General features: G+C 57.9%; 2 protein-coding genes across 2 annotated transcripts; both read right to left on the minus strand.

Moving 5' to 3' along the window:
• Positions 1-520: 520 nt before the first annotated feature.
• LOC309585674 (maestro heat-like repeat-containing protein family member 7) lies at positions 521-5,727 on the minus strand (the record flags this gene model as incomplete). The annotated part of the gene is made up of 12 exons (XM_082303586.1): positions 521-642; positions 1,295-1,397; positions 1,777-1,878; positions 2,038-2,193; positions 2,322-2,498; positions 2,739-2,876; positions 3,048-3,162; positions 3,437-3,574; positions 4,457-4,605; positions 4,789-5,118; positions 5,233-5,297; positions 5,616-5,727. The coding sequence occupies 12 exons, from the start codon at positions 5,725-5,727 to the stop codon at positions 521-523; spliced, it is 1,707 nt and encodes a 568-aa protein (XP_082159712.1).
• A 26,820-nt stretch (positions 5,728-32,547) lies between these two features.
• LOC309585675 (olfactory receptor 14J1-like) lies at positions 32,548-36,817 on the minus strand (the record flags this gene model as incomplete). Its single annotated transcript, XM_082303587.1, has 2 exons — positions 32,548-33,527; positions 36,808-36,817. 2 exons carry the CDS (start codon positions 36,815-36,817, stop codon positions 32,548-32,550), a joined length of 990 nt encoding a protein of 329 aa, XP_082159713.1.
• Between the last annotated feature and the right edge of the window lie 32,546 nt (positions 36,818-69,363).

Genomic DNA, 69,363 nt, shown 5'->3' on the forward strand with positions numbered 1-69,363 from the left:
GCTTTAGGATTTTAGCCAATCACCCCAAGGGGTGGCTGATCCTTTGTCCAATTAGACTATGAAGAAAAAAAGTCTATAAAAGAGTTTGTAAAATAATTAAATAAATCAATCTTGCTGCACAGTTCCTGCCTGCTGGATCTTCTCTCCTCCTCCCTACGGCTGCGGGACACGGTGATATTCCCTAGGGTTGCAGTAATAGCACGGAAGAGAGCGGCAGGAGGGGCCTGTGTGTCCCAGGGCTCAGGTTTTGGGCCGCTTCAGCACCACAGAGATGCAGGTCAAGTGAAGAAGCCAAACTGTTTGTTAATAGGAGGCGAAGCGAAGGGATGAGCTGGGAGGAAAAAAGGGGATGGGCAGGGTCTGAGGGCTGGAGGGATGGAGCTGTCAAAAGGGAGGGAGAGGGCAGGAGCTATGGGAGCTTTCCACAGGCTCAGCTGTGACCAGCATCAGCTGTGCCTGGAGCTCCAGCTGCTCTATTCTAGTCTCCAGATGGTCTCATCTTCCAGGATATCTGGAGGGCTTAAAGGGACTCTGGTTCTGAGCTAGCAGATGAACGTAGTTCAGCAGCTCTTTCCTTGAATATTTTCTGAACTACGATGTTTGTCTGGGAAGGGCTGTCGTCTCTCCTCAGGGCTTGAAGGGCTGGAAGAGACAGGAACAGAGCCACGGTCAGAGCCTGGATCTGCGGGAATCCAAGCAGACCTTCCTGCCAGGGCCATCTCACCCAGCTCCTGCCATGGCCAGAAGACAGCAGGGGCCAAGGAGATCAGCCAGAAGGTGCTGGCCATGAAGCTCCCCACCGTGTCCCTGAAACCTCTCTGTGCTCTGCCCACGTCACCCCGAGTCCACACTTGGAGCAAAGCCCCCACAGCCAGGGCAGGGATTGCGGCTCCCGAGCCAGGCATTGCAGCTCGCCCCCGCCAGCCCCCGCTGCCCTCACTCACCCTCACTGAGGACCTGGAGCTCTTCCTTGTGCCCCCTCAAGAACACCCTGGCAGTCCCTGGGAGCACAGAGGCGGTCACGGCCCCGCGGCACGGCTCCCTCGCAGCGGCGCTGCCAGCCCCGTGGCCACACGCTCTCCTGCCCCGGCAGGGCTCAGCCCGGGCCCTCGCCGCATCCTGACGCCCGAGGGCACGGCTGCGAGAGGGCGGCAGCGGCCCCGAGGGCAGGCGGGGCTCCACGGCCCCGGGCCCGGATCCCGCTGCCGGGGCAGCAGCCGGGGCTGGGGCCGAGCTGCGGCGGGGCGGGGAGGGGCGGGGAGGGGCGGGGAGGGGCCCCGGGCCCGTGGCTCACCGATGAACCTGACGGCCGCCTCTCGCAGCGACTCCTGCGGGCTCTCCACGAACGGTAGCGCCTGGTGCAGGCGCTCGGCCGCTCGGCTCCTGTCCTCTGCCAGCTGCAGAGAGCGCCAGGAGGGAAGGGTTGGCGCGGGCTCAGCCCCTTGGCCGGGCTCTCTGCGCCCAGCCCTGGCCTCCCCTGCCCGCACGGCCCCGAGGCCCGGCCAGCAGCCGCTGGCGCCGGGCTCTGGAGGGGGCCGAGGGCCGGCTGCTGCCCGGGGAGCCGCGGTGCCGCCCCGCGCCACAGCCCAGCGGGGCCGGGGCTCCATCGGCTCCCGGCTCGGGGCCACAGGAGCCTGGAGCAGAGCCCGGGGAAGGGAGCAGCGTGTGGGGCGCAGGCTGGCGCCCCTGGTGCAGCACTGGGCAGGGGCACAGCTGCCAGCCCCACACACTGGGCTTCTCCAGGCTGTGCCTCAGGCTTCTCCAGTCAGGCTTTACCAGGCACTCGGCGAACGTCAACAGCTGCTCCTTCTTCAGCAGTTGCTTGAGATTCCTCCTCTTCAGGAACCCGGCCGCACAAAGAAGAGTTTCCATCGAGGCCTGGAGAGCAGCAGAGGCACAGAGATGGCACCGCAGCCCAGGGCACAGGACTCGTGTCCCTGTTCCAAGGCCAGGAGGATGCTGGAGCCCAGGAGGTACCAGGGCAGGAGGCAGCTGAGCCCCGTCCTTGGGATGCAGCAGCATCACACAAAACCTCACCTCTGCCACGTGGCGGTTCTCCTCATGGCAGTGCAAGAAGAGCAGGAGCAGGCTCTGGCTCACAATCCTCTCCAGGGGCTTTTTTCCCTCCTCCACTACCAACTCCATCACCTTGCCGAAGAGGTGAATGGAGAACAGCTGCACATGGCTGTTGTCCTGGTGGAAAAAGATAAGACTCTAAGACCAATTACTCCAGGTTCCCCAAGGAAAAGGCCTGAAAATCCATAAGGCTTGAAGTTTTGCAGGTAGCACCCCAGCCTATGGCTGGGGGCACAGAGCCTTACATTTTCAAAGAGTGGCAGGAGCGCCTCAGCCAGTTTCGGGGCGGTGGTGCTGGATACCAGGATGTCTTTGTTCTCCAGCACATTCATGAACACAGAGAGGGACATCCTGACCACCTCTCCATCTGCATCACCCAGCAGCTCCACAAGCCGTTGGGACAGGCTGCCCATTCTTCTGGCCTGTGTGGAACACAAGGCTGTGCTGTGAAGCCATGAACGGCTGCACTGCCTACACCACCCTGGCCCTGCAAGCCCACCCTGCTGCCACAGGGCCCAGAGGCCAAAGGCCTGTCCCGAAGCACTGGGGCAGCTGAGCCGGGAGGCAGGAGAGCTGGGAGCAGCTGCCTCAGCTCCTGAAGCCCAGCCAAGCCCATGTGACTGCTTTCCCCAGCGCAGCTTCAGCCGCTGCCGCCTTCTCACCATCGCGGGATCCTTGCTGAGCACCACGAGGCCTCTGAGTGCCAGGCGACATCTCTGCGTGCACTCGCTCAGCAGGTACCTGGACATCATCTCCAGGACACTGTCACCGCATTCCCTCAAGTCCAGGCACTCGAGGAGCTGAAAGGCTCAGGGCAGTGACAGGGGAGCCGGCCGGCAGGAGCCCGGAACCGCCCAGGGCTGGGCCCAGGCAGCAGCGCAGGGCGCGGGCACGTCCCAGGCAGCTGCAGCTACGAGAGGGCAGAGAGGCGGGAGGCAGCTCAGCGAGGCAGCGCTGGCCGTCAGGCTCACCTCCACAAGGAATGCCAGGAAGGGCAGATCCCAGCGTGGCTCCTCCCTGCTCAGCAGCCCAAGCAGGCGGAGTGCAATCCCAGCACACATGGGAAGGGAGATCCGGCACATCTCTCTGGCAGAGGGAAAAAGGCATCAAGGCTGTGAGCTGGGGGGGCAAACATCTCCCAGGACTGACTCACAGAGGTCTGGTCTTTCCCCAGCATCCCTGCAGGGGATGTGGGTGCTCTGGGAGGTGGCTGCTCCTGAGCACCCTTCTCCAGCCTTTTCCAGCGTCCTTGGCCATCCCTCATTGACCAGGCCCTCTGGCCCATGGCCACAAGGACTGTGTGGGGCACCGCGGGCACAGGGCACAAGTGCCGGGGGCAGTGGGGAGAAGGGGGTCTCACCTGGCCAGCAGCCCCACTGCATAGTGCTGGGTGTCAGCACACAGCAGCGTGTCCCAGCCACGCTTGCGCTCCATCGCCACCACCTCATTGTCACAGCGCAGTCGACAGAGCAGAGCCTTCATGGCCTGCACTGCAAACCTGTGTGCAGAGCAAAGCCCAGGTCACACTGGGAGCACTGGCGCTGGCCACAAGGGCATGGGAAGGACAGGAGGACTGGGACCTGTTGGGGTTGCTGGGAAGGCGGTGTTCCTCCCGGCACGCTCTCCAGAAGTGATCAACTTCCTCTGGCATCTGCTGTGTGGTGATGACAACATGGGAGAGCAGAGCCACAAAGATGCGGGAGGAGTAAAGGTTCACTGCCTCGTGGCACCGAGGCACCTGGACAATCACCCACAGCCCCAGAGTTGCCTGCAAAAGAAGCAGCCCGAGACAGCGCTCGGTGCCGAGCTGTCCATGTGGCAGGGCCCGAGGGGAGACGCAGGGGGAGCACCGGGCCTGGTGCCCCCTGAGCCTGCCCCTAGCCCAGGTTTCACCCAGTGCTTGAGGCAGGGAGAGGATGGAGAGCTGCTGGAGCGGCAGCTTGGGGGCAAGCAAAGGCCAGTTCCAGAAACTCACAGCCAGGGCGAGGACAGGTGTGTTGTCCCCATCAGAGGTGCACATGCTGTGCAGAGGCCAGTCCTCCATCACACAGAGCAGTGTTGGCAGCACCTTCTCCAGTTGTGCTGCCTGACAAGCCTAGGAGTCTCCACATCATTGTGGCAGCTCTGTGGGATCGGAGCTCTGAGTCAGGGGCGTCTCAGTCACAGTACCATGCCCTGTGCAGCCGTGGGGGCCCAGGTGACAGAGCCCCGGTGCCCTGAGGGGCAGGGAGGGAGCATGGCAGCAGGCTCAGGAAACAGAGGGGCCCGAGGGTCCTGCAGCTCTCCGCCTGTCTGGCAGACCCCATTGGACAGGCGGCACAGGGCGATGGGCCCTAAGGGCTGGTGAGCCCCGAGCTCTCAAGGCAGCTGGGCCCCGTACCTGTCGCACGATGGGGCACAGCGCAGGAGGGTCAGCACCACATCAGCGGGGTGCTCTTCAGCCAGCCTCAGAAGGTTAAAGCCCAGCCTGGCACCCACAGTGACATGGGACCCGAGACTCTGGTGAATGTTCCTCACCGTGGCTGGCACCTGGAGGAGGCATGGGGAAGACTTGGAGCACTGTCCAAGGGAGCAACTTCCCCAGCTGCCCCCAAGAAATGCTTCCCTTCTCGACTCACTGTTCTGGTCTCAAAGGCTGAGGGGGCCCAGCAGCCGTGGCTTGAGGGGGCACACGATCCTTGGAGTCTCCAGCCCTGACCCCAGGCTGCTTACCTGCTGCTGAGAAGAATCAGCACTCTCCTTGAAATAACCCAGTTCAGGAGCATGAATCCCAGTGGGAATGGGCGTAGTGTCAGTATTTGGGATGCCCTGAGTCTCTCCGGTGTCGGTGTTTGTGATGGCCATGTCCTCAGTCACTGCCACGTCAGTCTTCACCGTGTGATCATTCATTGGACTGTCAGAGTCTTCTGAGGGTGCAGTGATATCTGTGCTGACATCAGGCTCTGCCTGGAGCTCGGTCAGCCCAGAGTCAGGCTCAGCTGTGCCCTCAGTTGCTGTGGTGCTGGTCTTTCCACGCCGAATGTGGATGAACTTCCGGAACATCTGCAGGAGAACAAAGGACAGGGAAGGGAGGGATGTTCCAAGGGGTGCTCCAGGCACGGTGCTCGGCTGAGCAGCGACAGCAGGCCCAGCCCAGGTGGGGATGGCTGCAGGTACCTGCACTGTTCTCCGGAAGCGGCCGTGGGCACGGTCCTGCTCTTGTGTCCGGTCCGGGGCTGCATCTGGCAAAGAGCGAGCGCAGCCAGAGCTGAGGGGCTGCAGGAGAGGCCGGAGAACGCAGCCCAGCCCTGCGCTCCCCAGGCAGGGATAGCCCCGGGATGCCCAGGGGATGGAGCACGGCTGCTGCAGAGGGTCTGGCCCGGCCCCTCTTCCATCCTATCCATGGGCCTGTTCTCCAGGGACGCGACGGGATGGGACGGGACGGGACGGGACGGGACGGGGTGGGGTGGGATGGGATGGGATGGGATGGGATGGGATGGGATGGGATGGCGCCAAGCTGGCTGCCACCATCAGCCCTGTGGCCCAGCTCTGTCACTCACCGTCCTGCCGTGGCTGGAACTGCTCCAGCTCTTCGGGCTGTTGTGCTGGGGCAGCTCCAGGGCCTTTTTTCCCCCTGAACACCTTGAACAGGCGACGGAATCTGCCCGCCATGCCACAGTCTGGCCTCGAGGGCACCTTCAAGAGAGATTCCTTGGGAAAGCTCTGAGTGAACAAGTCCTGCACTTGTGCCTTGAAGGCACCAGCAGCAGAGAAGCCTCAGGAAGGCTACAGGACAGCAAGTCCTGCAGCCTGGTCTCAGAGGGCTCCTGCCACAAGGACAGGAGACTCCTCGTCAAGGATTGTGGTCAGCAAAGCCAACGGTCTGGCCTTGAGGGCACCGGCCACAGGGATGGCAGATGCCTCAGAAAAGCTCCAGGGCACCAAGTCCCATGGTCTGCCCTCGAGGGCACCTGCAAAAGAGAAGCCTCAAGAAGGCCACAGGTCACCAAGTCCTGTGGTCTGGCCTCGAGGTCACCTGCAGGAATAACGCCTCGGAAAAGCTCCGGGTCAGCGAGGATCGAGTGCGCTGTGCGGGGGCTCCTCACGGCACCGCTCTGTCCCGTCCTGTCCCGTCGCGTGCTCCGAGCACTGTGGCGTGGCCGTGTCGCCGCCAGCCCCTATGTCAGCACGTGTCACAAAGGGCCCCGGGACACCCTGTCCCGTTCCATCCCACGGTGACCATGCTGCACCGTGTCACAAAGGGCCCCGGGACACCCTGTCCCGTTCCATCCCACGGTGACCGTGCTGCACCGTGTCACAAAGGGCCCCGGGACACCCTGTCCCGTTCCATCCCACGGTGACCGTGCTGCACCGTGTCACAAAGGGCCCTTGCACACGCTGCCACCTGCCCTGGGGCCGCACCCAGCCCACCCCAAGTGGCCCAGGTTGGAAGGAATGCCTTGCCCCAAGTGTCTAAGGCAGCCCAACAGGAACTTTAGCATCGGCTCCAGCCATAAGCAAACGCTCCCCTGCTCTGCGGGCTCGGGGCAGCACCAGGAGCCCCCACGGCTGCCGCCGCAGCCACCACGGGAAGGGCTCGGCGTCTTCCACAGAAGCTGGCACGGCCCCTTCCTCTTCTTCCTCTTCTTCCTCCTCGCTGCTGCCGGGATTCAGCCCCCGCCGCCGCCCGGCTCCTTCTGCCGCTCCTGCCCGGCACGAAGCGGCGGTGCCGCTGACGGGGCCGGAGCGCGGCTGCCCCGCGACTGCCCCGCGCCTCAGGGCCGGGCCGGGGAGTGACCGCACGGCTGGGGAGGGACCCCGCGCTGGCCAGGGCAGGGACTGACCCCATGGGAGGGACCCCCCGCTGGCCAGGGCAGGGACTGACCCCATGGGAGGGACCCCGCGCCGGAGCACGGAAGGATTCCTGTCCCCGAGGGGGAAGCAGCGGCACGAACTGACCGCGACTCCCATCCCTTCTCCCTGCCCCGCTGGGCACAGCAGGGAGGAGCCGGGGATAAAGTGAACTCCGGTAAGGAGAAAGAGGTCGGGGGAAGGTTCTGTACCAGGGTTTATTTTACTCCTCACTCTCCAGTTCTGATTCGCTCCGTCCCAAATCCAGGGGCCGGGGCCGCCTGCGGTGTCCGATCCCCGGCAGCAGCGGGGAGGCCTCGGGGAGCGGTGGCGGGCGGGGCCCTTTGGAGCCGCCCCGGGCCCCTGAAGGAGCCGCAGCGAGGGGCGTCTCCGCCGGCCCGTGGCACTGAAGGAGCTGCACCGAGACACCGGCGAGGAGCCCGGCGCTGAAAGAGCCGCAGCGGAGGGCGTGGGATGGGAGGTGCGAATGGAATAAAAGAAGGAGAATGGAATAATAAATTCTAGAAGAAGCGCACGGGGAGTGGCGGCTGCGCAGCGACTGAAAGAGCTGCAGCGAGGGAGCGTCGGGGCAGCAGCGCGGGGTCTCGGCCGCTCCGTGTCACCGCAAGAGCCGCAGCGAGGGACGGGCGGGGCGCGGCTCGGATCGAGCCCCTCCAGCTGCGCGAAGAGCGGCGACCCCGCGGGACCGCGCCGGGGCCGGGCGGCGGCGGCAGCCGGAGCCGGGGAAGCGGCTTCGAGCGGCGGAGACGAGCGGGGTGTTCCCGTCAGCTCCGCTCAGCCCTCGGGCACCGGGGGGTTCCGGGGCTTGTTCCCGTCAGCTCCGCTCAGCCCTCGGGCACCGGGGGGTTCCGGGGCTTGTTCCCGTCAGCTCCGCTCAGCCCTCGGGCACCGGGGGGCTCCGGGGCTTGTTCCCGTCAGCTCCGCTCAGCCCTCGGGCACCGGGGGGTTCCGGGGCTTGTTCCCGTCAGCTCCGCTCAGCCCTCGGGCACCGGGGGGCTCCGGGGCTTGTTCCCGTCAGCTCCGCTCAGCCCTCGGGCACCGGGGGGCTCCGGGGCTTGTTCCCGTCAGCTCCGCTCAGCCCTCGGGCACCGGGGGGTTCCGGGGCTTGTTCCCGTCAGCTCCGCTCAGCCCTCGGGCACCGCGCTGGGGCCCCGCGCACTTTTCCAGCCCGGCCGCCCCCACGGGCCGGGCCCCGCGGCTCCCGCTGCCGCCGCCTCGGCCCCGCAGAGCCCAGAAATCCCGGAAAATCGCTCCCATGCACCAAAGAACCTTTCCGTGCGCAGCCAGGGGCGCAGAGGGGGGAACCTTATGAAGTCCCCTCCCCTCAGTCCCTCCTGGGCACGGCCGGGCTTTAGCGCAGCTCCCGGGGCTGTGTCCTGGCAGCGGCTGCTGCCACAGGGCACGGGGCTGCCGCGTTTGGGCATTAAACGCGACAGATTTGGGGAGCAGGGACAGCCACAGAAACCCTCGGGGAGCCCTCGGGAGCCTGGAGCTGCCCGAGGGGCACAAAGGATGCCCTGGACACAGCGATGGCCCCAGCAGCGGCTCTGCCCCCCAGCACGGGGCTGTGTCCCAGACCCCACGGTCCAGCCCGAGGTTTGGGGCGGCAGCGGAGCTGCTGGACGGAGGACGGATGGAGGAGCAGGAGCGGGAGGAAGAGGAGGGATAAAGGGGGAGGGGCGGGAGGAAGAGGCGGGACAGAGGAGGCGGGACAGAGGAGGCGGGACAGAGGATGCAGGAAGAGGAGCCTCCAAGAGGAGCCTCCACGTGCATCCATCGCTCTCTGTCCGCAGCTCTCGGCTCTGGGGGCAGCGGTCCCCCCATCCCGCAGGTGACCGGGGAGGGGCTCGCCCCAAATATCTCGGGCGGTGCCTGGGGTTGTTTTGGGAGAGGGGATTTTTGGAGCTTGGAGGACTCCAGCACCGAGCCCCAAATATCTTTGTTGGTTCCTGGGGGAAGGGGGTTTGGTGGGGCGGGGGGGGGGGGAGACGGATGTTTGGACCTTGCAGGGCTCCAGATGTGAGTCGCAAATGCCCCTTGCGGGATATTGGGGATCCCCCGGCACGCGGGGTTTTTGGGGTCCCGGTGGCGGCTGCCGGGAGAAATGGGATGGGGCGGGATGGGGCCCGGGAAGGGTGGGATGTGGATTGGGGGGTGGGATGAAGTGTGGCGGAGGGGGATGGGCGGGATGGGGCCTGGGCTGAGGCAGCCGAAAGTTGGGGATGATGAGGCCGGGGGGACCCCACTCCTGAGGGGCGTGCGGGGTATCCGGCAGCTCGGAGGGAGTTTTGGGGCACCCCTAATCCTGAGGGGGCGGTGCCGGCAGCGGGGGACACGTGGCTCCGGCAGCTCTGGCCCCAGCTGAGCCCCCCCCGCCGCCAGCGCCCCCCGGAGCGGAATTTGGGGAGGGGGAGGTGGGGGCGGCCAGGCCGGGCCCCCCCGCGCTGTCCCGGCGGGGGCCGAGTGCGGGCGGGAGCCCCGCGGGGCCCGGCCCTGCCCGGGCACGGCTGATGCCGCCCGCCCGCGCTCCGCACTGGTCCGGACTGGTGCTCCCAGTGCCGTGCGGGGCGGGGCCGCTCTGGGGACCCCCCAGGGCACAGCGCGGCTGCTTTGGGGCTGTGGGCAGCGCCCGGCGCTGGGCATGGGGCGTGTGGGGGCAGCTGGGGCCGCACTGGTGGCACTGGTGGTGCTGGGAGCCCCCCCGGCCGCGGGGTGAGCGGTGAGAAGGGGGGCGGGTCTGGGACCCCAAATTGAGCGAAATGGGGAATGGAACCCCCAAAGTGAGCAGGAGGGGCCTGGAACCCCCAAAACCAAGGCCGGGGGAGGGGCGGTGGGGATTGGGGATGGGGAAGGTGCAGAAGGTGGGGGGGGGGGCGATAGGGGGCTGGGACCCCCAAACAAAGCGGGATGGGGCTGGGACACCCAAATTGAGCTGGAATGGGGCTGTGGATTGGGGGAACGCTGAGAAAGGGGAGGAGAGGGGAGGGAAAGGTGGAGTTGGGGCAGAAGAAGAGCGGTTCCATGGGGGTCCAGCCCTGTCCCCCAGCACCTGAGGCCTGGAGCGATTCCCTGGGGCTCTGGGGAAGGGAGGGATCCGCACTGGGGGGGTCCCCAACCCCCCTGTCCATGCCTGGGGCTGATCGGGGCTCCCCCCACACAGCAGCCGGTGCTGGGGCAGCCGTGGGGCAGAGGGGGTGGGAAAGGGGGGGCAGGGTGGGAGTGGAGGAGGAGCGGGAGGGAGAGGAGGGAGAGAGGAGGAGGAGGAGCAGGAGAACCACGAGGTTCCCCTGCCCGCCCACTGTGTCCGCAGCACCCCCAGCCCCGGTAGCATCTTTCCCCCCATCCTGCAGGTGAGCGGGGAGGGGGAGCTCACCCCAAATCTATCGGGGGGTCACCAGAGGAGTTTTTTTGGAGGGGTGTTTGGAGCTTGCAGATTCTGGAATTGAGCCCCAGATGTCCTTGCATGTCCCTGGGAGGGATTTTTTGGGCCAGAGGGGATATGTGGGTCTTGCAGGACTCCAAAGCTGAGCCATAATTGCCCCTTGGGGGTCCATGTGAGGATCACCCGGTACTTGCAGGGTTGGACGTTGGCTTTGGGGATCCCCAGGAGAGCTGGGGGCTGGAACACGGGACCCCTGGAGTGAGGAGAGCAGAGAGGGACGATAGCAGAGCTGGGGGACCCCCAAGAGCCTGGAGGGGTGGGGGGGCCTGGAGATGAGGTGGGGCTGGGACCCCTCATCCCTGAAAGGGGGGGTGAGGAGAGAGGGGAGCCCCAAGTGCCTGGAGTGGAGGGAGGCTGAAGAGGGGACCCTGGGACCTCTGGGAGCCAAAGCAGAATCAGGAAAAAAGGGACCTGTGGGACCCCTGAAACCCCCAGCATCCCTAAGCAGGACCCCGGAGAGGGGGATCCCCAAGACCCACGGGACTCCCAGCAGCCCTGACAAGGGGGACCCCCAGAACCCCAAAGTGAGGAGACTGGAAAGGGGGGACTCCTGGAGGATTCTTTTGGAGTCACTGTCAATTTCTTGTTGGTTTTTATGGACACCGGTGACATCTAGAGATGGACTTGAGCAGTAGGAAGCCCCAACCCAACACACTCATCCCTTGTTTCTCCCCAAACCCGGATTTCCCATTCCCAGCCCTTGGCCAGATGGAGGAGGAGGCTGTGAGGAAGAGGAAGATGCCCCGGGAGCCCCAGGCAGGTGAGGAGGAAGTCAGTGCCCCTTTCCCCTCTCTCCTGCTCCATCTCCCAGCCCAGCATCGCCCCCGGCTGCAGGACAACCCCGCTGACGACACCGTCCTGCCGGGGACGGACTGGGGGGATCTCCTTGCCCTTCCCTGTGGCACGGAGGCAAATCCCATCCTCTCCTTGTCCTTCCTCCCCAGACAAGGAGCTGAGCACGGAGCCCAGGGAGGACAAATGCCCGCAGCAGAACCTGGTGGAAGAGGCCGTTTTGAGCGGCTCCACGGTGCAGGAATCCAACGGGGAGGAAAAGCCCCGGAGATCCTACAGGAGGAGGGGCTGCAAACGCAGCCCAGGGTGCTCTGAGGAGGAAGGACCCACCCTGTGCCGGGAAGGCGGCCGGAGATGCAGCCAGAGGTCAGAGCTGGTGGTTCATGAGCAGCTTCACAATGGGGAGAAGCCCCACAAGTGTGGGGAATGTGGGAAGAGCTTCAGGTACAGCTCCCACCTGATCATCCACCAGCGCATCCACACAGGGGAGAGGCCCTACGAGTGTGGGGAGTGTGGGAAGAGGTTTCACACCAGCTCCAGTCTCCTCTGGCACCAGCGGGTTCACACGGATGCGAGGCCCTTCCGCTGCCCCGACTGCAGGAAGGGCTTTAGGTACAACTCTGATCTCATCAAGCACCAGCGCATCCACACCGGGGAGAGGCCCTACGAGTGTCCCCAGTGTGGGAAGAGGTTTCAGACCAGCTCCAGTCTCCTCCGGCACCAGCGGATTCACACGGATGAGAGGCCCTTCCGCTGCCCCGACTGCAGGAAGGGCTTCAACCGAAACTCCCACCTCGTCACCCACCAGCGCATCCACACCGGGGAGAGGCCCTACGAGTGTCCCCAGTGTGGGGAGAGCTTCAGACAGAGCTCTCACTTGACCAGACATCAACGGAGGTACCACTAAGGGAAGCCCTGCGAGTGCCCCGACTGTGGCAAGAGCTTTGTCCTCTGCTCCAACTCCATCTCCCATCAGAGGAGCCACGTTTGGCAGAGCCCTGGTGACCCACATTCCCTGTGATCCGTGTTGGGAAGAGCCCTGGCTGGTGCTCTCCACGTTCTCCTGGATCCCCATTGGCACCTGGGTGAACACAGGGGCAGGAACATCCATCGGGACTCAGATCAACATTGGAGATCCATTGGGATGAGCTGATTTTTTTACCTTTACACCCTAAAATTTTCATCTGCTCTGTCCAATTGTTTCTACTGGTGGTATCAAGCAACCCTGGATGATCTTGGAGATCTTCTGCAGCCTAAGTAACTTCTGTGTTAATCCTACTGAAACAACCAAAATTGGGGTAAAAATAAAGAAATTAAACAAAGAGATCTAAAGCGGCACCATTTTACCGGAATTTGGGGGTGACTTTGCTGTTCAGGGGAATATTCGGGAGGATCTGAGTGTTGTGGGGCTGTGAAGCCAGGCAGATTGGGGCCACAATCTCGTAGTTGTGCTGGCAGAACGTGTTCACCTGAGCCCATCTGTTCTCCAGGAATTCCAGTTGTCTGTCCCAGTCCCTGCCCTGGGTCTCCCCCTTTGGGGTGTGACCTCCCAAGTGCCCAAATCACTGCTGAAGTGCCTGAGCTGCTCTGGGCTGTGGATGTTCCTGTCCCCCAGCCTGTCCTGGTCAGTGCCATGGGGGGTGGAAGGGGGTCTGGGGGCTCCTTGGGGGACTGGGAGGGGCTTTTGTGTCTCTTGAGGGCATTGGTGGTGCTTGGAGGGGCCTTTTGGGGTGGTCTCTGAGAGAGTTTTGGTGATCTTGGCTGGGCTGTGTGTCTTGGAGAGAATTTTGTGGTTCTTGGGGTCATTTATGATGCAGGGAGTGGTTGGGGGAGGATTCCTGGCCAGGAGCTGTGGGGTGGTTTGAGGGGTCTGGGAGTGGCTGTGGAGCTGGGAGGGGGTTTTAGGGCAGTTGTGCTCTCTCCCCCAGACCCCCAAAGCTGCCACCCGACCCCACCCCCAAGATGCTGCCATGGGTCGGGGGCTTCATGTTGGGGTTCATCTTCCTGGTGCTGCGGGAGAAGGTGGGGGAGCGTCCCCAGGGGCCGTGTGTGTCCCCCCAGAGTGTGTGTGACCCCCCCATCCCGGTGTCACCCCCGTTTCCCTGCCCACAGGGCTCCTGAGGCAGCCCCTGCTGCCCCGGGAGGGAATTTGGGGAGGGGGCAGAGGGGGTGCGCAGCCCCCGCCGGGGGATGACCCCGGCCCAGCACCCTTCGTTCAGCACCGAGCTGGGCTTGGGGCCGCAGGAGGAAGAGGCCGATGGGAAGCAGATCCTGCAGGGGGGACAGGGCTTGGGCTCAGGGCAAGGTCCTGCCCTGCACACCTGGCTCAGGTGTGAGCCTGCCCCGGGAAGGGAGCGGGACATTGCCATCCCCACGGATCAGGGCTGGGAGCAGCGCTGGGAGCACGGACATGGAAATCCTGGGAGCCACTGGGACCGCCCTGGGGGGTGAATGATCCCCCCCAGCACCTTTCCAGGCCACCCTGTGAGCTGAGAAATGCTCGCTGGGCCTCGGCCTTGGCCAAGAGCCCCCGGGCTCAGCTGCTCTGAGCTCAGGCACTGCCGGCTCCCGCAGCCCGCCCAGGGCCGCCCTGCCCGTGCCGGGGCTGTGCTGGAATTCTCTGCTGCTGCTGGGCCACTCGGGGGCTCTGGCCCAGCAGGAAAGGTGACCCTGAGCCAGGAGCTTTCCTTGGCCGCAGCAAAGCCTCGGCACGGAAAGACCTTCCCAGCGCTGTGCCCTGGGCCGGGAGGGATTGTGCCACCACAGCTGTCCCTCCATTTCTTCTGCCAGGCAGCTTTAGCACATGAAAAGTGGAGAAGCCAGAGCTGCCTCTCAGCTTTCCACAGCGCCCGCAGAGCTCCAGGGCAAGGTCCTGGCCCTGGCTCGGGGCTGGGCCGGGGCCAGCGGCAGAAAATCAACTTGCAGCTTGGGCCCCGCAGCAGGGAGGAGCAGCAATTGCTGGCTGAGAGAGACTCTTGCCAAGGGCCTGCGGGGCCGGGCCCCAGGGAACGGCTTCCCGCTGCCCGAGGGCAGGCTGAGATGGGATGTGGGGCAGCAATGGTTCCCTGGCAGGGCGCTCAGGGCCTGGCCCAGGCTGGCCCCAGAAGCTGCGGCTGCCCCCGCATCCCTGCAAGTGTCCCAGGCCGGCTCGGCCATTGGGGCTTCCTGCCCAGGAGGGCTGGGCTGGGCTGGGCTGGGGCTGCTGAGGGCGGGATGGGCTCTGCCTGAGACAGCTGAAGGCTGCGCATGATGAGGCCGGGGGGACCCCGTTCCTCAGTGGGTTCTGGGGTATCCCACATTCCTGAAGGGATCTCAGGGTATGTCCCGGTCCTGAGGCAGTTTTGGGGTCCCCCAATGCTTAGGGAGGGGTTGTGAGAGGGGGGCTCTGTTCCTTGGAAGGGGGACCTATTGTCAGGGAGCCGGGGAGCCCATTTTGGGAAGGATGCTGCTGTTTCTGGCAATGTTGAGAGGTTCTGAATGGCCCGTGGGGCCCTGGCTCTCATTTTGGGACTTGAGGTGAGCCCATGGGCACAGCAAGGCCTGAGGAGAGGTTCCAAGCTCCCATTTGGGATGGAGGGATTGAGCAGGAGCCTCCAATAAACTCAATGCCAGCCTCAATGTGTCGATGGCAGCCCCAAATGGCTCGATCCGTCAGCCCCAAGGCCCGGCTGTGGGGAGTCAGGAAGCACAGAAGGGGAATTGGTGTCCAGGAGGGGTGGGGTGGGGTGGGATGGGATGGGATGGGATGGGATGGGATGGGATGGGATGGGATGGGATGGGATGGGATGGGATGGGATGGGGGTTGGTTGAAGTTTGGGAGGGATGGGGTGGTTTGGGCACTTGGAGTGGGGCATTTCAGGGAGGGAAAGCAGGAGCTGCTTTTGGGGAGGCTCCTGCTGCTTTTTGACAATTCTGGGGCCTCTAAGTGGCTTCTGGGAAGTTGCAGTGGATTTGGGGAAGGTGCCGTAAACCCCCTGCAATTTGGGGGGCTGAGGTGAAGTCCCCACATTTTGGGAGGGTGAGAGGACCCAAACTGGGAGGGGATCCTGCTGCTTTGCACCCCTTCAATGTGGCGAGAAGCAGCCTGTGAGGGAGGGGGGGAGGGAAAGAAGGAAAGAAGGAAGGAAGGAATTCGGAAGGAAGGAATTCGGAAGGAATTCGGAAGGAATTCGGAAGGAATTCGGAAGGAAGGAATTCGGAAGGAATTCGGAAGGAATTCGGAAGGAAGGAAGGAATTCGGAAGGAAGGAAGGAAGGAATTCGGAAGGAAGGAAGGAATTCGGAAGGAATTCGGAAGGAAGGAAGGAAGGAAGGAAGGAAGGAAGGAAGGAAGGAAGGAAGGAAGGAAGGAAGGAAGGAAGGAAGGAAGGAAGGAAGGAAGGAAGGAAGGAAGGAAGGAAGGAAGGAAGGAAGGAAGGAAGGAAGGAAGGAAGGAAGGAATTCGGAAGGAAGGAAGGAAGGAAGGAAGGAAGGAAGGAAGGAAGGAAGGAAGGAAGGAAGGAAGGAAGGAAGGAAGGAAGGAAGGAAGGAAGGAAGGAAGGAAGGAAGGAAGGAAGGAAGGAAGGAAGGAAGGAAGGAAGGAAGGAAGGAAGGAAGGAAGGAAGGAAGGAAGGAAGGAAGGAAGGGAAAGAAAGAAAGAAAGAAAAGAAAGAAAGAAAGAAAAGAAAGAAAGAAAAGAGAAAGAAAGAAAGAAAGAAAGAGAAAGAAAGAAAGAAAGAAGAAAGAAAAAGAAAAAAAGAAACAAAGTAAGAAGAAAGAATAAAAAAAAAAAAGAAAGAAAAAGTCCTAGAACAAAAAGCTACTGCTGCATTTCATAGCCCCTTTGCTGTCTAGGAACTAGAGGAAACAAGCTCGTGATATGCACTTTCTTTCTCAACTCCATCGAGCGCATCCTTCTCTCCAGGTGGCAGAGTCCTTGGCAGAAGTGAAGCATCTCCAGCTGCAGTTCAGACTGAGACATGTGCCAGGACAGGAAACATTTGCTGACCTTCCCTCTTCCCTGTGCAACATGATTCTTGCAGCCCAGTCACTCTCGCACACTTTCGGGATCCCTGAGTCCAAGCACCTGAAGCTCCCACAGACAGACGTGTCAGGAAGGAACACGTTCCAAAATCACCCCCTTCTCTTATCAGCATAGAAATTGTGCACAGCACGCTGCGGCACTGAACCTTCCTTCTCAGATAGACATGCCATCACACTTTTCACTCTTGCAGCTCGGGTGAAAAGGTCCACCAGCTGCTCCCGCAATAGCAAAAGGTTCTAGAAGTGAAAGCCAGTTCTGGGCTGCACCTTCTCCTTGCCGCATGTAAGCCACACCAAACTCACTGATGCACTCTGTCCTTCCCTTCTCAAACGAGTACACGGCGGCCATCAGGACACACCTGTGTCCCAGCAGCTGCGTGCCCAGCCGGGACCAGGAGCAGGGCTGGGGCTGCTGCCAAAGTTGCCCCGCCCCAATGACACAGCCGGGCTGAGGGGGGGCTGGATCAGTCTTGCTTGTCCACCTGCATGCCAGGAGGGAGCACAAAATCTACCTGCATTCTCTGCAGCATGCCATCCTGCAGCAGAGCCATTCCCAAAGGAAGCCGTGAGCCCGTGACAAGCCAGTGCCGCAGTGGCATCCTAGCAGCACCTGTGGAAGCTGGGAGAGAGGAGCCCAGCTGGAGCAGGTTCCTGCCAGCATTAATCATCCCGTGGCTTCCCACCAGGGTCTCCTTGCTTCCAAAAGGCCCCAGAGTGTCACTGTAGCCCCTCCATTCCACCAGGTTCCACAGCGTCACTGTGGTGCCCAGGCTTCCGTCAGCTTCCCCAGCATCCCCACGCTCTCCAGGGCTCCCTGAGCTTCTGTGCTGGTGTCACAGTGGAGCGAGGGTTCCGTGTAGGTCCCCAGCATCACAAAGGCTCTCCTGGGAGCCACGGGTCACAAAGCACCGTGGCTTCTGTGCAGCCCCGCTGTGTCACAATGGCCGCTGGCTTCCACCAGCCCCCGCAGTGTCCCAGTGGGCCCGTGGCTTTAGGAGTGGCTGGCTGGGAGTTGGTGCCCCGCCAGCGGCTGGGCGAGAAGCAGCAGGGACAGCGTGCGGACAGTGCCATGGCCACTTCTGTGGCCACTCGTGTCTCTGTCCCAGGCACAGCTGTGGTGGGGAACACCGGCTCCTTTGGGTGTGCAGCTGGCAGTCACGGCCTGGAGCATGGCTGCTCCTGGGGGACACCCTGGGCCAGGAGGCTGCTGCAGATTCATCCCCACACGCTGCAGCTCCTTGTCATGAGGTGCTCGGCGTGATTCTAAAGGCTCTTCCCACCAGGCACTTCTCTGGCTTAGAGCTGTTGAGCCGTCAGCGGGAATGCAAAGGCCAAGCTCGGGAGCCTTTTGTCCTGGTGCCTTTCGTGTGTGAGCAGTCCCTGGTGCCGTTGTCTTTGGATCCTGACTCTGGCAGAGGGAAGGCTTCGGATGGTGCCTAGAGCTGAGAAGGAAAGTGCAAGTTAGGGCAAAGGAGTTCATCTTGCTCTTGGAGTGTGGGTGCAAAGAAGAGTCTGCACTTGCAAGGGGAAGATGAGGGAAATCTTTTTGTCCTGACACCGTTGATTTGAGAGCAGGGAAGTTTCCAAGTTGCCTCTGCCCTTGGGCTGCTTTCGAGCTGGGCTCGCAGTGATTCCTTCTCCTGCAAGTGGGCAGCGCTATCGTGTGCTTGTTTCCATGAGCGCTGACAGTGGCGAGCAAAAAGCCAAGCGCTTGGCTGGCGCAGCCCCAGTCGTGTGTGAGCAGTGGGTGGAAGAGCTCGGCTGTGCATCCTGCCTCTTGGAGACAGAAAGGAATGGGATCCTGCATGTTGCAGGGAGGGAGGAGGAATCGTTTTTGCTGTTGGCTGTGCAGTTTCTAGGCTGCAAAAGAAAAGGCAATTCCAGCACGGCCTCTTTCTTTAGAACCTTTTCTGTGCCATCAGCTGCTCAGCATGGAACTCACAGCCTCTGAAATGCATCCAAATCCCTGAAGATAGGCTTTTTCTCTCAAGCTCAGTGTACCATCTTACCCTCTCATTTTTGCATATCCCAAACCCCCCTTCCAAACATCCAGCAGCTGCTTGTCAAGAAAAAGTCCTAGAACAAAAAGCCAGTGCTGCCTTTCATAGCCCCTTTGCTGTCTAGGAACTAGAGGAAACAAGCTGGTGATACGCACTTTCTTTCTCAACTCCATAGAGCGCATCCTTCTCTCAAGATGGCAGAGTCCTTGGTGGAAGTGAAGCATCTCCAGCTGCAGTTCAGACTGAGACATGTGCCAGGACAGGAAACATTTGCTGACCTTCCCTCTTCCCTGTGCAACATGATTCTCGCAGCCCAGTCACTTTCACACACCTTCCGTATCCCTGAGTCCAAGCACCTGAAGCTCCCACAGACAGACGTGTCAGGAAGGAACACGTTCCAAAATCACCCCCTTCTCTTATCAGCATAGAACTTGTGCACAACACGCTGCGGCGCTGAACTGATTTTGGGGGGTCGTGTGTCCCCCCCAGCCCCGCTGTCACTCTGCCCCTGCCCGGCTGCTCCCAGTGTTCCCAGGAAGGCTTCCCAGTTCGCCCCGGTCCCGTTTATTGGGGAACAGTGGGAAGGGACTTTGGGGGATCCCGCGCGGGGACCGAGAGTGGAGGGGGCGGAACCGGCCCCAGGATGGATCGGGAATGGGACCCCCGTGTGTCACCCGTGTGTCGCCCCCCCCCGGGGGGTCCTTGGGAGGCACCTCAACCCCAAATCGCCACCCAGCGAACCCCAAAGGCGCAGAGACCCCCCCCAAGCCGCCCCACAGCCCCCAAGGACCAACCAAAATTCCCCGCGAGTGTCAGAGAATCAGAGAAGGCGCTGAACAACCTTCAGCCAATCAGAGCGCGCGGCGCTGGTGACTCACCAGTTGCCAGGCAGACCCGCAGCGCCCAGCGCTCCCCCCCCGGACCCCACCTGCGCCCCCCCTCGCCCCCAGCGCCCCCCGCCAGGGGAATTTGAGGAGGGGGCGCGTGGGGGGCTCCCAGGCCGGGCCCACAGCCCAGCCCTGCCCCAGCCCGACCTGCCCCGGCTCCATCCCTGCTCCTCCCGCGGGATGCGACCGCGCTGGGAAAACGGGGGGCCAAGGGTGGGCGCTGGACCCGGGGGAAGCAGGAGAAGGGATGGGGGAGGAGGAGGAGGAGAAGGAAGCATCTTTTAATGGTATTTTATTGAGTCTCATTTTTTAGAGACCAGGATCAATACTCCCCGGGCGTCAGGGCGAGTCCCTCAGGGCTCTGGGGCCCTGCTGCCGGCTCACCCCGTGCCAGCCCAGCGCCAGCGCTCAGCGGGGCTTTGGCTTCCCGCGCCCTTTCCCGTGCCCTTTCCCATGTCCCCAGCCCACCGTCACCACCCCCGTGTCCCCAGCTCGTGCCCCACCCCTCCCCCCCTCCCCCTCTGTCGAGACATGGAGGATGAGAATTTCCCCACCATCCACCCCAAAGGTTCCCCCGAGGCCATTTCCTCTCGTCCTTTCCCTTGGCAGCAGAGCCCCAGCCCTCCTGGCTGCCCCCTCCTGTCAGGGACTTGGAGAGAGCCAGCTCCCCCCTGAGCCTCCTTTCCTCCAGGCTCAGCCCCCTCAGATCCCTCAGCTGCCCCTCAGAAGTCCTCCAGACCCTTCCCCAGCTCCATTCCCATCTCTGGACATGCTCCAGCCCCTCCATGTCTTTCTTGAAGTTTGAAGCCCAATCGCTACCCTGTCGCTGCAGGTGCCAAAACCCCAGGGAGACTCCTTGGAAATGGGGGTAGAGAGGAGCCCTTCAAAGGGAAACGTGTGCAAAAATGCTCCCAATGGCCGAGCGGGTTTGCTGTGGCTGCGGGAGGAAGAGATGCTCCGGGACTCCGCCTCGGCCCCGGAGCGGAGCGGCCCGTGCTGCCCCGGGGCGCGCGGGGCTCGGCCGTGGGGCGCGCGGGGGGGAACGGACACACGGGCACCGGACACACGGACACGCGGACAAACGCTCCCAGCGCTTCAGCGGCAGCGGCAGCAGCACAAGAGCAGCAGAAGAGCAGCGAGTCCACGAACCCTCTGCTAAGTCCCTTCTCCTGCTCCTCCTCTCCCTCTCCCAGGGTCTCGCCCCCTCTCCCGCTCTCCCTTTCGTTCCCCAACCCCCCCGTCCCGCGGCCTCCCTCTCCCCGTGCCCGGCCGGGCCATGCCCCCGGCCCGGCCCCGGCCCCGGGCGGGGCTGCCCCCTCCCCGCCCCCGGGCGTCCCGCCGCGGTCCCGCCTCCGCCCGGCTCTCGCCGTCCTGGCTGTGGCGCTGCTGGGCGGGCATCAGTGCCTGGCTCCTGGGCACCATCGCCAGCCCCTGGCTCCGGCTGGCCCGACCCCGACCCCCACCCCGACCCCCACCCCGACCCCGACCCCGGCCCCGGCCTCGGCTCCTCCCGGGGCCCGCCGGGGACACAGGCGGCGCGGCCGCTCCCGCCGCCTCCGCAGCGTCTTCCCCGCTCCGAACTCCGCCGCTCTTGAGCGCGGCCGCCGGCTCCGAGCCGCCGGTGTCCGCTTCAAAAGAGGCAACATGTGGGGATGGCCGGCCCGGGGCGGTTGAGCGGCGCTCGGGGGCCGTTCCTGGCCCCGGGCCGAGCGCTGACGGCCGCGTCTCGCCGGCACGGAAGGCGCAGCAGGGCCTGAAGGAGCGCTACCGGCTGGGTTCGCTGCTGGGGCGCGGCGGCTTCGGCAGCGTCTTGGCGGCGACGCGGCTCTCGGACGGCGCCCCGGTGAGTGGCGGGGCCGGCGGCGGGCGCGGGAGGCGGGGGGCAAAGGAGGAGGAGAAGGAGCATGGGGCTCGGCAGGGCGGGCGGCGAGCTCAGCCCGCTGCTCCCCTTGCCTTGCAGGTGGCCATCAAACGTGTGCCGCGGAACCGCATCCACCATTGGGGCCAGCTGGTGAGTGAGCGAGGGGCAGCGGGAGAAGCCGGGGCGCGACGGGCGGGGAGGAGCCGAGGCCCGGCAGGGTGGAAGCCGCCAGAACGCCTCGAGGGAGAGCGGCCGTGGGGCCAGCGGAGCGCGCAGAGCGTCCCCGGCTGGCTGAGGGCTTGCCGAGCCCCGGCACGGCATGGGCCCCGCTGACGGCATCGTGCTCCTCCCACAGCCCGACGGCACCCGAGCACCACTGGAGATCGTGCTGCTGGCCAAGGTGTCCGCTGGCTTCCCTGGCATCGTCCAGCTCCACGAGTGGCTGGAGCTCCCCAACAACGTGGTGATGGTGCTGGAGCGCCCGGAGCGGTCTCAGGACCTCCTTCACTTCATTCGGGCACGGGGCTTCCTGTGCGAGGAGGTGGCGCGGCACCTGTTCCGCCAGGTGCTGGAGGCCGTGCGGCACTGCACCAGCTGCGGGGTCCTGCACCGGGACATCAAACCAGAGAACATCCTGGTTGACCTGGCCACCGGGCAGACCAAGTTGATCGACTTTGGCTGTGGCACCTACCTGCAAGCCGCAGCCTACACCAGCTTTGCAGGTGAGCCCACGCAGGGGGAGGCTCCTGGGAGCGGCATCTCAGAGCCCAACAGCTCACAGCCCAAGGCGGCTGTGGCAGGGGGGATTCTCCCTTTTGCTGCCAGTCATGGCAGCCAGAGTCTTCAGCCTTGCTGCTTTTGAGCGGCGCTGGCTGAGGGGCCATCTTCCAGCCCTGCTGGCAGCCTTTGCCAGCCCCTCTGCCCAGGACTGGCGCTGGGGCTGGGGCAGCCAGCGCCACAGAAACACCCGTGGGTGGGGGTAGCAGAGAGGGGGGGCCAGAACCTGTGCTCCAGCCCGTTTGGTGTGCAGGCGAGACACGGCTCGGCCTGCTCTGCTGCCCGTGCTTGCCTTGGCTTAAGAATGGTTTCTGGGGCAGTGCAGGCAGGGAGGATGAAAGCGTGGTTTTTCCCCAGCACCAAGTGGGTTTTTCCTTTGCATGGAATGCTCGGGCCTTGCCAGGGCTTCCGCTGCCCTCTTGCGACACCGGCGGCTTCTTTTCCAACCCCCAGTCTGTACACAAGCCCCAGGTGCTGGCGAGAAGGCAGCGGGTCACACCGCGTGCCGCTGGTGCGGCCCCCGCATGCCCGGGGATGCTGGGGCGAGGCTCTGGGAGCAGGCAGCGTCCCCCTGAAGAACTCCATCTCTATTCCATAGGAACACCGTCCTACAGCCCCCCGGAATGGACGCACCTGGGCTGGTACCACGGCGAGGCAGCGACCGTCTGGTCCCTGGGCATCGTGCTGCACCAGATGGTCTGCGGGGAGCACCCTTTCAGGAGGGGCTGGAACAGCACCTGGGGCCGGCTCTCGCTCCCACGACGGCTCTCTCCAGGTGGATCCTCGTCTCTGCAGCACGGGGGGAATAGCAGTGCTGGGAGGCAGCAGCGTGCTCAGGAGCATCCCACCCTGGCAGCTGCTGAGGAGGTGGCAATGTCCTGCTCTCCTCCAAAAGAAAGAATTGATGGCAAAGTTTAGGCACAGCCCTGAGCACACGCAGCACGGCCTGGCCATGGCAAGAGTGGGGCAAAGCAGACAGGAGCCTTCTGCGACTGACTGGTGCTTTCTGCTTTCTCTGCGCAGAGTGCCAGGATCTCATCCGACGGTGTTTATCCGTGCTCTCCTCGGAAAGGCCCTCATTAGAAGACCTGTCCTGTGCTCCTTGGATGCAGGATATTCGCGTGCCATAGGAGAAGGGAGAGAGCCACACGCACGCTTTGAGCCAGGGAGCCGGTGAGTTCCAGCTGCACACGCGCCTTGGCAAGGAGCAGCAAAGAAAGGCAGAGTTTTTGTCCTGCCTGAATCGCTGCGCAGGGCTCCTCAGCTGGGCACGCGCAGCCCTGCTGCTGGAGCTGAGCTGCTCTTCCCAGCTCTGGTGGCCCCCGTGCCAGCTGCTTTTGCTTGTCCTGCTTCAGCAACAGCCGGGGCCCTGGGCAGAGCACTGACAGCCTGCTCCAGCCCCAGGGAAGAAGAAGCCCCTGGAGAAGCTGTGCCAGGTGCAGCTGCTGCTGCTGGAGACATGGAGGGTGACATCAAGGATGACAAGCTCTTCCTGCACCTGGCAAGCTGAAGATGATGGACTTCAATTGTGGCACCTTCTTCAAAGCCAGGCTCCACAGCGAATTTACACATGAGTCCACACCCAGGGGGATGCTCCCAGATTTGGGCATTGCACGGCCTGGCCAGGAAGCAAAGGTTCCCCCCTTTGCTGGGGCAGATGCAACCAATCCTTCAGCCGGCTGCCAAGCTGCTTTTTGGCAGGGTGGGCGGGATGGGCTGGGGTGCTTACGAAATGGGAGTCAGCCCTGCCAACAGCCCCCACCACCCACTGTTCCCTGGGCTGGGGCTGGGGCTGGGGCAGCCAGCCCGACACAAACAAGCCCCCATGGCAGGAGCAGAGGTGGCAATCCAGGAGCTGTGCACGGGCTGCTTTGTTTTGCAGGAAAGGAAGGGCTTGGGCTGCTCCCCTCCCCTTGTTTGCTTTGGGCTCACCATGCCTGTTGGGGGGCAGTGCAGGGGGGAAGGGAGAAAGCGTGGGCTTCCCTCGCCTGTGGGTGGGTTTTTCCCCAGCATGTAGGGAAGGTTGGGCCTTGCTCAGGCCCCCGACAGAGAGAAGATTTTTTAGCTTTTTTCTTGTTTCTCCTTTTTGTCTGTAATGCCTTTTCTTTAATTTGTTGTTTGTTTTTCTTCAAGGAAGCGTTGTAGGTGGTGTCCAGTCTGGATCGGGAAGTGCTTGGGAGCAGCTGCGGCGTGGATGGGACGTGGCCTTGGAGAAGGCCGAGGACATGGCTTGGGAGCAGCTTTTCTTCCGGCGGCGGGTGGCGTGCGGTGGGTCCCCGTCTTCTTGGCACGGCTGGGATAAGGGCTTTTGGGAGATGGCAGCGAGCACAGCAGCATCCCGCTCTGGGCAGCTGCTGAGGAGGTGGCTGTGCCACGGCCGGCTGCAGGCTGGGCACGTGTCCTGCCCTCCTGCTCTCCTGCCAAAGGCAGCAGGGACGGGCGGCTTCGGGCACCGCTCTGAGCACGGCCAGCACGGCCTGGGCACCGCGGGCAGCTGGGACAAGGGGGACGGGAGCCTTCAGCTGACGGGCGGTTTCTGCTTTCTCTCCTTGCAGCCGGGCTCTGTGGATGCTGAGGCTGCTCTGGGCTCTGCCAGGGCTCTGCTGCGGCTCAGCACCGGGCCGGAAGAAGCCAAAGAAGAACCGGTGTGAGCTGCAGCAGAGACGTGCCCGAGCATTTCGGCAACGCAGCTCAAGCCTGCAGAGTGCACGCCTCCAGGGGAAAACATGACACCCCCCGCCCAAAATAAACTTGTTCAATAACTTGTGAAATGAAATCAGTCTGGGATGAGCCCAAATGACATTTTTCATCTTGCTCAAGCTTTAGCTCAGCCCTTCTCTGCACAGTTCTCTGCCCCACCTGCCTTTACTTCACAAGTGCTCCCTCTTTTCCCCCAGTGAGTTGCCAGCTCAGGGCAGTCTCTGTCGCACTGTAGCCTTCCTTGATGCCCCTGACCACGAGGAGGAGCGAGCCCCAGGTTTAGGGACTCATCCTTTCACTGGCAGAAGAACAGCAATATCTCAGAGGTCCTGTGAGATTTGAGCGTCATTCAAGAGCTGCCCTCCAGGCCTCAGCTCTCCTCACTGTTAGCTTCCCACTGCCACTTTTGCTCGTCCTTGCAGCAGGATGAGCTCTGGGAATCCCCTTGACCCTCGCCACTCCTGCCAGCCCAGCCACCCAGCTCAGTTTGGCTTAAGCTGAAGCTTCTCTGTCTCCTCTGGCACGGCAGTGCAGTTCCCTCTGCGGGGAGCAGCAGCCCCAGAGCACAGCAGGCAACAGTGCAGGCCGCAGCTGCACCAGCTCCCCTCCACGCGTGGCTGGGCTCTTGGTGGCAACTAAATGCTCCCTGTTTGCAGCTGTCACTGGAGGATGGCCCCAGGGCAGAGCCCAGCCGGGCTCCCAGTGCATCCCCCGGAGCTTGGGGCAGACAGTGGTCCCAGAGCTGAGGTTAATGGTGCGCAGCCGGCGCTGTGGCTCGCAGTCAGTGTTTGCAAGTGTTGCCTTCTCACCTCCTGCAGCTTGTGGGGAAAACGAGCTGTGCGGCCGGGCCAGCACTGCCCCTCTGGGCAGTGACAAGGCTGAAGGTCTTTGCTGTTGCAGAGGAGCCGGCATTGAGCCTTAGCAGGGCCTGGCAGGTGCGGAGCCAGATCTCGCCCGCTGCCCGGGGCTCGCTGCCCGCCAACCGCCCCCAGCCGCCGCGCTCCGTTCTGCAGGGATAGAAGGCTCTGGCTGCACAAGGGTTCCCATAATGTCTTTGTACCCGTGGCTGCGGAACGAACACGGAGAGGGAAAGTGTCAGTCACGTTGCTGGCACATTCCTTTCTTTAGATACAAGACACATCTGTGCGCACCCCCGTGTACAGATCTCTTCAAAGGATAGGCAGGGATAGAGATTTCCCACATAGCCCTTCTTTGGCGTAACTCACCTTGTAAGCTGGCATCCGGGGCATTTTTGTCCCAGCTCTGTGTGAGTAGGTGTCCAAGAGCTGAAGTGAGCAGCATTTAGAAGCAGTTTCAAGATTTCTAGGCAGGCAGTGGAGCTGACAAGCATCTGTGTAACTCACCTTATTCATCGGGAGGGGCTGCTGGTTCTTTAGGAATATGGCACAATGGAGACACGAGACCGGGGAAAATCCCAGCTCTCTGTGGATTTGTGCAAAAGGGGGAAGCAGCAGAAACACTTTGTGTCTGCTTGTGCGGACACAAGGTCCAAGGAGCTGGGGTGGCAAAGGGTGGCCTGGGCTGGTGGCAGGTTAAGTCCTGTTTCATGTCATCATAGAGTGGCACAGGACAAAGCTAAAAGCACCCACAGCCACACTGATGAAGTCTTTCTGATGCTGCACATCCTATAGGAAATTGTTGCTGTCACACAATCCATTGGTATTTATAACTTTGCTTTGCAATACTTTAGGTCCAAGTTTCAAACTGCAATATTTTTACACTCAAGACACGGTCATGCACAATCCATATTTCAATTTCCTATTGCTTCAACCACAATTTAAAATAACTTAATATTGGCAACAAACCCCAAAACCTTTAAAAAAAGGCTGCTGAGGTCAGTGAGATGGATCCATGCCATCAGCACATTTGCAAAGTAAATAACTTAGTTCTCTTTTTAAAAGGATCAGTTACCACTTAAACCAAAGTTACAAAAGATTTTTCACTACACATTTGGTTTTTTCCTCTTTCATATTTTTTCTGTTTTTTCTTTTTTCTTTTTTTTTTTAAAGAGATAACACGTCTTAAAAAAGGATTGTACAGCAAAATGAGATGCATTTCTGCTCAACAACGAAAACGTAGCCTCCTCCTCTGTTTCCTTTTGTCTGGATACCCTGAAGAAAAAAACCTAGCAGACACCAGCAGAGGTGTAAACTGGTTGCTTTGGACTAAAGTGGTGTTTAGCACTGGTGACATCCTGACCCAGTCAAGAGTTGCAGAATTCTTTTGCAGATCTCGAACCATGTGCTTGGGGGCACAGCAGCTGCAGTGCTGATGCACCAGTGCACGAGAATAACTCTGTTATTGCCCCACCGAATCTGGGCTCTGCCCAAGAAGGAGGTGCTGCAGTCCTTTGCTCCTCGTTCCCATGTGGAGCAGCTCCCTTCCTGCTGGCTGAGCTGCTCAGGCAGAGCCCGGCAGCTCCTGACACTGAAGGGCTGAGGCCTTTCCCCTGCTGCTGTGCTACAGACGGATTGAGCAGCATTGCTTAACGTGGTGATACACAGCGGGACCAAAAGCAGTTGCCTTTGTAGACCTTAAGCTCAAAGGTGAAAAATCCCAAGAGACGAGGATGGAAGAGACTCGCAGGCTGCCTGTTTGCTGTGCTGCCCCACTTGTGAGCGGCCCAGCTTTGCATGAGGCAGAGTGAGAACAAGGGGCAGCTCCCTCCCAGCCCCGCAGCCAAGGGGCCCCTCCAGTCCCGGGGCTTGGGACACCATCAGAACCTTCCCAGCAAAGGTTCTCTTTGAACTTGCTCATTAATGAAATGTGCATGGTCATTAGCGCTCTGATAGATGTATCCACCCATTAGTGAAACATGGATTGACCTTTCTGTATTTGGAAGCTGGACAAGGCCATGAAATCTGACATCTGGCCTTGTTTGGGGCTGTATGGTCAAAGTCAACTCCCTTGCTTCCTCCTTGAGCCCAGGCCAGGCTTGAGGAGAAACCAATCAGGAGAATGAAACCAGATATTCCCACACTAGAAGTGCTGTCGGTTTATCAGTTCAACACTATCAAAGCCGGGCCCTCTCACAGTGGGGTTGGAGCCTCAGCTGTGGCTGGAGGCAGCTGCAGGAATTCCCAGTGTCCGTGAATGGCTCTCCAGTCCTTGGCTGGGACAGCTTCCCCCAGCTGATGTGTGCATGTGGGCGATGGTAAAGTCTGAGGGGAACTGGGGCTGTCTCTTTCTTAATCACTATGGGCAATCTTTGGCTGTGATGATTGGGTGCATTGCTGAGCTTCTCCTTTTGTGATTCTCTGCTGCTTTGAACTACAGTAAATGACGCTGATTCCTTGAGTTGGTGTCTGTGTCTTTGGTGCTGACCCTGCCCACTGGTAAAACAAATTTGGTATAGTCTGGCCGGATCCCAACAAAATGCTGCTTTTTAAATGAAAGTGTAAGGAATCAGTGCCATCCAAAATTCCCGGATGGGAAGACCTTCCCGAGGGTTTGCTGGCTGTGGCGTGGGCTGAGGTCGGAGCACCGTGTGAGCAATGAGGACGTCAACTGAAAGAAGCTGAAGCACTGGATGTATTAGAATGCATCCAAAAATTGCATATGGAAAAAGGAAAAGAACTTGTGGGTTTGGGAAGATGAGGGTGAATTTTGTTAACAGCATCTCGGAAACAGCACCAACAGAAGGAACGCTTGTTGTTGAAACGCTCCCACATGGAGCGACAGAAGAAGTTTTTAATCTTGAGCTTAGATTTTTTTGAGCAAAGGAAATAATAATAATAACAACAAGAATAAAAATAAAAAGAATTATCTACATGTATATAATATAATAAAAATTGTATGTTTATGTTTTCACATGTATATAATGACATTGTGAAATAATGCTCCAAATACCAATTTGTTAGCTTTGGCTGCTCAGGGATATAAGACTAAATACTCTACAGAAAATGATTGGCCAGGACCCCAGCATTGCTGGGAAACTGTGTGAGATTGTATACAACAGATGAAGGAGGAAGGGATGAAACTGGCTGTTTTGATAGGGTTTGCTGATGCCAGGACGTGGAATGCTTTGTCTGTTACTGTGCAAAATAAAGTGAGTAAGACTGCTGGGTTTTTCATATACCAGACTATCCACAAGCTGCAGAATTGATTGAACAGATGAAGGGGTTGTTAAAAGAGCACTTGAAAAATATAGGAGATGGGAAGCTGTTGCAATGAAAAACCCACCTCCCAGATGTGCTCCATATCCTTAACAATGGGCCCCCTGGGGAAATGGAAACCCCCTAGATGCGCGTGGCTGCACCCAATTTGCAAATACAACCACGGACAGTGACACTCTGACTTCCTGGGAAATTGTTCTGGGGGTGATGGCCCCTGACAGGGCCATCCCAGAGGCTGCAGGGCTGGCCCTTTACGCATTAGAATTAATTAGGATAAATCAGAAGCAAATGAGAGTTATCAATACCGGCACAGGAATTCAGATTCCTTCGGGACACTGGTTTGATAACTGCTCACTCAAGCTTGGCCTTGACAAGTGTTCATATGGTGGGAGGAGTGCTTGGTGCAGATTATCAAGGAGAAATTAAAGTAGTTCTGTTAAACAATAGTGAACAACACTGGATTATTCAACCCCACGGCAGGGTAGCACAATTATTGATATTGCCAGTTTTTAAAACAACCATGAAAAAAGAACATCCACCTCACATCACTACTGTTCATGGAGATAAAGGGCTTGGATCCAGCAGTCCTAATCATGGAGCCAGAGTGTGGGTCCAGAGGCCAAATGGCCCGCCCGAGCCAGCTGAAGGAAGAGCTGTAGGCAAAGACAACACTGTTTGAATCCTGAAACCTGGGTGAGAAAGATGGGAACATGTCCCTGCAGCCAAGTGTTCTATGTGAGAACAAAGAGATGTTACAAGATATTGTTTTGCAGAGCCTGCCAGACCAAATCTCCCTCTTTGCCCCAATGGTCCCTTTGGAAAGTGCTCTGATCCACGGCGCTCGATGTGAAGACTGATGTGCCACTGAGTGACTTCTGCAGACAGAAAGGGACCGCTTAACAGTGAAACTATGGTTGATCTTGTTGGTTTAATGTGTCATTGTAATCAGAGCACTGGTTGGGAAAACAGATTTCTAACAGTAGGAGCAGAGATAGGGAACTCATTTAACCTCAGTAATTGCTGGGTGCGTGGAAGTCCAGAAGGATTCGATGACTGGCCTTGGCTGGCCCATCTGGCCCAACCCAAACGGTGGGTTAGAAACTTGAGCACAGTTCATGATAAAAACAGGGTTCTAGACCGAGGGTGGCCATCCCTGACCGCTGCATTTTCGTAGAAGAGGCATTTCTTGCCTAAATCGGATAAAGAGGAATATATGTAGGAAAAAGTGTCTGTGGATGGATGTTGTCTCCTGGAATAGGTTGTATGCACCCACACTGTGAACTGTTCAGTTGCACCCAGTATAAAGGGAAATGGAATCAAAGTCATGTACAGCTCTTTAATCATGGCTGGGTTAAGCGTTCCTATGAAGATTGTGAAAAGATACCCTTAAAGCACTTCCCGTATGATATTTTGGCTTGTCAACAAAGTAATTCAAATGCTTAAATCTGAAAGATTGTAGTATCAAAAGAATTGTTATGAAGGTTGTAGTTCGTCTCTAGGTCAAAGGACTGATTGAAGTACTGAGGCCTGAACAACAGGCTCTGAGCCAAAGTTGACATCTACATGAACCTTGCAACCAAATGTTCTATTTCTATCTGCTCATTAACAGAGCATTATTAGCAATATGCTCTATGTTCATCGGTGAAACACGGATTTGCCTTTCTGTATTTAGAAACTGGACAGGGCCCCATCTGGCCTTGTTTGGGGGTTTAGGATCAAATTCCCTCGGTTCCTCCTTGAGCCCCGGCCAGGCTTTGGGAGAAACCAAAGAGGAGAATGAAACCAGATGTTCCCACACTAGAAGTGATGTCAGCTTGTTTGTTCAACGCTGTCAAAGCTGGGCCCTCTCACAGCGAGGTTGAAGCCTCGGTGCCTGCAAAGGTGGATGTACCTGCAGGAATTCCCAGGGTCTGGGAATGGCTCTCCAGTCCTTGGCTGTGACAGCTTCCCCCAGCTGATGTGAGGATGTGGATGATGGCAAGGTCTGAGGGTGACTGGTGCTGTCTCTTTCTTGATTACTGTACACAATCTTGGGTAGTGATGATTGGGTGCTTTGCTGAGCTTCTCCTTTTGTGATTCTTTGCAGTTTTGCATTATAATAAATTCCACTATTCCTGAACTTGGTGTCTGTGTCTTTGGTGCTGACCCTGCCCACTGGCAAAACAGACACTGAGGGCCCTGGGAGAACCAAAGGGGCCTTGCGACACCGCGGGGCCTCGTGTAACCAAGGGCGCCATAGTGACACCGTGGGGCCCAAAGGAACCAAGGGGCCAGCGTGACACTGCAAGGCCTCGTGGAACCATGGAGAGCATTGTGACACTGTGGGGACTCCTACAATCAAGGGTCCATTGTTTTCCTCTCCCTGCCCCGGCCCCAGCCCTGCAAAGAAGCCCAGTCCTGTCTGGCCCTGCAGCAGGAACTGGAGGCAGTGCAGGTCCGGGACAGTGACTCTGTGTCTGGGATGCTCAGGAGATCCTCAGCTCGGGCAGCTCGTGCAGCCCCAGGGCCCCGCTGCCCAGCACAGCAGCAGAGAGTTGGCTCCGGGGCTCCTCAGGCTGCTCCTGCTGCCATCCCAGGCACAGGGCAGCCTCTTGCCAGGGCTCCCACTCTGCACACACACGAGCTCCTGCTCTTCTCCTGGCCCATGCCAGCTCCCCACAGGGCCTTTCCCAGGGGAACACGTCTGTGCTGGCCTGAGCAGCCATTGCTGTAGCCTCTGCCCTGCTGCCCAGAGCCCCCGAGCTGGGGGTGCTGCTCTGCAGAGCATGGGGGCTGTGCTGCCCGGGGCCATGGGCTGCCTCTGCTGGGCTCTGCTGCTCAAGCTGGGAGACAGAGCTCTGCAGCTGATGGTGCTCCCTGCACTGACCCCCTCCCACACAGGCTCTGCTGTGGCCATGGAGGGTGCTCAGAGGTGCCTGCCTTGTTCCAGGGCTGGCACATGGGCTGGGGCTGCCCTGGATCTTCCTCTGCAAGTTCCCCAAGGGTCAGACGAGTCACTGCCCAGACTCCTTTCCCTGTACCTGCTGTGTCCCCTGGGGCCTCAGAGCTCTCATGGGTCACAGGAAACATTCAGCCCTTTATCTGTGGGTGAGCCCACCCTGGACAGGCCTGTGCCCAGTGAGCTCCACTCACTGCTGATCCCTGGCACACACTGTCCCTGCAGGTCCCCCGTGTTCTGCTGGCAGCTCCCAAGTCCCTCCAGAAGAACATTCCCCTGCCATCAGCCCTGGCACAAGCTGCAGAGCCCCAGGAAGGTTCATCACAGACCATTCACCATCTGGTGGGCACTGGCCACCAACAAGCAAAACCTGAAGCACACCCGAGTCTCTTGAAGGCCACACTGGGACCCTGATCTCATCCCACTGAGCCCTGGGAGAACAAGGAACACAGGCAGCCTCTTTAGAGTCTGGTCCTTGGGCCTGTTCCTGACAGTGACTGTGGAGGGAGAGCAAAGCCTTCCTGCAGGGCCTTCAGGAGATGTCCTTTGCTGATGGAACTGCTGTGGCGGAGCCCAGCTGTGTCCCAGCAGTGCCCATGGCCTGTCCCTGCCTGTGACACGCAGCAGGACTCGCACCACCCGGACAGAGCTGTTGGCCTTACACCATCACAGCGGCTCCAAAGGAGAGAGTGGAAGTAATAAGAGAGGAGCTCTGAAAAGACCAAGCTCTGCTGCTCCCTGGCTGTGCTGCTCTGCTGGGACTCTTCCCCCCCAATGCCTGCAACACTGGCCCTGCCCTCCAGCTCCAGGGATGGACTCAACCAAAGGATCTCGAACAGACACCTTGCTGATGGGTCCTTTATTTAATGTGAATACCCACAGAGCAGACTCCTTATTGACACAGTCCCTGCCAACAGTCACATTCAGCCTGTAAACAGTGAATAAGATGCATAACAAAATCTTTTGGGTACAACCTTAACATATGAGAAGAAAAAAAGCCACCAAAACCACCACCACCAAAACAACCTGAGAAGGCAGGCTGGGCCTCTAATGATTACACTTTAGCCTATGGAGCTGAAAACAGGCAGGTTTTTGCTTCTGGAAAGCATCCAGTCATCACTTTCCTCAGGGCGTCCCTGAGCTCCTGGTTCCTCAGGCTGTAGATGAGGGACTTCAGGGCTGGAGGCGCCACCGAGTACAGAACTGGCAGTGCCAGGTCCAGGGATGGCGAGGAGATGGAGGGGGGCTTCAAGCAGGCAACAAAGCCAGTGCTGAGGAACAGGGAGACCACGGCCAGGTGAGGGAGGCACGTGGAAAAGGCTTTGTGCCATCCCTGCTCAGAGGGGATCCTCAGCACGGCCCTGAAGATCTGCACATAGGAGAAAACAATGAACACAAAAGAACCAAAAGTTAAACAGATGGAAAACACAACAAGCCCAAGTTCCCTGAGGTGGCAGTGTGAGCAGGAGAGCTTGAGGATGTGTGGGATTTCACAGAAGAACTGGCCCAGGGCATTGCCCTGGCCCAGGGGCAGGGAAAATGTATTGGCCGTGTGCAGGAGAGCGTAGAGAAAGGCACTGGCCCAGGCAGCTGCTGCCATGTGGGCACAAGCTCTGCTGCCCAGGAGGGTCCCGTAGTGCAGGGCTTTGCAGATGGACACGTAGCGCTCGTAGCACTCGACAGCGAGGAGGGAAAACTGCTGAAATGAAAAAGAGAAAGAGAAAGAGGCTGTGCAGCACCTCCTGCCTACGAGGTGGTTCTGGTGTCCCAAAAGGGAATTGTGCATGGCCTTGGGGACAGTGGTGCAGATGGAGCCCAGGTCAGTGAGGGCCAGGCTGAGCAGGAAGAAGAACATGGGGCTGTGCAGGTGCTGGCCGCAGGCTCCGGCGCTGATGATGAGGCCGTTGCCCAGGAGGGCAGCCAGGGAGATGCCCAGGAAGAGGCAGAAGTGCAGGAGCTGCAGCTGCCACGTGTCTGCCAATGCCAGCAGGAGGAAGGGGCTGATGGAGCTGCTGTTGGACACTCGCCGTGTCTGGCCATGGGGACCTGTTCATGGAGAAGTCAGTGACAGCTTAAGGGAAACATCTCTCAGCAAAATCAAAGACATGCCCCACAAATCCTTCTCCTGTCACACACTGACACCTTATGGGGATTCAGAGTGTGGCCACAGAGAAGGGCTTTGGCTGGCGTGGGGCCTTGCGAGAGACGGGGCAGGCCGGGGCTGTGTCTGGCAGGAGGCGAGACAAAGAGCAAGAGGCGAGACAAAGAGTAGGATAGTTAATGGGAGATTGGGCGAGGAGACGGTAATCTGTAGCCCTTGGAGATGTAAAACATAGAACCTTAGCAGCTGAAGTTTGTAGCTGCTGAACTGCTGGTTTGAACAGTATATAAAGATGGGACTTGTGCGATAGAATTTGGCTTTGCATGCAGCCGGCCAAGTCCGTGTTCGATCACCGACAACACCCTTCTGTTTTTCTAGCAGATCTTCCTTCAGCTCCAGCCTCAGCCCTGGTTGGTGCTGGCTGAGTGTGACATGAGTTTCAGGGCAGTTGCTCCGGGGGTTTTTATAATTCAGCCTTGCTGTGCAGAAGTGGGAGGGGGACAGGGACCTGTCCTGGTGTTCCACTTTGAAAGCCCAGCTAACACAAGGGCACTCCCAGGGCCCAAGAACAGGAATGGCAAAAGCTGTTAAAGTGTTCTAGAGGATTTATAGCTCCTCTTCATCTCCCCTGCTGACTGTTTTTGGATGTCAGAAACACTCAGCATTTCTGCTGCCCTCGGGGAGAATAGAGCGAGTTCTGTGAGGCAAGGTGGTGAGTGGAGAGTGAGGGGAGGTCACTCTGTCACTCTGTCCTGTTCCAAGATCCTCTGGCCTTTCACCCTCCTCAGACAGAGGATAATCACCCTCCCATATTTCCCTTAAAAACCATCCCAATGCTGCTGAGAGCAGATCAATCCACCACAGCGCATCAAATGTCCATCTCCTTCTCGAGCTCTCAGCCCCACACTGGTAGCCAAATACACACATGGCTCATTTCACCAACCCAACAGCCCCTTCTCCATCATAAAACTTTTGTGTCTCACTGTGGGGCTTTCAGGTAACGCCAAGATGCTACACAACCTGTTTGTGCCCTGGAGGCAAGCTCAGAGCTTAGGGGGAATCCTCAAGAAGAAAGCCAAGTGTCCTAATGATGGCATTGGATGTAGGGAGATGGAGCTCCTTCCCTGGCTGCATTGCCCACAGCCGGGCTCTGGGGCCAGCGTCACCCTGAGCCAGCTGTGCCCCCTCCCAGAGCCCCCAGGGCCGGGCAGCTGCTCCCAGCCCTGTGCTCTGCAGAGGGAACTGGGCCCGGGGCTGCAGAGCTGCCCCACGGCTCTGCTGCAGCTCTGCCTGCCCAGGAGGGGCTTCACGCCTTGGACCCCCGGCCCTGAGGGCAGAGGCTTGGCTGAGGGAGAGAGGAGGGGAGGGGGCTTGTTCAGAGGGAGGGGCTGCACTCGAGGGCATCCTGTGAAGGTCTCTAAGCTCTCCCTGCCACAACATTTCTGCCTTTTGTTTTCTCTCATTGCCTGATCTTCTCTCTGCTTGCTGAAGATCTTCCTCCTGGAGGTGTTTCCCTGTGCCTGACCTCTTCCTGCCAGCACTCACAGACCCCATATCTCTGTGCACTCTCCTTGGCCCTACAGAAACCTGCCTGTGTGCAGGGCACTGGCTGGGGACAGGTTCTGTTTGCAGCTGGGAGAAAGGACAGCTCAGACTGAGCCTGGTGGGTCCAGCAAAGGTGATGCCGGTGCGGTGCATGGGCAGAGGAGTGTCTTGAAAGCACTTTAGGAAACTCCTGCAGAGCACTCAAGTTACAGTTCCAATGCCTTAGGGACTCTTAAAAATGATGAATGCCTTTATCACTTCCCCCCTCCCATTCCCCAAGAGTAGGAGACTGAAAACAGTCTCAGGAAATTTCATCCCTATAGAAAGGATTGTGTTGGAAATACTACTGGACTGAGCTGAAGGCCTGAGCATGTCCTCATGTTCTACACCAGAGATACTCAGAGAATGTACTTCCTGAATCCACAGTCAGTGGCATGTTCCAGCTTGAGGAGATCACTCCAGGAACTGCAGCTGCACTGTCCTGCAGCCAGAGGCTTCCTGTGTCAAGGGCTGGGAATGATTCTCCCCCAGTCACTTCTCAGCATCTTCCCAGCCCTAACTGATGGAACCCCTCTGTGCCTCTGTGCTGTGCCCGCGCTGGCTGCAGGCAGTGCCCCAGCCGCCGGAAAGGCAGATCCTGTCCCTCCCTCATTGCTCGGGACTCTTCCCGGGGCACTGGGATGTGGGCATGTGCAATGCCAAGGGCAGGACCATGGGGTGGCCCCTGCCATGCTGCTGAGCAGGAAAAAAGAGGCAATGAGGCCCCAGGGCTGCAAGGGTCACTTGTCTCCCAGCTGGCCTCAGGGGCAGGGAGAGCAGCCCTGGCCAAAGTGTTGCAGAAGTTGCCTCTGTCAGGGCCTTTCAGCTTCTGCACACCCCTCTGCCCTCTGCAGCCCAGGCTGTCCCACGGTGTCCCTGCCCTGCGCCTCTGTCCCTGCAGGCTGTCCTCATCCCCCCGGCTGCCCCACCTGGCTGGCCCCTTCCTTTGCTGGCAGCTCTGCGTCCTGCCTGCCTCTGCCTGGGCACACAGAGCCTTGGGCTGCTCCAGACCCCTTCTGGGGGACACGTTGCACCACTGCACTGCCCGGGGAGAGAAATTCCTTTCTCCTCGTGTCCAGTTTGGACCTCCCCAGCTGCCCTTTGCATTAATTCTTTCTTTTGCCGGCTGTTCTCTACTGTGTCAAAAGGATCCACCATCTCTGAAACCACCCTTCAAGCCCTCCCAGGACTCTCCTCCGCTGTCCTCAGTCTCCACTCCACTGAGCACAGAGCTCCTTTGTCCCTGTGTAGTGATCATGTGCTTGAGGCCACGGGCACCTGGACAAGAAGGTCAGTTCTTTTCTACAGGAAGGAAACCACAGAAGCCCAGTGTTTTGAAGGCAGATGAGAGGCAGCCACCAGAGGCCAAGGCAAGCCAGACCTGTGTGTCCTTGCAGCTTCTGTCTGAAAGCAACCCTTGGACATATGGGGAGTTTTGGAGGTGGAATTCCATTTCAGCTGTGCGTGCCTGGACCGGAATGACAGTTCTTCTCGCCAGGAAGGAAAGGGCAGAGCCCCAGTGTTTCAAAGGCTGATTAGTGGTGGCTCAAGGAGGCCAAGGCCAGCCAGACCTGTTTGTCTTGGCAGCTTTTGTCTTGGAGCAATCCTTGGATAGATGGAATTTGGGAGGCCAAATCCCACTTTTGTCCATGGACGTCTGACCCATAAGGACAGTTCTTTTCCACTGGCAGAAAAGTGAGGAGCCCCAGTGTTTCAAAGGCAGATGAGAGCTGGCCCTCAGGAAGCCAAGGGAAGCTGGACATTCCTGGCAGCTTTTGTCTGGGAGCTATTCCTTGGATAGATGGAATTTCAGAGGTGGATTCCCAATTTTGGCCATGGATGGCTGGACTTGAAAGATGGTTTTTTCCATGGGAAGAAAAGCACAGCCCCCCTGTGTTTTGAAGGCAGATGCGAGGTGGCCCCTAAGAGGCCAAGGCCAGCCTGAGCTGTCTGTCCTGGCAGGTTTCACATGGGAACAATCCTCGGATAGAATCCAATTTGGAGGTAGCATCCTAATTTAAGCCATGGGTCCCTGGAGGAGGACAGCTCTTTCCCACAGAAAGGAAAGCACGGAACTCCAGCGTTTCAGGGCCAGAGGAGAAGCAACCCTCAACATGCCAAGGTCAGCTGGACCAGGCAGGTGGCCCCCAGGAGGCCAAGCCAACCAGACCTGTTCCACGCTCTTTGCAGCCTTGGGGCCCTGCAGCATCACAATTTTGTTCCCCTGAGGCCCAGCAATATCACAGTGGTCTCCTTGGCTCTACAGTGGCACAAAGGCCCCTTGCTTCCATGAGGCCTTGCTGTGTCAAAATGGTTTTCTTGGTTCCATGGGGCTGCAAAATAACACAATGGCCCACTTGTTCCATGAGGTCACAGAGTGTCACAGCGGTCTCCATGATTCCATAAGGTCCTGCAGGGTCACAGTGGCTCCTTGGTTCTATTGGGCTTCCCAGGATCACAATGGCCCCTTGGTTCCACAAGGCCTGGCTGTGTCACACTGGCCCTTTGCTTCCATGAGACCTTGCAGTGTCACAATGGTTTCCTTGGTTCTATCAGGCCCTGTGGTGTCACAATGGTCTCATTGGTTCCACGAGGCCCTGCAGTTCCACAATGGCCCTTTGGTCTCACAAGGCCTTGGAGTGCCATAATAGTCTCAGCGGGTTCCCCCGCTGCTTCACAATGGCCTCCTTGGTTCCATGATGCCCCATAGCGTAACAATGGTATCCTTGCTTCCACACAGTCAGAATGGCCCCGGGGCCTCCTGGAGCCCCACAGTGTCACTACGATCCCCTTGATTCCACCAGGCCCTGCCGTGCTACAACGACCCCTTGGTTATACAAGGCCCTGCAGTGTCACAATGGCCCCTTGGTTCTGAAGTGTGCAAGAGCCTAATGCTAAAAGAAAGGCTCCAAAAAACGCTTCGTCATTATCACTGCTCAGCACCTGAAAGGCTTCAAAAGTGCTTCGTCATTATGGCCGCTTATCATAATCACTTTTGAACGCCTGGAAACTACGTGCCGTATGGGCCGTGCATAGCCCGCCTGGAGGCCCATAAAAAGGAAGGCAAAACTGGTGCAAAATGTGGAGGCGAAAGCAAAAGGTAGAATCCCCGCCCTTTGCCTTTCCCCCCACCACCACCATCGCCTGCTGCCAAACACCCTGAGGCCTCCGGGAGCCGACGCCGCCCGCCTGGGGAGCACCCCCCAATCCTTCACCCCTGCACTGAAATCCCGAGTGAGTTGTGCAACCCCTAGCCCTGCTCCTTCGTCCCAGGCGCACCGAGGTTCAGCTGCAAGCATCGAGCCTGCATCTCGGAGGATGGGCCGCCGCTTTCCAGCCAAACTGCTCCAGACATCAGAAGAGGCAGATAAGACCCTTCAAACAGCAGAAAAAAAAAGGCAAAAACCTCTCCACTTCCCCCACCCTGTCTCAGCAGCAACAAAGGTAGCACAGTGTGGTGCTGACTTATCCTATGCTTTTTAGAGTAACCTTGGCTTTTTCTAACTTTTCTCTACTTTTCTCCTTCTTTCTCTTTGCCTCTCTTATCATTAGATAAACAGATACCCATTTTTTTGGCACCAACATTTAATCTCGTTTGGTTTTAATCTCGTCTTTGGGAATATTTTGAACCTTCAAAGTTCTTTCCTTTTATACTCAGAGATTTTGTTTTCTTTGCCCTTCTGGGTGTAAATCAGATAGTAACAAAGTGTCATAATGCTCTCCACAGTTCCATGAGGCGCCACAATGTCCCAATGGACTTTTGGTTCCATGAACTTTGGTACTGTCAGCAACAGTCTCCTTGGGTCCGCAGTGTCACAATGGACCCTTGGCTCCATGAGGTTCCGTAGCGTAACATGGACGCCTTGACTCCATGAGGTTGTGGAGTGTCACAATGATCTCCTTGGTTCTGTGGCCCTGCTGTGTGACAATGGGCCTGTGCTTCCATGAAGTTCTGTACTGTCAACCATGATCTCCTTGCTTGCACAGTGTCATAACTGACCCTTGGTTCCATCAGGTGCCTGGCCTCCAACAGCCTCTAAGAGACCCTTATGGCCCCTCAAGGCCCCTCAAAGCCCCTCATGACCCCTCAATGCCCCTCACAGTTCCCCATGGCCCCTCATGGCAGCTCACAGTCCCTCATAGCCCCTCACAGTTCATGGCCACTCATGACCCTTCACAGCCCCCAACAATCTCTCATGGCCCCTCACAGCACCTCAGGGCCCCTCATGGCCCCTCACGACTCCTCATGACCCTTCACAGCCCCTAACAAACCCTCAAGGCACCTCACAGCCCTTCACAGCCCCTCAAAACCTCTTGGAGATCTTCTGCAGCCTAAGTAATTTCTGTGTTAATCCCACTGAAACAACCAAAAGTGGAGTAAAAATAAAGAAATTAAGCAAAGAGGTCTAAAGCTGCTTAATTTTACTGGAATTTGGGGGTGAATTTGGGGTTCAGGGGAATATTCGGGAGGATCTGAGTGTTGTGGAGCCACGAAGCCAGGCAGACTGGGACCACAGTCTCACAGTTGTGCTGGCAGAACTTGTCCACCTGAGCCCATCTGTTCTCCAGGAATTCCAGTTGTCTGTCTCAGTCCCTGCCCTGAGTCTCCCCCTTTGGGGTGTGGCCTCCAAAGTGCCCAAATCGCTGCTGAAGTGCCGGAGCTGCTCCTGGCTGTGGATGTTCCTGTGCCCCAGCCTGTCCTGGTCAGTGCCATGGGGGGTGGGAGGGGGTCTGGGGGCGCCTTGGGGGACTGGGATGGGCTTTTGTGGCCCTTGGAGCGGTTTGAGGTGCTGAGACAGGGCTTGGGGGCTTTTGGGGCAGTCTGTGTGGGAGTTTTGGGGTGTTGGCAGGGCTGTGTGGCTTGGAGAGAATTTGGGTGGGTGTTGGGGGAGATGGGTTGGGAATTCTGTGGCTTTTGGGGCCATTGCTATTGCAGGGAGTGGTTGGGGGAGTCCTGGCTGGGAGCTGTGGGGTGGTTTGAGGGGTCTGGGAGTGGCTGTGGAGCTGGGAGGGGGTTTTAGGGCAGATGTGACCTCCTCCCCAGATAGCCAAACTTGCCACCAGACCCCACCCCCAAGATGCTGCTGGGGGTCGGGGGCTCCATGTTGTGGTTCACCCTCCTGGTGCAGCAGGAGAAGGTGAGGGGGGGTCCCCAGGGGCTGTGTGTGTCCCCCCAGAGCGTGTGTGACCCCCCCCATGCCGGTGTCACCCCCTTTTCCCTGCCCACAGGGCTCCTGAGCCAGCCCCTGCTGCCCCGGGAGGGAATTTGGGGAGGGGGCAGAGGGGGTGCGCAGCCCCCGCCGGGGGATGACCCCGGCCCAGCACCCTTCGTTCAGCACCGAGCTGGGCTTGGGGCCGCAGGAGGAAGAGGCCGATGGGAAGCAGATCCTGCAGGGGGGACAGGGCTTGGGCTCAGGGCAAGGTCCTGCCCTGCACACCTGGCTCAGGTGTGAGCCTGCCCCGGGAAGGGAGCGGGACATTGCCATCCCCACGAATCAGGGCTGGGAGCAGCGCTGGGAGCACGGACATGGAAATCCTGGGAGCCACTGGGACCGCCCTGGGGGGTGAATGATCCCCCCCAGCACCTTTCCAGGCTGCCCTGCGAGCTGAGAAATGCTCGCTGGGCCTTGGCCTTGGCCAAGAGCCCCCGGGCTCAGCTGCTCTGAGCTCAGGCACTGCCGGCTCCCGCAGCCCGCCCAGGGCCGCCCTGCCCGTGCCGGGGCTGTGCTGGAATTCTCTGCTGCTGCTGGGCCACTCGGGGGCTCTGGCCCAGCAGGAAAGGTGACCCTGAGCCAGGAGCTTTCCTTGGCCGCAGCAAAGCCTCGGCACGGAAAGACCTTCCCAGCGCTGTGCCCTGGGCTGGGAGGGATTGTGCCACCACAGCTGTCCCTCCATTTCTTCTGCCAGGCAGCTTTAGCACAGGAAAAGTGGAGAAGCCAGAGCTGCCTCTCAGCTTTCCGCAGTCCTGCAGAGCAATCCTGTGTGGGAAGCAGCCTGGGAACAGGGTTGAGGTGCCAGGGCAGGGGAATTGAGAGCCCTTTCCTCCGCCGTGGGCCCAGGCTCTGGCCCTTGCCCTTTGCAATGGCCCTGCAGCTGCCAGAGGGGCCTTTTTGGCTCAGCTGAGAGCAGTCCTGCTGCAAGGCTGTCCTCGAGCTGCTTGGGCTGCACATGTGCCCAGGGAATGCTCATTGCTTGCAGTCTCAGGCGCTGTGGGTGTGCAGGTGTAACTACTGCAGGAGGGAACAGCTCTGCTGGGGGCAGTTCTCTTTTTCTTGGTGGTTTTTCTGTTGAAGGAACGTTCCCTGCCAGCTCTGGGCAGAGCTCTGTAGCTGTATGTGCCACTTGTGTGTGGCACTGTGGCTCAGGAGGTGGCCAAGGGGAGCTTGGCCGAGGTGTGGGCAGAGGAATGGCCATCAGGCCAGGCTGGGGGGTCAGCGGCCGGTCAGTTGCGTTGCGTGGCCGCGGCTCTGGAGGCTTGTGTGGGAGCGTGTGCAGGGCTGGAAGGCTGGGGCTGCCGCCGCTGTGTCCCAGAGCCGGGAAGGCCGGGGCTGGCCCGGCCCTGGCCCGGCCCCGCCAGCTCTGGCAGCTGCCGGCGGGGACACAAAGGGCAGCTCCGAGCTGCGGCCGCTGCGCTGTGGCCGCACAAAGGCAGTGCCCGCAGAGCTCCAGGGCAAGGTCCTGGCCCTGGCTCGGGGCTGGGCCGGGGCCAGCGGCAGAAAATCAACTTGCAGCTTGGGCCCCGCAGCAGGGAGGAGCAGCAATTGCTGGCTGAGAGAGACTCTTGCCAAGGGCCTGCGGGGCCGGGCCCCAGGGAACGGCTTCCCGCTGCCCGAGGGCAGGCTGAGATGGGATGTGGGGCAGTAATGGTTCCCTGGCAGGGCGCTCAGGGCCTGGCCCAGGCTGGCCCCAGAAGCTGCGGCTGCCCCCGCATCCCTGCAAGTGTCCCAGGCCGGCTCGGCCATTGGGGCTTCCTGCCCAGGAGGGCTGGGCTGGGCTGGGCTGGGGCTGCTGAGGGCGGGATGGGCTCTGCCTGAGACAGCTGAAGGCTGCGCATGATGAGGCCGGGGGGAACCCCGTTCCTCAGTGGGTTCTGGGGTATCCTGGGGCTCCTGGGGCTCCATGCTTTCCTTCCTAAGGAAAAGAACCATCCTTCTCATCCAGGCTCCCATGGCCAAAACTGAGATTCTACCTCCCAAATTCTGTCTATCCAAGGATTGCTCCCAGACAAAAGCTGCCATGAGAGACAGGTCTGGCTGCCCTCGCCCATGGTGGCCACCTCTCATCTTCTTTCCAAACTCTTGGACTTTGTGCTTTTCTTTCATGTGGAATAAACCCATCCTTCTCAACAAGGTGCCCATGGCCAAAATTGGGATTCCACCTCCTGAATTCCCAATATCCAAGGGCTGCTCCCAGACAAACCTGCCAGGACAGACAGATGTGGCTGGCCTTGGCCTCTGGTGGCTGTGTCTCATCTGCCCCTGAAACCCTGGGGCTCGGTGCTGCCCTTCCTCTGGAGACCACTGTGACCCTGCGTGGCCTCGTGGAACCCAGGGGCCGTTGTGACCCTGCAGGGCTGGTGGCACCAAGGGGACCATTGTGACCCTGTGGCGTTCCATGGAACCAAGGGGCCACTGTGGCACTGCTGGCCCCAAAGAACCGAGGGGCCTTTGTGACAGGGCAGCTGGGGAGGCCCAGAGTGGACACCAGGAGAAAGGAATTTCCCTCCCAGGCAGGGCTGGGGTGTAACACATCCCCCAGAAGGAGCCTGGAGCAGCCCAAGGCTTTGTGTGCCCAGGCAGAGGCAGGCAGGACGCAGAGCTGCCAGCAAAGGAAGGGGCCAGCCAGGTGGGGCAGCCGGGGGGATGAGGACAGCCTGCAGGGACAGAGGCGCAGGGCAGGGACACCGTGGGACAGCCTGGGCTGCAGAGGGAAGAGGGGTGTACAGCAGCTGCAAGGCCCTGACAGAGCCAACTTGTGCAGCCCTTTGGCCACGGCTGCTGGCCCTGGCCTGAGGCCAGGAGGGGACAAGTGACCCCTGCAGCCCTGGGGCCTCAGGGCCTCCTTGTCCCTGCCCAGGGGTGCAGGATCAGGGGGGTTCTCCTCAGGCGGGCAGCGTCGGCTCCAGGAGGCCTCAGAGTGTCTGGCAGCAGGCAATGGTGGTGGGGGGGAAAGGCAAAGGTCAGGGACTCTGCCCCTCGCTTTTCCCTCCACACCTGCACCAGTTTCACCTTCCTTTTTATGGGCCTCAAGGCGAGCTACCCATGGTCTGTACCGCCCATTTTATGATAAGCAGACCAAATGACGAGGCATTTTTGAAGCAGTCATAATGACAAAGCACTTTTTGGAGCCTTTCTCTTATTATTAGGCTCTTACAGTGACCCTGCAGGGCCCATGGAACCAAGGGAACATGGAACAGCTCTGGCTGCCTTGGGCTCCCGGGGCCGCCTGACAGCTCTGGCTGACCTTGGCATGTCCAGGGCTGATTCTCATCTGCCCCTGGAGTGCTGGGGCTCCGTGCTTTCCTTCCTATGGAACAGAACTGTCCTTCTCCTCCAGGGGCCCGTGGTCCAAAGTGGAATTCTGCCTCCAAAATTCCGTCTGTCAAAGGATTGCTCTGTGACGAAAGGTGCCAGGACAGACGGGTCTGGCTGGCCTTGGCCTCTGGCGGTCGCCTCTCATCTGCCTTCCAAACGCTGGGGCTCCGTGATTTCTTCCCATGGAAAAGAAACGTCCTTCTCCTCCAGGAACAAATGGCCAAAAGTGGGATTCTATCTCCCACATTCTGTCTATCCAAGGATTGCTCCTAGGCAGGAGCTGCCAGGACAGACAGGCCTGGCTGGCCTTGGCCTCCTGGGGGCCACTTCTCATCAACCTTCAAAGCACCAGTGCTCCACTGTGGGAATTAACAGCAGGTCAGCGAGCCTGTCTGATTCCGACATCGATCTTAGCACAATCCGTTTGTACCCATGAGAAACTTAGTGTGAACAGAAGCAAGACACCTAAACAACAGAAAGAGAAAACAGCAACAAGGCTGCACCTGGTGTTTTTCTGAACACTCAGAATGCTGATGCTATAGGTAACCAATAACAGGATGTTGCAGTTAAATAATAGCCAATGACTCTGTTGTAGGAGTGAAGCAACCAATGGATAAGTTAATGAATGATAAACATACAAAAGTGTATAAATGACACTGACTTTTTAGAATAAACAGCCTTTTGCCTGGGGTTGTTGTTGGGGTTGGTGTGTGTCGTGCCCATCCCAACAGCAACTCTCCACCCTTTCCCTACAGTGGAAAAGAACCGTCATTCCCGTCCAGGTGCCCATGGCCAAAACTGGGACTCCACCTCCAAATTTCTGTATATCCAAGGATTGTTCCCAGATGAAACCTTCCAGGACAGACAGCTCTGCCTGGCTTGGCCTCCCAGGGACCACCTCTCATCTTCCCATGGAATTAAATATCTTTTATGTCCGGGCATCCATGGCTGATATTGAGAATCCACCTCCAAAATTCCAGATATCCAAGGATGGCTCCCAGACCAAAGCTGCCATGAGAGACAGGTCTGGCTGCCCTCACCCATGGTGACCACCTCTCATCTTCTTCCAAAACATTCGGACTTTGTGCTTTTCTTTCATATGGAAAAAAAACATCCATCCTGACAAGGCGCCCATGGCCAAAATTGGGATTCCACCTCCCAAATTCCCAATATCCAAGGGCTGCTCCCAGACAAAAGCTGCCATTACCATCAAGTCTGTCTGGCTTGGCCTCCTGAGGGCCAGATCTCACCCACCTTCCAAACCCTGGGGCTCTGTGCTTTCCTTCCTATGGAACAGAACTGTCCTCCTCCAGGGGCCCTTGGCCAAAACTGGGACTCTACATCCACATTTGATTATGTAAGGATTGTTCCCATATGAAACTTGCCAGGACAGACAGCTCTGGCTGGCCTTGGCCTCTTGGGGGCCACCTCTCCATCTGCCTTTGAAACACTGCGGGGCTGTGCTGTTCTTCCCAGGGAAATAAACTTCTTTCAAGTCCAGGTGTCCATGGCCAAAACTGGGAATCCGGCTCCAAAATTCCGTATATCCAAGTACAGCTCCCAGACAAAATTTGCCAGGACTGACAAGTCCAGCTTCCCTTGGCTTCCTGAGGGCCAGCTCTCAGCTGCCTTTGAAATGCTGGGGCTATGTTTTTCTTCCTGTGGAACAGAACCATCCTTCTCCTCCAGCTGCCCATGGCCAAAATTGGAATTTGTCCTCCAAAATTCCATCTATCCAAGGATTGCTGCCAGACAAAAGCTGCCAAGGCCAACAGGTCTGGCTGGCCTTGGCCTCTGGTGGCCGCCTTTCATGGATCACAGGGATACAGTTTGTTTTATCACAGATACTGTCCATGGTCAGATCCACCCCTCGGTCTCGTGCCCACTTATAGGTGGCATCTCTGCCCTGATGGCCTGAGGCATCATGGGCCCATCGAGCTAGGAACAACTCTCCCTTGTGTTTCCAGTCCAAGTCTACCTGTGACACTTCTATCTTTGCAGCCTGATCTACCTGCTTGTTGTTTTGGTGTTCCTCATTAGCCCTACTCGTGGGCCCATGATGCCTCAGGTCATCAGGGCAGAGATGCCACCTATAAGTGGGCACGAGACCGAGGGGTGGATCTGACCATGGACAGTATCTCCCAGGTGATCCATGACTGTGAGACATGCGCTGCGATCAAGCAGGCCAAGCGGGTGAAGCCCCTGTGGTACGGTGGGCGATGGTCCAAATACAAGTATGGGGAGGCCTGGCAGATTGATTACATCACACTGCCTCAAAGCCGCCAAGGCAAGCGCTGTGTGCTCACAATGGTAGAAGGCACCACAGGATGGCTGGAGACCTACCCTGTGCCTCACGCTACTGCCTGGAACACCATCCTGGGCCTGGAAAAGCAAGTCCTTTGGAGGCATGGCACCCCTGAGAGAATCGAGTCTGACAATGGGAGTCATTTTAAGAACAGCCTTATTAACACCTGGGCTAGAGAACATGGCACTGAGTGGGTGTACCACATCCCTTACCATGCACCAGCTGCAGGCAAAGTGGAACGGTGCCATGGATTGTTGAAAACCACCTTGAAGGCACTGGGTGGGGGAACTTTCAAAAACTGGGAACAGCATCTGGCAAAGGCCACCTGGTTAGTTAACACCTGAGGTTCCACCAGCTGAGCTGGTTGTACTGGGTTGAACCTGAGTTGATGGACAGTCTTTTAGACCAATGACGCTTCTCACAATTTACATATTTAAACCGCACGGAAAGAATGGATTTCCCCTTTTTGTCGGAGCTCGCCTGCTGGAAGGTGGGGGGGCTCCGAGCCTCCAGGCCCCGCCGGGCCGGGCCGGGGCCACTGCCCCTTTCCCCCTTTCCCAACGCTGCGGCACGGACCCTGGGTCGCTGGGGGGGACTGTCCCAGAGCCGCAGGCAGCTCAAACCAGCCATGGACTGCCACAGCTAAACCCATCCAGCGCGGCTTCTGGGGACAGGCGGGTCCCTCTCCTCTCCATGCGGAGCCGGCGGAGCCAGCGGGAGCCGGCAGAGCCTCCTGTCTGCAGCCAGCACACTTCGTGCTGAACTGAAGAGGACACCACGCAGCCAGCAGCACAAAGGGAGAGAGGCTTTCCCCACCGTAAAGCCCGAACAAGAACACCCTTCAACGTGGCGGCTGCAGAGTCAGAGAGGAAGAGAAGTGAGTCCTGTGGGACGGAGCTGGAAATGGTGACGGGAGAAAAGAGGGCGGTGCCGCGATTCTGGCGCGCAGCTTAAAAGAAACCTTCTTGCATGCCGTGGTAAGAAACTGTAATACCACAAACTGTTTGTCTCTTTAATCCATTTGAAGAACATGGGGGGATGGAGAATCCTCGTGTGCCTGTGAAGATTGTGAAGAGTGCCTATGCCAGGCTATATAGAAGTAGTAAGAGGCTGCTAGAGACTTGTGGCGAAGAAAAGCCTTTGTGTGCAGGCCAAAATAACTTATCCTTAAAAAGATGAATAACCCCATGTGATGGCCCATGTTTTGCAGTGTGAAGGAACTGAGAGATTTTTCATGGGGGAGATGTTCTACACACAGCAGATTGTTTGTTTCCGGGCGGGTCTGCTGTTGGTGGCAGGTTGGGAACCACGTGCAACTGAAGAAAAACCCTTTTTCCCTTAAGCATAAGAGAGAGACTTTTCAAGAACTGCAACACTGACTAACATCCCATGTTCTGTTATCCTTTGTGCGAGCTGGGTAAAAGGAGAGAAGTGCTGGAAAGGGGGTGGGGGGGGATTTGCTTTAATTTCTTGCTATTTTCTCTTTACTTTTAATTCTATTAGTAATAAAACTCTTTCATTGTACTGTTTAAAGTTTGTGCCTGCTTTGCTTTCTCGTAATTCTTATCTCACTGAGGAAAATAAGTAAGTAATGAATATTTTGAACCAAAACAACTACAAAAGGCAATAAAAATGAAAGAAGGAAAGGAAGAAAAAAAGAAAGACTGAAAACATGAAACCAAAAAGGAAATAAATGTTAAGAAAAGTCAAAAAAAGAAGAAAGAACAAAACAAGGAAGAAAGAAAATGACAGAAAGAAAGACATGAGAAAAAATAAAAGTCCAAGAGAACCAAAGAAAGCAAAAATAGAAAGAAAGACGAAAAACAGCAACAAAGAAAAGAAAAAGAAAAAAGGTAAAAAAATGAAGGAAAGAAAAAGAAGGAAAGAAAACACAAATCAACAAGAAATTTTAAAAAGTAAAGAAAAAGGGAAGAAGAAAGAAAGACTAAGTAATGTGAAACAAAAAAACTTTTTTAAAAAAAGAGGAAAGAACCGAAAAAGAAAGAGAAAAGGAAAAAAAGAAAGACACAAGAAAAAATAAAAGAAGAAAGAAAGAAGAAAGCAACAAAAAAATAGGAAAAAGAAAGAAAAAATATGAAAGAATGAAGAAAGAAAGCAAGCTAAAAGAAATCCAGGAGAAAATGAAACCCTTGTGCCACTGCGGGACCTTGTGCAGCCAAGGAGAGCATTGTGAGAGTGCGGGGCCATGGAACCAAGGGACCATTGGGACCTTGTGGGGCCTCCTGGACTCAAGGGACCATTGCCACACTGTGGGGCCTCATGGAATGAAGGGTCCATTGTGCCACTGCAGAGCCAAGGACACCATGGTTACACTGCGGGGCCACGGAACCAAGGCACCATTGGGACACCCCGTGGCCTCATCCTCTGGAATTCCAACACATCTGAGGGATGGCAGCACCTGCAGGCAGCACGGAAGGATTCTGGGGAGAGCCTTTGATACCTGCTCCAAAGGACATCAGAGAAAGAGCCCTGCTCAGATAAAGGTCCTTTTTCCTTTTTCCTTTTTCCTTTTTCCTTTTTCCTTTTTCCTTTCCCCTTTCCCTTTCCCTTTCCCTTTCCTGGTGTAAACTGTTGACCTGATTGTAAGGTGCAGCAAAAGTTTTGCAGGGTTTGGTTCAAGTTCCCCAAGGTGGGAACAGGGAAGTGTTGGAGTCCCTTCTAAGAGAAGGCTTGGAGTCTTTGTGCCATGACTGCCTGGGATGCATGGAACAAGTGTGTTCTGGCAGACTCTGGGACCTCGAGAGCAATCCCATGCAGGAGCCAGCACTGGCCCTGCACCCTGGTGGGAGCAGCGTGGTGCGGATGGGAAACGGGAGCTGGGTGTGCAGTGGGAACCTCGAGCCAGGTCCTAGAAGGCCAGGCTTTAGCTTTGAACAGAGCAGCACAAAAAGCAGAATGAATGACCTTGCCTAGAAATCCCTGAAGGACAAAGGGTGACCATATGGACTGATTTGAACTCTGGGTTTGGAATAATACACGCCCAGGGAGCCACATGGAAGGAAAGGGCACAGAGGTCTCCAGTGAGTACAAAAAGAAATCAGTCACCTACTGCAGAGTGTGCCAAAGCCAAAAGAAGTGGCCCTGATGCCCTTGTAAAGCCCATGGGTTTGGAGACTCCCCAGGTAATCCAGGGAATCCATTGGCTGACCAAACAGCTCAAGAGGGTGCTGCAAAAGCTCTCCTTGCACTAATACCTAGCAAAAACTGGAATGTTCTGCAACAACAACCAGATTCCAGTGATCAGGACAGGCAGTCAGCCCCAGCAGCAGCAGCAGCTACGGAAAATCCCAGCAGGTGATTGGTAACCCCGTGTGGGCAGGTAATTGTAGCTCCACAATTAATGTAGAACGGAACTAAAACATCAGCAAACACAGGAGGAAATGGAGAATCTGGTGGCCAGTTTACAAAGGCATCTAGTAAGCACCAAAATGGCAAAAAATGATAGATCAGTTGTTGAGAAAGATGGGATTGGTTTTGAAGGAAGAAGGCTGCCTCCAGGGCTCGTTAAATGGGAATCACCAGGTGATTTTGGCCAACTGATTTTGCAGAAGTGCCCAGGCAGAAGGGGCACTGGCACACTTTGGCATTGATGGATCCTTTTTCTGGATGGCCAGAAGCTTTCCCATGTGGCACCAACAAGCCAAGGGAAGGCTCAGAAGTTTGGCTGAAATGAATATTTAATAGCACTGGGACTAACTCTTGTAAGCCTTAAAAGGTGCATGGTTCTCAACAGATCATTGGGGCTGGACTCGCCTGTACATCCTTTCCAACCAGGAGATGTGGTGTGCATCAGAACCTGGAATTTTGGAACAATCCAGCCAAAGTGGAAGGGACCATCTCAAGTCCTCCTGGTAACCTACCCTGCACTCAAGGTAGAAGGAATCCAACTCGGGCTTCATCACATGTGGGTAAAACCAGCGAGCACACATTAAACACAGCAGAAACAAGACTGACTGACACCGTGGAGTTTGGGGTTTACATAAATCCTATTGTTTTAGGTATTGAATCTGATTTTCTAAGGGGATACTATTTATTGGATCTAGATGAAGATGATCAATAATTGTGTATCTATAATAATAATAGAAACGATGTTCCTGACTTCTGGGAAGGGAAATGGGGTTTTCAAAGTCAGTGCAAGATGTTGGCAGATGACAGAATGTAACCCCTGTAACAGCTTGTTTGCCAACACCAACCTCTGCAGAAAATCCAGTGCCATGGGGAGCTTCAGTCAGCAATTTGACAAAAATCTGGGAACACGTGTGGGAAGGAAATAGCACCCAGGGCACCTGGACAGGGATGGAAGGAGAATATTCCTTACCATGGACACATCAGAACAATAGTGCTGAGAATTGTAACATTTCCAAAGCGGATCTGGAAATTACCTCAGGAAATATTGATCAGCTGACAGATTGCACTGATACCTCCTGGGGCTGTCAAATTCCAGCAGTCTGGAATGGCCCTCAGACAGGACACTGGGAATGTTTCCAGCCAGTTCAGGGGTGTCTGGGCTGGGCAGGGAGCCCAGGCCTCCCACAGGACCCCTTAGAGGTGGGTATAAAATATCCAGATTTAACAAGGTCAAGGCCAAAGGATCCCAGGACCAAGGAAAAGTGGGATTGCCCTGGGACAGACACTTGAGCTGTTTGGAATGCTGAGGTCCAGCGGCTCCTGGCTGTGGCCCAGGCTCTGAGGCTGGGCTGTGTTTGTAGAAATGATTCTGCCTTTCTCAGAGACACCTGGGCTGAGCCAACAAAGAAGGAGCCTTGGAGAGGCACAGAGTGTCAGCAGGACACGGTCAGATCCTTAGGAGCCCCAGGATGGGTGGGAAGGGATGGAATTTGGAGCACACGTTTGCCCCTGGGAGAATCAGGAGCACCACGGACACTGGGGGTATGAACGTTCCGTCCCTCGTGCAAGGAGTCACCACTGGGAACCCGACTGTGGGGAAAGGTTAAAGGGGATGGAACTGGGAAACATCCCAGTGCGGGAACTCCAGCGGGATGGATTTTAGAATCCATCTCTGCTCCGCAAAGATCTGCCTTTAGGAACAGACCAGCCCCACACCATTGGGCTCTGCAAATGGGAACTTCAGTGAATCCAGCTCCTTTGGGGTTTGCTGAAATAAAGGAACAATTGCCAGCCCCAGCTAAAATGACCTTCCAGAGCAGATTGGCTTTAGCCCTATTGCTGCTACATGGACAGGGAGTGTGTGGATTCTTGAACTGAAACAGCAACACTTGTTGTGTGCACATTCCAAATGTGATGCTGGATTGGATGATCAGGTAGAGAGGATAAAATTGGCTGCTGCATCCAGCAGGGAATTAAGGGGAGGGTTAGACAGTAACTGGTTGGATAAAATATTTAGAGGACTTGGATTTTCCTTGACTGATGGTTGGCGTCACTTTTGCAAAGTCTAACTGGGATCACAGCACTACTTGTGCTTATGACACTTGCTTTGAGCTGTGTAAAGAACATGGTTGTGAAAGCAGCTGAGGAACTCGTGGGATGTGAGTAAAGGAGCAGAGTGAGGCTTCTGAAGGCTTGAAGGGAAGAGAAGCTTCACAGCCCTCCAAGGGGGGGAAATTTGCCAGATGAAAAACCGTTTGCACCTGGTGGGTTCATACAATGCTTCTTCTCCAAAAGCCACTGGCCATGGACCCGCCCAAGGCTGATTCTGTGGGCAGCAACCAGCCCAGGTGTGCCAACTTTCACCAGTTCACCGGGCAGTCAGGGCTGGCTTTGGGGTCAGCGACCCCCAGGGACCCCCAAAGAGACCCCCAGGGCAGAAGAAGGGATGTGCAAAGGGGTGGGGGAAATCTGCAATGATTTTGGGGCAATGATGATCATGTGTGTGTTTCTGGTGGGACAATCTGGGAATGTGTCTGTGAAGCACAGTCTGCAAACAGGAACATTCCTGAACTCGGCACCCACGGCTTTGGGAGGGGCTCTCCCCTCGTGCATCCGGCCCAATAAAGAATGCTGCTGCTTCGTGCTGCGCTGGTGCTGAGGAGGTTTTGTTTCACTGAAGTTTTGGGAACACCTCTGTGCCTGTGTCACAGAACCCCAGAGCAGCTGTGATGTCAGGAAGGGGCTGTGTGACATCACAGAGTTGGCTGCGACATCACAGAGTGGGTTGTGACATCACAGGGTGGCTGTATGACATCATAGAGTCTACTGTGACATCATGGAGCACCTTTGTGACATCACAGAGTGGTGCTGTGGCATCACAGATTGGGCTATGACATCACAGGGCAGAGGTCAGATATCATCTAGCAGACTGACATCACAGAGCACTTGTGACATCACAAAGCAGGTTGTGACATCACAGGGTGCTGGTGTGACATCACAGAGTGGTCGTGTGACATCCCAGAACAGGCTGTGATATCACAGGGTGGCTGTATGACATCATAGAGTCAGCTGTGACATCACAGAGCAGCTGTGTGATATCACAGAGAGGACTGTGACATCACAGGTGGTGTGACATCACAGAGTGGCTATGACATCACAGGGTTGCTATGTGACATCATAGAGTGAGCGGTGACATCGCAGATAAGGCTGTGATATCACTGGGCAGAGGTCTGACATCATAGAGGAGACTATGAAATCACTGAGTGGTTGAGAATGTCCAACACCAAAGCTTCGAGCCAACAGCAGCTCCTGGAGGGGATTCTGCCCCCTCTGCCTGTCCTGGGAGCCCAAGGGCAACACCCCGGGCACAACAGCCCAGAGTGCTGGAGCACAGTGTCCCTGCGCCAGGCCGTGTTCCCTGGCTGTCCCCTGTCCCTCGGCTGTCCCCTGTCCCTCGGCTCTCTGGGGCCGGGGGTGGCAGCAGCCCTGGGGGAGAACAACCCCGAGCCCCGGCTGGGCCAGTTCCCCCAGTTCCACCCGGGGTGGGGCCCAGGTCACTCCCAGCATGGGCCCTGGGGCTCCCAGTCACCCCCAGTATGATCCCAGTCACTTTCAGTTACACTCAATATGATCCCAGTCACTCCCAGGATGATCCCACTATGATCCCACCATGGTCCCAGGTGTTCCCATTCACCCGTCTGTGCCCCCCAGATTTCTTCTGCAGCCCCCCCGTCAGAGTGGGGGGTGGGGGCCGAGTGCTGGTGCCCCCCTGCCTGCAGCAGATCCAGCGGTGAGGGGAGTTCAGGGGTCCCTCAGCATTTGGGGTCCCCCGGGATTTGGGGTGAACCCCCCGGGCCCCCCAGGATCTCCCTGAACACGCTGACGCTGCCCGTGCGCAGCGAGAAGGTTCATACCCGGCACGGGGTCCCCAGCTCTGTCACCGGCATCGCCCAGGTACCCCAAAACCTCCCGGGAATCCCCAACACCCCCCCGGGGAACCCCAACCTCTCCTGGGACCCCGAAAATATCCCCGGGACCCTCCAAAAACTCCCCAGGACCGCAAAGCCCCATGCAGACCCCCCAAAACCCTCTCAGGACACCAAAATTCCCACGGGACCTCCCAACACCCCCCGGACCCTCTTGAGAAGGTTTATACCTGGCACGGGGTCCCCATCACCATCACCGGCAGGGACCCCAAAACAGCCTTGGGACACCCAAATATTCCCCTTGTGATCGCCCAAACCCCCACTTTGAGACCCCTGAAAACTCCCCTCGGGAACCCCAAAAAACACCGGGACGCCAAAAACCCCCGGGACCCACAAAACCCCCCCAGGAGCCCCTCGCGAATGTTCAGACACAGCACGGGGCCCCCATCGCCATCATCGGCACCACCCAGGTACCGCCAAACCCTGCCGGGACCCCCAAACCCTGCCGGGACCCCCAAACCCTCCCAGGAGCCTCAAACCCTCCCGGGACCCCCAAACCCTGCCGGGGCCCCAAACCCTGCCGGGACCCCCAAACCCCCCCGGGGCTCCGCTGCCGGAATCAACGGGAGTGGTGTTGCCCTTTTAACGGGAGTTACAGTGGGCACCGACTTTACCGGGGCATCTTAAAGCGCCGATGGTAGAGCGAACCCCAACATTTCACCCGGGGGGCACTCTCCCGTTTGCTGCACTCGGGGGAGCCCCGAACGGCGACGGCTCCTGGGCTGAGCCCCGCACTCAGCCGGGGCTGGGGGGGGAACGGGGAGGGCTGGGACGGGCTTTGGGGGTGCTGGGCTTAACTGGGGGACCCCACTGGAAGCCCTTTGCCGCTGTCCCCCCCTCCCCGGATCCCCCCTCTCGCACCCCTTTGCCGCTGTTGCCCCAAAGCTCCGCTGCCCCAGCTCGCTCTGGGGTGACCCAGCCCTTTCCCATCGTGGCCCGGCCCGGCCCCGCTGCCCCGAGAGCTCCCGGGCCGCGGCCGCAGGCACGGAGGAAGGGCAGGAGGAGGAGGAGGCGGGACAGAGGAGGAGGAAGAGGAGGCACGGGGGGAAGAAGGAGGAGCCGGAGCAGGCGGAGGAGGCTCCAGGTGCGGGCAGCGCTCTCTGGATCCGCAGCCGCTCGGGCCGGGAGCATCGCCCGCCCCGCATCCCGCAGGTGCCCGGGGAGGGGGAGCTCGGCCCAAACATGCCGGGCGGTGTTTTTGGAGGGGGGAGGGATATTTGGAGCTCGCAGGGAATCGATTTGGGGCTCGCTGTTTCATGCTGTCTGTCGGGGCGGGCGGCGCGATGTTTGGAGCTTGCGGGACTCCAAAGGCGAGCCGCAGATGCCCCGGCGGGGGCGGATATCGGGGGGTCCCGGGAGGTGTTTTTGGGGGTGGCGGTGGCGGCAGAGGCCCGGCGGGGGCGGGGGGATGCGGGTCCCCCCGCGGTGGGGGTTGGGCTTCCCGGGCCGGGCCCTCCGAGCTCTGCCGGGGCCCCGTGGGGACGGCGCGGGGCCGGCGGGGGCGGGGGGACACCGGTTTTGGGGAGCCCCGGGAGAGCCGCGGCTTCCCTAAGCGGGACCCCGGAGAGAGGAGAGCCCCAGAAGGCCAAAGCGGGGAGCCCGAGAGGGGGGACCCCTGGGATTGGCGGGACCCCGGCGGGGGGGTCTGGGGGCTGCAGGGGCGGCACGGCCGGGAAAGGGGCTCGGGGGTCCCGGGGCTGGAAAGGGGCTCGGGGGTCCCGGGGCCGGGAAAGGGGCTCGGGGGTCCCGGGGCTGGAAAGGGGCTCGGGGGTCCCGGGGCCGGGAAGGGGGCTCGGGGGTCCCGGGGCCGGGAAAGGGGCTCGGGGGTCCCGGGGCCGGGAAAGGGGCTCGGGGGTCCCGGGGCTGGGAAAGGGGCTCGGGGGTCCCGGGGCTGGAAAGGGCTGCTCCCAGTATGAGCCCAGTTCCCTCCCCGAGTGGTTCCAGTTTCCTCATCAGTCCCAGTATGAGCCCAGTCAGTCCCAGTATGATCCTGTTCACTTCCCCTCACTCCCTGCAGAATCCCTGTTACTCCCAGTATGAACCCAGTCACTCCCAGTCATTCCCCATTAGGATGCAATTTGCCCCCAGCACAGTCTCAGTTGCTCCCAGTTCTTCCCACTTTTGTCCAGTGTGTTCTCAGTTCTCCCAGTTGCCCCAGGATAGTCCCAGTCACTCCCAGTATGATGCCAGTCTCTCCCAGCAGGGCCCCAGTCACTCACAATTGCTCCCAGTTGCCCCCAGCATGGTCCCAGTTCTCCCCAGCACATTCCCAGTCACACCCAGTGTGGTCCCAGTCACCACCCGCATGGTCTCAGACACTCCCAGTATATCCCAGTTGCCCTGACCATTCTCGTGGTCATTCCCAGGCACTCCCAGTTAGCTCAGCATGGATCAGTTGCCCCCAGATTTATCCCAGTCACTGCCAGTACATCCCAGTTGTCACCAGCATGCATCCTATCATTCCCAGTTCCTCCCAGTGCATCCCCAGTAGGATCTCAGCATGGGCCTGGTCGCTCCCAGTTACCCCCATTGATACCCACGCTAATCCCAGGATGATCCCAGTCACCCCCAGTATGATGCCAGTGGTCCCCAGGGTGTTCCCAGTTGCTCCCTGTCAATGCCAGCATGAGCCCAGTAGCCTCCAGTATGATCCCTGTGACTCCCTGTCTCTCCCAGTATATCCCAGTCACCCCCAGCATGCTCCCAGTCACTCCCACTTCTTCCCAGTTGCTTTCAGCACGATTCCAGTTGCTCACAGCCACTCCCAGTCAATCCCAGTATGATTCCAGTCACCCTCAGTATGATGCCAGTCTCACCCAGCATGGACCCACTGTGATGCCGGTATGATCCCAGTTGCCCCCAGCATAGTTCCAGTTGTTCCCAGTTCCTCCCAGTATGATCCCAGTTGCCCCTAGAATAGTCCCAGTCACGCCCAGTTGCCCCCAGCATAGATCCAGTTGCTCCCAGGTGCATCCAGCGTGGTCTCATTTCCCCCCAGCATGATCCCAGCTGTTCCCAGTGTGGTTCCAGTCACCCCCAGTATGGTTACAGACACTCCCAGTATATCCCAGTTGCCTTCAGCATGCTTGTAGTCATTCCCAAGCACTCCCAGTTGCCCCAGTAAGGTTCCAGTTACCACAGAATGATCCCAGTCTTTCCCAGTTACTTCCAGGGTCTTCCAGCATGATCCCAGTTTCTGTCAGTTTCCCAAAGTGTGGTCCCAGTTGCTCCCAGTATGATGCCAGTTGTGGTCTCAGTCCCCTCAGCATGGTTCCAGTACCTTCCAGTTGATCCCAGTTACTCCCAATGTGTCCACATTTTCCTCCCAGCATGGGCACAGCAGCTCCCAGTAACCCCCAGTCAGGTTCCATTCACACCCGCTGTAATCCCAGTGGCTCCCAGGATGATCCCAGTAGGACCCGTAGTCACTGCCAGTATGGTTCCAGTCACTTCCAGTATGGTCCCAGTGTCCCCAAATGTGATCCCAGCTGCTCCCTCTCAATGCCAGTATGATCCCAGTTGCACCCAATCACCCCCAGTATGATCCCAGTCACTCCAGGTACTCCCAGTATTATTCCAGTCATGCCCAGAGTGCCTCCCTGTCACTCCCAGTGTGGGCCCAGTTGCTCCCAGTATGAATCCAGTCACTCCAAGTTCCTCCAAATACGATCCCATTTGCTCCCAGCATGGTCTCTGTTGCTCCCAGTCACCTCCAGTATGGTTCCAGTCATGTTGAGCACCTTTCCAGTCCCTCGCAGTCTGATTCCAGTATGATCACAGTCCCTCTCAGATATTCCCAGTATCATCCCAGTCAGTTCCAGTAGGATCCCAGTATGACCCCAGCATGGGCACAGCTGTTCCCATTATCTTCCAGTGTGGTTCCAGTTGAACCCAGTTGCCCCCAGTTCAGACCCAGTCACTCCCCACATGAGGTTGAGCGCTCCCTGAATTCACAGCCCCCCACCCGTGGGATCATCGCCCCCCATCCCGCAGGTGTCCGGGGAGGGGGAGCTCGGCCCAGATATCCCGGGGGGTTCCCTGGGTTGGGTTTTTTGGGGGGATGTTTGGAGAATGAAGAACTCCAAAGGTGAGCAGAAAATGCCCCTTGTGAGGACATTGGGGGTCCCCAGGAGGTGTTTCTGGGGGTCCCGGTGGCGGTGCCAGCAGAGCCCTGGCAGCGGGCAGGGGGATGTGGGGTACGCCCCGTGGTGGGGGTTGGGTCTGCCCGGGTCAGGCACGGCCACCTCCAGCCCGGAGCCAGGGGGCTGCGGGACCCCTTGGGAGAGCCGGAGGGGGAACCTTGGGAGCCCCAGAGTGGGATGAGCAGAGAGGGGCAGTACCGGGAGCAGGGGAGCCCCGGCAGTCTGGAGGAGCGAACCCCTGTGACCCCCAGGGCCCCAAAGTGGGGAGCCCAGAGAGGGGGGAGCGCCGCCATTCGCGGGACCCTCAACAGCCTGGAGAGGGGCAGGGGGGACTCCTTGGACCCACTGCACCCCGAAGCAGAGAATAAGGGGAGAAGGGACCTGGGGACCCCATAACCCCCAGCATCCCTAAGTGGGAAGACCAAAGAGGGGAGCTTTTGGATTCCTGGACTCCCAGCAGCCTGGGGAGGGTGGAGACCAAGGAGAGAGGAGGACTCCCAATGAAAGAGGGACCCCAGCAGCTGGGACAGAGGGGACCCCCAAAGACAAAGGGGAGAGACCAGAGACAGGGAACTCCTGAGAGGCTTTTTCAGAGCAGATTTTTATGGACACACAGTGCCCAGTGACTTCTAGAGATGGACTTGGGCAGAGGGACCTTCAAACTCAATGTGCTCATCCCTTGTTTTCCCCAAACCAGGATTTCCCATTCCCAACCCTTGGCCAGATGGAGGAGGAGGCTGTGAGGAAGAGGAAGATGCCCCGGGAGCCCCAGGCAGGTGAGGAGGAAGTCAGTGCCCCTTTCCCCTCTCTCCTGCTCCATCTCCCAGCCCAGCATCGCCCCCGGCTGCAGGACAACCCCGCTGCCGACGCCGTCCTGCCGGGGACGGACTGGGGGGATCTCCTTGCCCTTCCCTGTGGCACGGAGGCAAATCCCATCCTCTCCTTGTCCTTCCTCCCCAGACAAGGAGCTGAGCACGGAGCCCAGGGAGGACAAATCCCCGCAGCAGAACCTGGTGGAAGAGGCCGTTTTGAGCGGCTCCACGGCGCTGGAATCCAACGGGGAGGAAAAGCCCCAGAGATCCCGCAGGAGGAGGGGCTGCAAACGCAGCCCAGGGTGCTCTGAGGAGGAAAGACCCACCCTGTGCCGGGAAGGCGGCCGGAGATGCAGCCAGAGGTCAGAGCTGGTGGTTCATGAGCAGCTTCACAATGGGGAGAAGCTCCACACGTGTGGGGAATGTGGGAAGAGCTTCAGGTACAGCTGCCACCTGATCCGCCACCAGATGATCCACACCGGGGAGAGGCCCTACGAGTGTGGGGAGTGTGGGAAGAGGTTTCAGACCAGCTCCAGTCTCCTCCGGCACCAGCGGATTCACACGGATGCGAGGCCCTTCCGCTGCCCCGAATGCAGGAAGGGCTTTAGGTACAACTCTGACCTCATCAAGCACCGGCGCATCCACACCGGGGAGAGGCCCTACGAGTGTCCCCAGTGTGGGAAGAGGTTTCAGACCAGCTCCACTCTCCTCTTTCACCAGCGGATTCACACGGATGAGAGGCCCTTCCACTGCCCCGACTGCAGGGAGGGCTTCAAACGAAACTCCCACCTCGTCACCCACAGGCGCATCCACACCGGGGAGAGGCCCTACGAGTGTCCCCAGTGTGGGAAGAGCTTCTCACAGAGCTCTACCTTGACCAAACACCAACGGAGGCACCACTAAGGGAAGCCCTGCGAGTGCCCCGACTGTGGCAAGAGCTTTGTCCTCTGCTCCAACTCCATCTCCCATCAGAGGAGCCACGTTTGGCAGAGCCCTGGTGACCCACATTCCCTGTGATCCGTGTTGGGAAGAGCCCTGGCTGGTGCTCTCCACGTTCTCCTGGATCCCCATTGGCACCTGGGTGAACGCAGGGGCAGGAACATCCATCGGGACTCAGATCAACATTGGAGATCCATTGGGAAGAGCTGATTTTTGACCTTTACACCCTAAAATTTTCATCTACTCTGTACAATTGTTTCTTCTGGTGGTATCAAGCAATCCTGGATGATCTTGTAGATCTTCTGCAGCCTAAGTAATTTCTGTGTTAATCCCATTGAAACAGTAAAAATTGGCGTAAAAATAAATTAAACAAAGAGGTCTAAAGCGGCGCCATTTTACCAGAATTTGGGGATGAATTTGGGGTTCAGGGGAATTGTACTAGTTTGAAAACAAACTAGTGGGAGACACCAAGTCAGAATAACAATTTAATAGGGAAATAAAAGGAGGGGGAAAGAAAAACAAAAAAAAACAATAGAAGCGGATAACACTGGGTTAAACTGACAGAGTTAAGATACAACCTGGCACCCTGTTAGTCAGGGTGGTGGTGGTGGTCTGGTAGAATGGTGGCTGCAGTCCTCCCGAAGTGGCAATCCTGTAGGAAAAGGAAGGGTCTGCTCCTCCTCAGAAGGTCCAATGGTGACTGTGTAGCTCCTGTCCTCTGGAAATCCAGTGGAAAGGTTCCCTCTCTGGCGTTCAGCCTCAGCTTATATCCACACTGGGATGCTTGGTTCCTCCCTCTGGGTGGAGCATCTCACAATGGGGTAATGAGTCATGAGGCCAGGTGTTGATTGGGCCCATTAACAGATGATAGTCCAGAGGGAGTTATCTCTGAGTCATGTGGCAGGACAATGATGGGCCATTAACAGCAGGATAGCCTGGGGGGAGGAGGCAAGGAAACACTGCCCCACCTGATTTCAACGGCTGATGGGGATGGTAATAGAATACACTGCAACCCAGGACATTATCCACCCCTTATTCTATTACCATCTACATCATCCCAAATCAATACCTTCTTTAAACTCTACACACACATACATATATACATATATATATATATATATATATATATATATATATACAATGAAACCCTACGCACCGTTCTCACCTAAGATTAGGTCTCCTTGTGGTACACAATGGGTTTCCCCATCTTTTTGCATTACCCACCAAGTGCAACCAGGTCCTTGAGCAAAGACAATCCCACGGATGGGTTTGCCTTTGCCTGAGGTGGGATTGATCCAAACAGTCTTTCCTAAAATACCCCTCAGGTGTACCGCAGGGACTCTATCTCCATCCACTGTGTGCAAGGGTTCAGACTCGGCGGGACCAGCTCGATTGATGGACCCTCGGGTATTGACCATCCAGGTGGCCTTTGCTAAGTTCACTTCCCAATTTTTGAAGGTACCCCCACCAAGTGCCTTTAGGGTGGTTTTAAGTAGTCCATTGCAGCGTTCAACTTTTCCGGCAGCTGGTGCATGATAAGGAATATGATATATCCATTCAATACCGTGTTCTCTGGCCCAGGTGTTGATGAGGCTGTTCTTAAAATGAGTCCCGTTGTCCGACTCGATCCTGTCAGGGGTGCCATGTCTCCACAGGACTTGCTTTTCCAGGCCCAGGATGGTGTTCCGGGCTGTAGCATGGGGCACAGGGTAGGTCTCCAGCCATCCAGTTGTTGCTTCAACCATGGTCAACACGTAGCGCTTGCCTTGGCGGGTTTGGGGAAGGGTGATGTAATCAACCTGCCAGGCTTCCCCATACCTGTACTTTGACCATCGTCCACCGTACCACAGAGGCTTCACCCGCTTGGCCTGTTTGATTGCAGCACAGGTCTCACAACTGTGGATGACCTGTGAGATGCTGTCCATGGAAAGGTCCACCCCTCGGTCACGGGCCCATCGGTATGTTGCATCTCTCCCCTGATGACCAGAGGCATCATGGGCCCAACGAGCTAGGAATAATTCTCCCTTGTGCTGCCAGTCCAGATCCACCTGAGATACTTTCACCTTAGCAGCTCGGTCCACCTGCTCGTTGTTGCGATGCTCTTCATTAGCCCGACTCTTGGGTACGTGCGCATCCACGTGTCGAACCTTCATGGTCAGCTTCTCTACTCGGGCGGCGATGTCCTGCCAAATCTCAGCGGCCCAGATGGGTTTCCCTCTGCGCTGCCAGTTGGCCTTTCTCCAGCGATCCAGCCATCCCCACAGAGCATTAGCTACCATCCACGAGTCGGTGTAGAGATAGAGCCTCGGCCACTTCTCTCGTTCAGCAATATCCAAAGCCAGCTGGACGGCTTTAAGCTCTGCAACCTGACTTGATCCACCTTGTCCCTCGGTAGCTTGTGCAACTCGTCGTGTGGGGCTCCATACTGCAGCTTTCCACTTTCGGCTAGCGCCTACAATTCGGCAGGAACCATCAGTGAAGAGGGCATAACGTCTTTCACTCTCCGGTAGCTCATTATATGGTGGAGCTTCCTCAGCACGAGTCACTTGCTCTTCCTCTTCTTCAGAAGATAATCCAAAAGTCTCACCTTCAGGCCAGTTTGTTATAATTTCTAGAATCCCAGGGCGATTCGGGTTTCCAATACGGGCACGCTGTGTGATGAGGGCGATCCATTTGCTCCATGTGGTGTCGGTGGCGTGATGCGTGGAAGGAACCTTTCCCTTGAACATCCAACCCAGCACCGGTAGTCGGGGTGCCAGAAGCAACTGTGCTTCAGTGCCAATTACCTCAGAGGCAGCTTGGACTCCTTCATAGGCTGCCAAGATTTCCTTCTCTGTGGGAGTGTAGTTGGCTTCAGACCCTCTGTAGCTTCGGCTCCAGAATCCCAGTGGTCGGCCACGAGTCTCACCAGGCACCTTCTGCCAGAGGCTCCAGGACAGACCATTGTTCCCGGCTGCAGAGTAGAGCACGTTCCTCACCTCTGGTCCTGTTCTGACTGGGCCAAGGGCTACCGCATGAGCGATTTCCTGCTTGATCTGGGCGAAGGCTTGCTGCTGTTCAGGGCCCCAGTGGAAATCATTCTTCTTGCGGGTAACCAGGTAGAGAGGGCTCACGATCTGGCTGTACTCGGGAATGTGCATCCTCCAGAAACCTATAGCACCTAGGAAAGCTTGTGTTTCCTTCTTGCTGGTCGGTGGAGACATCGCAGTGATCTTATTGATGACCTCGGTGGGAATCTGACGTCGTCCATCTTGCCACTTTACTCCCAGGAACTGGATCTCTTGAGCAGGTCCCTTGACTTTGCTCCTTTTGATGGCAAAGCCAGCTTCCAGGAGAATCTGGATGATTTTCTCTCCTTTCTCAAACACTTCCTTTGCTGTGTTTCCCCACACAATGATGTCATCGATGTATTGCAGATGTTCTGGAGCCTCACCCTTTTCCAATGCAGTCTGGATCAGTCCGTGGCAAATGGTGGGACTGTGCTTCCACCCCTGGGGCAGTCGATTCCAGGTGTATTGCACACCCTTCCAGGTAAAAGCAAACTGGGGCCTGCATTCTGCTGCCAAAGGAATGGAGAAGAAGGCATTGGCAATGTCAATAGTGGAGTACCACTTCGCTGCTTTGGACTCCAGCTCGTACTGAAGTTCCAACATGTCCGGCACAGCGGCGCTCAATGGTGGTGTGACCTCATTCAGGCCACGGTAGTCCACCGTCAGCCTCCATTCTCCACTGGACTTACGCACTGGCCATATAGGGCTGTTGAAAGGTGAATGGGCCTTGCTGACCACCCCTTGGCTCTCCAGTTTGTGAATCATCTCATGGATGGGAACCACAGAGTCTCTGTCGGTGCGGTATTGCCGACGGTGCACTGTTGCTGTGGCGATTGGCACCTGTTGTTCTTCAACTCTCAGCAGTCCCACAGCAGAGGGGTCATCTGAGAGGCCAGGCAATGTACTCAGTTGTCTGATATCTTCTGTCTCCACAGCAGCTATCCCAAAAGCCCAACGATGTCCTTTTGGGTCCTTGAAATACCCATTTCTGAGATAGTCTATGCTGAGAATGCACGGGGCCTCCGGGCCCGTCACGATGGGGTGTTTCTGCCACTCGTTCCCAGTTAAACTCACTTCAGCTTCCAGTACAGTCAGCTGCTGGGATCCTCCTGTCACTCCAGAAATAGAAATGGGTTCTGCTCCCACATACCTTGATGGCATCAGAGTACATTGAGCACCGGTGTCAACCAAAGCCGTGTATTTTTGTGGGTCAGATGTGCCAGGCCATCGGACCCACACAGTCCAAAAGACCCGATTCTCCCTTTCCTCTACCTGGCTAGAGGCAGGGCCCCTCTATTCCTGGTCATGTTGCATGTTGCTCCCTTCCGGTGAATACGTTCCTGAGGTCCCTTCAAGAGGATCGGTCATATTATCATTCCGGTACTGTCTGGAGTTCTGTGTGCGAGAGACCGGAGCAATACTGACTCTAGATGCGCTTCTTGTGGTAGTTGTCCCTCTTTTTAGTTCACGTACCCGAGCTGCTAAGGAGGAGGTGGGTTTTCCATCCCACTTACTCATGTCTTCTCCATGTTCCTGAAGGAAAAACCAGAGGTTACCTCGTGGGGTGTATCCTCTCTCCCTGGTTGGGGGACGCCGGCTCCTAATGGCAGAGACTCTTGTTGGTTCTGGCGAGATCGGGTAAATCTCTTCCTTAAGTTCCTTTTTCAGTTTCTGATGGCCTTCTTCGATCAAGCTCCGGACTTGCTCAGCCAGCCTTGTTTCCACAGATGAGACATGAGTGCGAAACGGGGCTGTGACGGTGTCCTCGTAAATCCTCAGTTTGTTCACCAAGACACCCACCCTGTCCTCACCTTCCCTCCATTGCAGTGTTGCCAGGTAACGGGAGTATATCTCTGGTCCAAGGCGTGCGAACCTCAACCACATCTGTGATGTGCACTGGACACCATCTGGGCTATTCGGAAATCTCTCATCTTCTGAGAAAATGATCTCCAGCACAGCCAATTCCCTCAGGCACCGGATACCTTGTTCCATTGTGCTCCATTTCCCTTGGTGCACCTGGAGGTCTTCTTTACAAAGGTACCTGTCCCTTACACTTGTAAGCAGTCGCCGCCAGAGGCTGAGAGTTTCTTGGGTTCTCCCGATCCCCTGGTCAATGACCACATCCCGGGACAGAGATCCCAGCTGCCTGGCCTCACTTCCGTCCAGAATGGTGTCATTGGCTGCAGCGTCCCAGATGCGGAGCAGCCAGGTCAGGATAGACTCGTTCGTCTGGCGGGTGAATTCCCTCCGCAGGTCTCGCAGCTCACCCAGGGATAGCGACCGAGTGATGATCTCTGGCTCTGCCTCTTCTGCTGGGTGCGAAGGTCCTGCTGCATCCTCGTCAGTCACTATGCGGACTGATTTGCTTTTTGATTTCTTCTTCTGAATGGGGGCAACTGCAATCGGTTTAGGCTGTTCTGGTTCAGTAACAGTTTGTGTGGAGATGCTGACATCGCCTTTGGTTTTTTCCTCCTCTGCGTCAGTCTGCGTGGACATAGACGCTGCAGTCTTGCGTCTGGGTTCTTTCTCCTCTGCGTCAGTCTGCGTGGACATGGACGCTGTGGTCTTGTGTCTGGGTTCTTTCTCCTCTGCGTCAGTCTGCGTAGGGATGGATGCTGTCACTATGCTTTTGGTTCCTTTCTTCTTTGCGACAATCTGCGTAGACATTGTGCTTGTTGCTCGGCTCTTTTTTTTCCTCTCATCCTGGGGATGCTGTGCCATAGCTCTGATCCTAAGCATGGTGTACACAGTGCAGGTCATAGAGAAAAAAGAGAAGAGAACTGACAAGAAGATTATGCCATCCTTAACATCCACAGGGAACTCAATATTTTCAAAAACTGCTGTGTCCGGTCTGAAAGGCTGGAAAAAAGCATTCTTTAATCCTCCCCCCAGGGGCTGGGTATGATTGTTGAAGCCCCAGATGTAGCAGCCTAAAGTAGGACAAGCAGATAAAGTTGAGTATATATTCCGAATTATGTTCATTGTCTCGGAGGTTATCATGCAGTAGGCATAATAGACTAATAAAGCAAATTTTATACCATACCCTGGTCTACACAGGAGCATTGCAATCGGCAGATAGCTCCCCATGTGCGGAAAAATATAGAGAGCCAGGTACAAGACCCATGTAAGAATGTTGAACATCATAGTGAGTAGGTGGCTTCTACAATACGAAATTGTAATTCTGACTTTTCTCAGCAGCCAGCCCCATGTTGGGCGCCAAATTATGTACTAGTTTGAAAACAAACTAGTGGGAGACACCAAGTCAGAATAACAATTTAATAGGGAAATAAAAGGAGGGGGAAAGAAAAACAAAAAAAAAACAATAGAAGCGGATAACACTGGGTTAAACTGACAGAGTTAAGATACAACCTGGCACCCTGTTAGTCAGGGTGGTGGTGGTGGTCTGGTAGAATGGTGGCTGCAGTCCTCCCGAAGTGGCAATCCTGTAGGAAAAGGAAGGGTCTGCTCCTCCTCAGAAGGTCCAATGGTGACTGTGTAGCTCCTGTCCTCTGGAAATCCAGTGGAAAGGTTCCCTCTCTGGCGTTCAGCCTCAGCTTATATCCACACTGGGATGCTTGGTTCCTCCCTCTGGGTGGAGCATCTCACAATGGGGTAATGAGTCATGAGGCCAGGTATTGATTGGGCCCATTAACAGATGATAGTCCAGAGGGAGTTATCTCTGAGTCATGCGGCAGGACAATGATGGGCCATTAACAGCAGGATAGCCTGGGGGGAGGAGGCAAGGAAACACTGCCCCACCTGATTTCAACGGCTGATGGGGATGGTAATAGAATACACTGCAACCCAGGACAGGAATATTCGGGAGGATCTGAGTGTTGTGAAGCCATGAAGCCAGGCAGATAGGGGCCACAATCTCGTAGTTGTGCTGGCAGAACGTGTCCACCTGAGCCCATCTGTTCTCCAGGAATTCCGGTTGTGTGTCCCAGTCCCTGGCCTGGGTCTCCCCCTTTGGGGTGTGACCTCTAAAGTGCCCAAATCGCTGCTGAAGTGCCTGAGCTGCTCTGGGCTGTGGATGTTCCTTTCCCCCAGCCTGTGCTGGTCGGTACCATGGGGGGTGGGAGGGGGTTTGGGGGCTCCTTGGGGAACTGGGAGGGGCTTTTATGGCCCTTGGAGCCACTTACAGTGATGGGATGGGGTTTAGGGGGATTTTGAGGCAGTCTCTGAGGGAGTTTTGGGTGCTGGCAGGGCTGTGTGGCTGGGAGACAATTTGGGTGTGTGTTTGGGGAGATGGAAAGGGGATTTTGTGGCTTTTGGGGCCATTTATGATGCAGGGAGTGGTTGGGGGAGGATTCCTGGCCAGGAGCTGTGGGGTGGTTTGAGGGGTCTGGGAGCGGCTGTGGGGCTGGGAAGGGGTTTTAGGGCAGATGTGACCTCTCCCCCAGACCCCAAAGCTGCCACCAGACCCCACCCCCAAGATGCTGCTGGGGGTCGGGGGCTCCATGTTGGGGTTCATCCTCCTGGCACTGCACGAGAAGGTGAGGGGGGGGTCCCCAGGGGCCATGTGTGTCCCCCCAGAGCATGTGTGACCTCCCCCATCCCGGTGTCACCCCCTTTTCCCTGCCCACAGGGCTCCTGAGGCAGCCCCTGCTGCCCCGGGAGGGAATTTGGGGAGGGGGCAGAGGGGGTGCGCAGCCCCCGCCGGGGGATGACCCCGGCCCAGCGCCCTTCGTTCAGCACCGAGCTGGGCTTGGGGCCGCAGGAGGAAGAGGCCGATGGGAAGCAGATCCTGCAGGGGGGACAGGGCTTGGGCTCAGGGCAAGGTCCTGCCCTGCACACCTGGCTCAGGTGTGAGCCTGCCCCGGGAAGGGAGCGGGACATTGCCATCCCCACGGATCAGGGCTGGGAGCAGCGCTGGGAGCACGGACATGGAAATCCTGGGAGCCACTGGGACCGCCCTGGGGTGAATGATCCCCCCCAGCACCTTTCCAGGCCGCCCTGCGAGCTGAGAAATGCTCGCTGGGCCTCGGCCTTGGCCAAGAGCCCCCGGGCTCAGCTGCTCTGAGCTCAGGCGCTGCCGGCTCCCGCAGCCCGCCCAGGGCCGCCCTGCCCGTGCCGGGGCTGTGCTGGAATTCTCTGCTGCTGCTGGGCCACTCGGGGGCTCTGGCCCAGCAGGAAAGGTGACCCTGAGCCAGGAGCTTTCCTTGGCCGCAGCAAAGCCTCGGCACGGAAAGACCTTCCCAGCGCTGTGCCCTGGGCCGGGAGGGATTGTGCCACCACAGCTGTCCCTCCATTTCTTCTGCCAGGCAGCTTTAGCACAGGAGAAGTGGAGAAGCCAGAGCTGCCTCTCAGCTTTCCGCAGTCCTGCAGAGGAATCCTGTGTGGGAAGCAGCCTGGGAACAGGGTTGAGGTGCCAGGGCAGGAGAATTGAGAGCCCTTTCCTCCGCCGTGGGCCCAGGCTCTGGCCCTTGCCCTTGCCCTTTGCAATGGCCCTGCAGCTGCCAGAGGGGCCTTTTTGGCTCAGCTGAGAGCAGTCCTGCTGCAAGGCTGTCCTCAAGCTGCTTGGGCTGCACATGTGCCCAGGGAATGCTCATTGCTTGCAGTCTCAGGCGCTGTGGGTGTGCAGGTGTAACTACTGCAGGAGGGAACAGCTCTGCTGGGGGCAGTTCTCTTTTTCTTGGTGGTTTTTCTGTTGAATGAACGTTCCCTGCCAGCTCTGGGCAGAGCTGTGTAGCTGTATGTGCCACTTGTCTGTGGCACTGTGGCTCAGGAGGTGGCCAAGGGGAGCTTGGCCGAGGTGTGGGCAGAGGAATGGCCATCAGGCCAGGCTGGGGGGTCAGCGGCCGGTCAGTTGCGTTGCGTGGCCGCGGCTCTGGAGGCTTGTGTGGGAGCGTGTGCAGGGCTGGAAGGCTGGGGCTGCCGCCGCTGTGTCCCAGAGCCGGGAAGGCCGGGGCTGGCCCGGCCCTGGCCCGGCCCCGCCAGCTCTGGCAGCTGCCGGCGGGGACACAAAGGGCAGCTCCGAGCTGCGGCCGCTGCGCTGCGGCCGCACAAAGGCAGCGCCCGCAGAGCTCCAGGGCAAGGTCCTGGCCCTGGCTCGGGGCTGGGCCGGGGCCAGCGGCAGAAAATCAACTTGCAGCTTGGGCCCCGCAGCAGGGAGGAGCAGCAATTGCTGGCTGAGAGAGACTCTTGCCAAGGGCCTGCGGGGCCGGGCCCCAGGAAACGGCTTCCCGCTGCCCGAGGGCAGGCTGAGATGGGATGTGGGGCAGCAATGGTTCCCTGGCAGGGCGCTCAGGGCCTGGCCCAGGCTGGCCCCAGAAGCTGCGGCTGCCCCCGCATCCCTGCAAGTGTCCCAGGCCGGCTCGGCCATTGGGGCTTCCTGCCCAGGAGGGCTGGGCTGGGCTGGGCTGGGGCTGCTGAGGGCGGGATGGGCTCTGCCTGAGACAGCTGAAGGCTGCACATGATGAGGCCGGGGGGACCCCGTTCCTCAGTGGGTTCTGGGGTGTCCCACATTCCTGAAGGGATCTCAGGGTATGTCCCGGTCCTGAGGCAGTTTTGGGGTCCCCCAATGCTTAGGGAGGGGTTGTGAGAGGGGGGCTCTGGTACTTGGAAGGGGGACCTATTGTCAGGGATGTGGGGAGCCCATTTTGGGAAGGATGCTGCTGTTTCTGGCAATGTTGAGAGGTTCTGAATGGGCTGTGGGGCCCTGGCTCTCATTTTGGGACTTGAGGTGAGCCCATGGGCACAGCAAGGCCTGAGGAGAGGTTCCAAGCTCTCATTTGGGATGGAGGGATTGAGCGGGTGCCTCCAATCAACTCAATGCCAGCCCCAATGTGTCGATGGCAGCCCCAAATGGCTCGATCCGTCAGCCCCAAGGCCCGGCTGTGGGGAGTCAGGAAGCACAGAAGGGGAATTGGTGTCGAGGAGGGGTGGGATGGGATGGGATGGGTGTGGATAATTTAGGATAGAGGGGGGGGAAATGTAGGAGATTAGGGACAGGCGTTCGGAAGATATCGCGTTGTGCGGGACAGGTAAAGCCCCTCCCCTCTACAGGTAATACCTGACCAGAAGGAAGTGACGCGGTAAACCCAGGTTATTTAACCCT

This window comes from Coloeus monedula (genome assembly GCF_965178545.1).
Source record: "Coloeus monedula genome assembly, contig: HAP1_SCAFFOLD_105, whole genome shotgun sequence".
In the NCBI taxonomy this organism is placed as follows: Eukaryota; Metazoa; Chordata; class Aves; order Passeriformes; family Corvidae; genus Coloeus; species Coloeus monedula.